The sequence below is a fragment of the Erythrolamprus reginae genome, chromosome 5 (genome assembly GCF_031021105.1).
Source record: "Erythrolamprus reginae isolate rEryReg1 chromosome 5, rEryReg1.hap1, whole genome shotgun sequence".
NCBI lineage: Eukaryota > Metazoa > Chordata > Lepidosauria > Squamata > Dipsadidae > Erythrolamprus > Erythrolamprus reginae.
Window position 1 is genome coordinate 110,036,702 of NC_091954.1, and position 69,045 is coordinate 110,105,746.

Genomic DNA, 69,045 nt, shown 5'->3' on the forward strand with positions numbered 1-69,045 from the left:
TTTCATTGTGTTTATCGATCACGTAATCTACACATTCTACCACATGATGGTCATTCAGAGGCAGCAGAATTTGGCATTTCGGACAGTGTCTCCGCACATCTTCCTCTGAATCTGAAAAGAAAAAAAATGTCAAGAAGGGCCTTAATAGAGACAGACAGATTAAGATATTTGGAAGGGATCTTGTAGGCCATCTAGTTCAACCACCTGTCCAAGAAGGAGACCATACATCATTTCTGACAGATGGCAGTCCAGTCCCTCCTTGAAAGCTTCCAGTGATGAAGCTCAATCAACCAAAGCAACATCTTGTCTTCGGAGGTTGTGGGAGCTTCATCCCTGGAAGCTTTCAAGAAAACCTCTCCTTATTTCCAGGTTATTCTGTTTCCATCCATTATTCCTTGTCTGGACTTTGGGTGCCTTGGAAAACAGCTTGACCCCCTCTTCTCTGTGGCAGCCCCTCAAATATTGGAAGGGACATTTGAGAAACAAACACTATTGTTTTTGCACTTTCTGTTAAAGCACAATATAAACTATTGTCACATACACCCTCCCGATCCATCCAATAGTTTTCTTGGCAAGCTCAACCTACTTCGTATTAATTGGACCAACTGAACCCATACACTCAAACTTTCAACTGAAACCCATACACTCAAACTTTTACAATGCTATTACTAGTCTAGGGCTCTAGATATTAGAGCCAATATTAGACTCAGCAGTTATCTTAACCTCATCATCTGCAACCGTTTACACTCAATTTATGGACTTCAAATAATAGAGCTCTTTTCCAACATTGATCCATGATTGACTATGGTTTCAACATATGTCCTTACAAAACCAATCACAATAGTAGGATAACTAATTACAACTTTTAAAAAGCCAACATTGATCAGAGATGCTGACCTCTCATCCCTGGATTGGCAAACATTATTCTCTGACTGTAATACTGCTGAAGACTACTACAATATCTTTTGGCTTGAAATGCAGAGTCATTAAGTTATATGTACCACTAATTATTACCAAAACCAAGAAAAAGAATTTGCCCATATAAATAAGTAAGCTTATTTATATAAGTAAGCAGAACATTCAGCTCTCCAAATCCACACGCACATTCTATAACTATGTTAACAATCAACTCCAAGACTTGAGATCCATTCCACCCCTCAAAGGACCAAAAGATTCGGCTCCGTCTTTGTAAACAGCAATTGGCTCAAGCCCCATATTTCCTAGTTGTATCACAAACAACTGCAATAATCTAGCACAAATCGATTTTACAGCAGATAATGTTGGGAAAGCATTACGCAACCTAAAACCATCTCTATCCATTGGACCTGACAGTCTATGTGTATATTTCTTTAAAAATGCTCTCCACAGCCATTGCTGAACCTCTTAGCATAATTTTAGAAAAATCCTTCAGAACTAGCCTCTTATCCAATTTATGATCAATGGCCACAGTCATCCCTATCTTCAGAAAAGGAGAGCCAAGTAACATTGAAAATTACATACAAACCTCTTTATGTTGTGTCACTTGCAAAGTCATGGCATCTATCATTAATCAATTCATTACCCTCCCCCTAGAAACTAACAATCTACTCTCTAACAAACAGAAAAAATGGTTTTAGAAAAAATTATACTGTAACCTGCAACTCCTACACTGCAAAAACATATGGACTACACAATTCAATCAAGGTAAATCAATAGATGCAATTTACATAGACTTTGTAAAGATTTTTATTCAGTAGTACATGATAAACTACTTTGGAAACTAAAATCTTGTGGCATCTCTGGTCCCTTTCATGATTGGATAACTATGCTCTTGTCAAACAGACACCAAATAGTTAAAATAGGGAGTGCCCTATCAAGCCCTGTACCGGTCGACAGTGGTGTGCCTCAAGACAGTGTTCTTGGAACAACACTATTTATTCTTTACATAAACAACCTTTGTAACCATATTATAAGCAAGTGTGTTCTCTTTGCTGACAATGTTAAACTATTCAACACCATTGACAATACTTTTACCCTTCAAAAAGACCTTGACCATGTATCACAATAGTCTGAGAACTAGTAACTTCGAATCTCAAGCAACAAATGCTCTAATCTTACATTGGCAAAAAGAATGAGAACAAAAAATACAAGCTTTGAGGATACAACCTTGTAGATGATCGGCGAGGGAAAAGCTGCAAGAGGCCTTGTGAGCAAGTGGTGGCATGGAGCGAGGCCCCCAAAATTAAGGGCCATGTGGGCCGTGAACAGCAGAGCTGCTGTAAGCAGCAGGGCCAGATGGACAGGCGGCAAGTGGCGGAGCCCAGGTAAGAATCCAAGAGGGATGAAGACGAATTACCTGGCTTTGAGTGGCATTTTGCAGCAAACCTGGTGTTGGTCTTAACAGTGTCAATCGTGACAGTACAGTGTCCTTCAACAGCCTAAAGACACAAATGCATCACATTAAACATGTTAACAATCAACTTAACATGATTTACCATTTTGGGTTAGTGCTTTAACCCACTTTTCAATTCTGCCTGATGTGGGAAGATCTGTGACTGAGACTGAAACTGCCGAGGGCTTTATTCGGGGCATTTTGAGACAACAGCGATCAAAGGAAAAATACAGTGAGATCAGCTGTTGAGCAGAAGATAGTGGCCATCTTTGGATGCCACCCCCTCCACCTCTGTCTCTGTCCCTGAAACTGTGGTTGAAAGGAGCTAAGGGTTTTTTTTTATTGTTTTGAGATTGCCAACTTATATTGAGATCGTGAACTTAGGTGACCGGCAGCTGAGCAAATGGAAGCCGAGTGCAGTGAAAGCGAGGTGAGCGTGCGTGTGTGTAGGCAGACCCAAATGGAAACAAAGCAGGCGAAAGCTGAGCTGATAAGATCAAAGGTGGCTGGGTGGCTGGGTGCCCTGGCTGGTGAGAGCAGGCAAATCTGGGGTGCTGGTAGTGAGAGCAGCCAGCGCCAGAAGATCTGCTTGAAGAAGATCTACGGGTTGGAGGGGGCAGGACCAGCCATCAAGAGAGGAGTTGACGAGGATGGTGGCCGGCTGCATTGTGGCCACTTTAAGACCATGTGGAGTACCGGAGATGTCGACCTGTGAGAGGGGCCGTCATTCGAAAGCAACCTGTGGAAACCAAGACCTGACTAATAAGGACCACGTTCCATGTATGTATCCAGCTGAGCCATGAGGAGACCAAAGGTACAACAATGGGGGTGAGAACTTATTTAGAAGCCTGGAGACAAAGGTGATATCCCCCCCCCCCCCCAAATTACTATTTTTGAAAAAACAGTCCTTTCCCTTTATTGCCTTTGGAAAAATCTTACCGTACCCTTTGTGGAAGAACTGTGACTCAGGAAATTTTTTAAAACTAATGTATTGTTTTTATTATTGCATTTTTATTAATTAATTTATTTATTTATTTTATTTATTTATTTTATTTATTGGATTTGTATGCCGCCCCTCTCCGTAGACTCGGGGCGGCTAACAACAGTAACAAAAAACAGCATGTAAATCCAATACTAAAACAACTAAAAAACCCTTATTGTAAAACCAAACATCCATACATACAAACATACCATACATGAATTGTAAAGGCCTAGGGGGAAAGAATATCTCAGTTCCCCCATGCCTGGCGGCAGAGGTGGGTTTTAAGGAGCTTACGAAAGACAAGGAGGGTGGGGGCAATTCTAATCTCCAGGGGGAGTTGGTTCCAGAGGGCCGGGGCCGCCACAGAGTAGGCTTTTCCCCTGGGCCCCGCCAAATGACATTGTTTTGTTGACGGGACCTGGAGGAGGCCCACACTGTGGGACCTAACTGGTTGCTGGGATTCGTGCAGCAGAAGGCGGTCTCGTAGATACCCCTGGTCCGGTGACATGAAGGGCTTTTTCCCTATATCCTGTATATTTTTTATTTTTATTAGTGGTTTTTAACTATTATTAATTTAATATTTTAATTAAATTATTGGGTTTTTTAAATTGATGGATAATTGGGGTGGGGTGGAGTAATGTGTATTGGTGGGGTGAGTAGGGTGGGTGGGATTATGGTATGGATGAGGTGAATGTGAATGGTATGAATGATATACTTGACCCACCTGGAGAGGCAGGAGGGGAGGGGACACCTATCTCTAGGGTGGCAGAGGGTCAGAATATCCCGGTGTTGCTGGGGAGTGGCAGATATGGCGGGAGCCATGGAGCTAACCTTTCCAGGGGAAGGAGATATCACTGCTTAATAGTGATACCTTGTTCCAGCTCCGTGAGCTCAACCCAGGGTACTGGTGACGAGTGTAATCCTGGCCCTGGGCTCAGGCTGCTGCTACTCAATGCCAGGTCGATGGTAAATAAAGGGAGGAGTTCCTCTCTCTGAAATTTTCCCAGCCGGGTTTCAGGTATGGCATCAGCCTTGACCCCAGGGAAGGTGTGGGGAGGAGTGGCTATCATAGCCAGAGACAGCCTTTACCTGTGTAAACTTGTTGCTCCAGAGATTGCGGGTTGTGAGTCCCTCCTGGTGAAGTTGGACTTAGGGGTTCAGGTGGGCTTGTTGCTCACATACCTGCCTCCCAGCTCAACAACCCTGCCTGTGCTGCACGATGAGGTAGCCGGGCTGTCGGTGGAGTTCCCCAGACTTATTTTATTGGGGGACCTTAACCTACCGTCTCTTGGTGAAACCTCTGGGCTAGCACAGGAGTTCATGGCCACCATGATAGCCATGGACCTGACTCAAGTAGTAAAGGGTCTGACTCATGAGGGGGGGCACGCACCTGACATGGTATTCCTCTGTGAGCAATTGAGTAATAGTCTAAGACTAAGGGGCTTAGAAGTGTTGCCTTTGTCATGGTGAGACCATTTTCTACTGCGGTTTGACTTCCTGGCTCCAATCCTCCCCCGCAGGGAGGCGGAACCGACTAGATGCTTCCACCCGAGATGCCTGCTGGACCCAGAGGTCTTTCAAAGGGCGCTTGGAGTTTTACCAGATGTACTCGTCCACAGTTCGGCAGAGTCTCTTGCCGTGGCCTAGAATAAGGCTGCGACGAAGGCTCTTGACCAGATTGCGTCCTCTCCGTGGCACTAGACCACGGAGAGCTCCTTGGTTTACCGAGGAGCTACGGGAGTTGAAATGCCAGAAAAGACATCTAAAGAAGCGATGGAGGAAGAGTAAGTCCGAATCTGACTGAACACTTGTAAGAGCTCACATTAAGACTTACAAAGTGGTGCTCAAGGCAGCAAGATTCGCGTATCATGCCACCTTCATTGCATCAGCAGAATCTCGCCTGGCCGCTCTTTTATGGTGACCCGCTCTCTTCTTAACCAGGGAGCCCTTGTAGAGCAGCGCCGAGGATTTTAACACATTTTTCGCTGATAAAATTGCTCGGATCGAGGTGGACCTTGACTCCGATTGGATAACAGAGTTGATTGACAATGAGTCAGTCGAGGTGACTGGGGCCCATCCTTGTCCATCTGTCTGGGAAGTGTTTGATCTGGTGACACCTGATGAAGTGGACAAGGCCATTAGAGCTGTGAGTTCCGCCACCTGCTTACTGGATCCGTGTCCCTCCTGGCTGGTCTTGGCCAGCAGGGAGGTGACATGGAGCTGGGTCCAGAAGATTGTCAATGCTTCTTTGGGGAGGGGGTCTTTCCCGGCTCCTTATAAAGAGGCACTTGTTTCAGGCCCGGTTACAGCATGGAAACTGCTTTGGTCTTGCTGATGGATGATTTCTGGCAGGCCCGGGACAGGGGTTTATCCTCTGTCCTGGTGCTCCTTGACCTCTCAGCGGCTTTCGATACCATCGACCATGGTATCCTTCTGCACCGGCTGGAGGGGTTGGGAGTGGGAGGCACTGTTCTTCAGTGGTTCTCCTCCTACCTCTCCGGTCAGTCGCAGTCGGTGTTAGTGGGGGGTCAGAGGTCAATCCTGAGGTCTCTCCTTTGTGGGGTGCCTCAGGGGTCGGTCCTCTCCCCCCTGCTATTTAATATCTACATGAAACCGCTGGGTGAGATCATCCAAGGGCATGGGGTGAGGTATCATCAGTACGCTGATACCCAGCTTTACATCTTCACCCCATGTCCAGTCAACGAAGCAGTGGAAGTGATGTGCTGGAGTCAGGAGACTGTTGGGGCCTGGATGGGTGTCAACAGACTCAAACTCAACCCTGATAAGATGGAGTGGCTGTGGGTTTTGCCTCCCAAGGACAATTCCATCTGCCCGTCCATCACCCTGGGGGGGGGGAACTACTGACCCTCTCAGAGAGGGTCTGTAACTTGGGCATCCTCCTCGATCCACAGCTCACATTAGAGAAACATCTTTTGGCTGTGGCGAGGGGGGGCATTTGCCCAGTTTCGCCTGGTGCACCAGGTGCAGCCCTATTTGCACCAGGAATCACTGCTCACAGTCACTCATGCCCTCATCACCTCGAGATTCGACTACTGTAATGTCCTCTACATGGAGCTACCTTTGAAAAGTTTTCGGAAACTTCAGGTCGTGCAGAATGCAGCTGTGAGAGCAGTCATGGGCTTCCCCAAATATGCCCATGTTACACCAACACTCCACAATCTGCATTGGTTGCCGATCAGTTTCCGGTCACAATTCAAAGTGTTGGTTATGACCTATAAAGCCCTTCATGGCACCGGACAAGACTATCTCAGGGACCGCCTTCTGCTGCACGAATACCAGCGACCAGTTAGGTCCCACAGAGTGGGTCTTCTCAGGGTCCCATCAACTAAACTATATCGCTTGGCAGGACCCAGGGGAAGAGCATTCTCTGTGGCAGCCCCGGCCCTCTGGGACCAAATCCCCACAGAGATTAGAATTGTCCCCACCCTCCTTGCCTTTCATAAGCTTCTTAAAACCCACCTCTGCCACCAGGCATGGTGGAATTGAGATACTCTTTCCCCCTAGGCCTTTACAATTTTATGCATGGTATGTCTGTATGTATGTTTGGTTTTACGATAAGGGTTTTTAACTGTTTTAATATTGGGTTGTCATATGCTGTTTACTACTGTTGTTAGCCGCCCTGAGTCTATGGAGAGGGGCGGCATACCAATCCAATAAAATAAAATAAAATAAAATAAATTCTGCTTGCACCTCAGGTGGGAGGTGGCCATGTGAGGCTGGAGGGGAGCCGGGCAGGAGAAAGGGAAGCTCGTCCGAGGGCAGGAAGGAGGAAAGAGGAAAAAAGCAAGGAGCACAGACGAAGCAGCAGCAGGGAAGAAAGGAGAGCCGAACTGAAACCAGTAATCCAGGAAGTGACAGCTGCTGATCAGCTGGAGCTGCGCACTCATCTTCATTTCTGCGGGCGTTTTACTCCGTCTTGCCTGCTGCCCACCGCTACATTTATTGTAATGGATTTTAAGCTACCACTACCAATTTATGCCTGAATTTATCTCCCTGATAACTAAGAAACTAATAACAATCACACACACCCTGACCCAAGATCCAGAAATGTAAATATGAGAAGTTCTATTAGAAGACTATTATAAGTGAACACAAGAACAAGGGGACACAATCTGAAGTTAGTTGGGGGAAAGATCAAAAGCAACATGAGAAAATATTATTTTACTGAAAGAGTAGTAGATCCTTGGAACAAACTTCCAGCAGACGTGGTAGATAAATCCACAGTAACTGAATTTAAACATGCCTGGGATAAACATATATCCATCCTAAGATAAAATAAAGAAAATATTATAAGGGCAGACTAGATGGACCATGAGGTCTTTTTCTGCCGTCAGACTTCTATGTTTCTATGTTTCTATGTTTCTATAAGCTTTACTGTGGTATCATCTACCATAAGACTGAAGGAACAGCTAATCAAATTCTTGAGAAAACTTTGGGTTTGATCTAATATACAAATGTAAGTATTATGTTCGGAAAAAAAGGTCTATGTTCATCAAGATCCATGGTCTGAATTCCAATTTACTTACTTAGTGATTCAAATTATAATATTTAACTCAACATTTGTTTTCATTGAAAAATGACAATTCTTAGTAAGCAATATTTCCCATGAAATTATTAGAATCAAAACATTTAACTGCTATCATGTAAAAATGAAGTCCAAAGTTTTTCAGGATCTATCTTGGTTTTGAACCTGACATGCATACTTGCTTCAAAACCATCTTACTGGTGTCTTTGGTGAAACATTTCAGGTGTTGTAATATGATAACTTCTACTTGGCCAGTTCCATGTTGATGAAAATTGGACATTAATCTCTAAACCTGAGGCGTTTATCCTTGGACCTAATTTGCTGGGGAATTCTGTAAGTCCAGTGGTCTTATACGTTGCTGTGGTTGGATACCTCCTGTTTTAAGCAGAGGAGCAATAAGTTGTTTTCATGGAATCTGGCATGGGAACAATTCAGCTTTGGGCGTCACAGGGTGAACATGAAAGAAGAATTGACCTCTTAATTCCTGACTAATTAATTGCTCAGTGTTGAAATGAAATTTGTCTATGTAACGTGAACTCAAAATGATGCCCATGGAATATGTTAGCGACCCCTGAGGTTTCATTAAACCTTTGTTCAACAATAATAGACTACTCTCTTTGCAACAGAATACCTTATGCCACCAGACTTGAAATTTGGGCCTAGAAAATTTAGAACTTCACCGCCTTAATCTGATCTAAGTGTAGCACACAAAATTATCTTCTACACTGTCCTACCTGTCAATGACTACTTCAGCTTCAAGCATAACAATATAAAAGCTCACAATACATACAAACTTAATTTAAACCGCTCCAGACTTCATTGCAAAAAAATTGACTTCAGCAACAGAATGGTCAATGTCGAGAATATATTACCTGACTCTGTAGTTCCTTCCCCAAACCCCCCAAACTTTAACCTTAGACTATCTACTGTTGACCTCATGATATGCCTATTGTCCATGCCCCAATGTTCCCATGTATTTGTAAAATGTCATGTACTTATAACCATGCTTCTACTATATATTTACAATCATGTTTATACTTTGTCTGTAATTACATACACGTTTGACAAAATAAACAAATAAACATATCGGTTTGTGTGTATATGTGTTCAGAAACTCAATTTACTCTTGGTAGAGTGGTAAGAAGCCACCTGTCTTCTCCCAAAGTCTCGCATGTTCAGAAACCTTCAAACACTTACATGTTCATGCTGTGGTCTTACAGTACAATTCTCGACAGGAGTTGGATCCAAGACATGACAATCTGTCTCCAGAAGATATAGGACAAGGTAGGTTGCCTCCCCAAGGGATTCCTAAAATAAAAAATTAGGAGAATAACTCATATTTCTGTCTCTGTTGCTTTAACGGACTCAGAAATGTCTGAATTCACGTGCAAGTTATAGATGTTTTCCTGGTGTGCTTCTCAAAAGCTTTAACCCCAAAAGCTTTAACTCTAGACTGTCTACATGAACATCTGATCTGTTCTGCATGTGGTACGAGGATCTCAGCTGATTTCCCAGATGTTGTTTTTGGCCAGGTTTTGGAGGAAGAAATGGCCTCTTTCTGACATTGCATGGTTCAGGTATGTACATATTGTCTATTCATTGGGGCCAGTAGAGGGTTCTGAATTGTGTTGCTACCAGTTCCTGCAGAAGCGTCCCGGATGGTGGGTGGAGCCTCCTGCAGCCGCCATTACTGGTTTGCAGGACCAGGCTGAACTAGGAGCAACCCAGCGCTGCTTTGGACTCCAAAAAATGGCATTGGGTAGTCCTGGCCTGTCTATCTATAGATACTCTCTATAGATACAAATGTTTGGGAAAGGAATGAAGATCAGATTGTTGGGAGGGAGCTAACATTTTTCTCCATTGGAGAGTCCATGCAACACTCAACCCAGTTGCAGAATGAACCCTTTCCTGGATTTCCATTGCACACTGAACCATTAAATAACCCAAGGGGATGAGTGGACACAAGAAATCTAACCGATGCTCACACCAGGATCTGCATATCAAAATGCAAACAGAAAAACATGCTCTTATTTTATTCTTTATTCATAGTTTAAACATGTTGTGCGTATGGTGCAGATCACAAGATGACCACCCTCCCTTTCTAAGGATCTGACAGCTAAAAAAGCAGTGGTGAGAAGCATAAGCATTCAATGGGACAGGGTTGGGGGATTGTGTATCGCTATCAACAGAGTAACATGAGAAAACATTTTACTGAAAGAGTAGTAGATCCTTGGAACAAACTTCCAGCAGACGTGGTTGGTAAATCCATAGTAACTGAATTTAAACATGCCTGGGACAAACATATATCCATCGTAAGATAAAATGCAGGAAATAGTATAAGGGCAGACTAGATGGATCATGAGGTCTTTTTCTGCTATCAATCTTCTGAACCTGTCTAGCAATTCAACTGAAATGGAAGCTATGAGATAATAGAGCATTGACTAGAAAGAGGCCAGAAATTGCCCAAATCTCAGCAGAAAAGCATAACATCAAATCCTTCCCCCACCCCACAAAAAAAATCACATGTTATTAATTTAGCAAATGAAACTAGAAAACATTCTCCTCCCACTGCACTTACCAGGTACTGGGAATGAGCATCCGCAATTACATTGAGAGCTTGTTTGTATCCATGTAGACTATGATCGTTGATGTAGTGCACGGCCAGGTCTGCAAACTTCTTAGCTTCTTCGCCGTTGCAGTCCAATTGCGGGATCAAGAAATAGCTCAATGTGCCTCCTATAAACTGACCCAGGAGCACGAGAGCTACCAGGGAATTCATGGCTGGATTCAGAGAGGATGCACAAGGTGCCAATGGAAGGAAGGTGGACTTCAGAGGGTCCGACGTCAGGGGCTCCTTTTTATGGAGTGTTTCTGTTTGCTTTGCCAACACCACCACCTACCACTCGCATTGGCTTACTTGGGAGGAGGCAATATTGCCAAAGGTCCTGCAAACAAGAGGAAAGGCAAAATAAATATGTGGGGACATCTAGGCAAAGTTTGATTATGTAAGGGGAGGAAATGCAGATTGTGCAAAAAGAGGAAAGCAACTGTCCCAGTCAGTCAGTGCTATTCATCCCAGGACACCGCTGCAGAAAATGGTATTTTCAGAATATGAAATTATATATCAATGATGCACAAAGATAATGTGATTTATATGGAAGACTTTGTGTCAAACCTCGGCTCCATTACTGACCTAACTAATAGAGATTAAGTGCCACCCAACAGACGTTGATTCCTAGCAACTATTTCGACCCTTTTCTGGAATGATCTGTCCCCAGACTAGCCTTTAGGCCATCCAAAATGGCAACTCTCAATTGTCCCCTGGACACAACAGCAACTATTGCAGTTGTTAAATCCATCTATTTTACTTAAAAAGGTAGCAAGTACCAGACACCAGTGATCGCCTGCTACCGGAGCGGTCAGGTGCAATGCTCCGGTAGCAATTTTCGGGATGTACTTGCAGCCTTGCTTGGAAGAGCTGTTACATGAGCCACTACAGTTGTTTGCTTGTTTATTTATTTAGTAAATTTATATTGCTGCCTGGAGGGTCCACAACTCGGGAGTCCTCCTTGATCCCCAACTCATGCTAGAACAACATCCCTCAGCAGTGGCAAGGGGGGGGGGGCGTTTGCCATGTGCTCATATTTCAAAGAAACTTATGCCGACTGAGACGAGATCTGGGAGAAAGAGGCTCATGCCGTTCATTGGACGCTGCTTACGTAGAGATAATTCCTAGAAGGGAGCAAGGTATCTTCTGAAGTGTGGATAGGCCATAAGAACTTTGAGGCCCCGAAGGCCCCTAGGAAACTTTCACCCAAACACGTGTGATGGGCGCAATACTTTAGGAGGTTGAAGTTAGAACTGAAGCACATTCCAGTAGGGAAAAAACTATTGGTTGATGCCAGGAAGCTCGAACACGACAGCCAAAGTGACCCAGTCTCTGGTTGGTTTCCAATCTCTAACTCCTCATCCTCTTCACTCCCAGCCCGCATTCGCAATCCTCAAAATCTGTGATCAGCTGAGCAGGACATGGACCAGCCACAACAGTATGTCTGCCTGCCTGCCTGCCTGCCTCTCTCTCTCTCTCTCTCTTTCTTTCTTTCTCTCTTTCTCTCTTTCTTTCTCTCTCTCCTTCCCTCCATCCCTCCGTCCCTCCATCCATCCATCCACCCACCCACCCACCCACCCATCCTTCTATCATCTATCTATCTATCTATCTATCTATCTATCTATCTATCTATCTATCTATCTATCTATCTATCTATCTATCTACCTACCTACCTACCTATCCATCCATCCTTCTATCTATCTATCTATCTATCTATCTATCTATCCATCCATCCATTGATCCATCCATCCATCCATCCATCCATCCATCCATCCATCCATCCATCTATCTATCTATCTATCTATCTACCTATCTATCTATCTATCTATCTATCCCAGGACAGAAAAATAATCTGACATTACAGATCTGCTATCACCCTCCCAACCAAACTCCAGAGGCAGATTGCTATTTGGAAAATGAATTTAGGGAGGCCTCAAAAATAAATAGGGCAGTCATAATGGGGGACGTCTACTATCCCCTATATTCGGGGAATAGATTGGATAAATTCTTGTTCTACACACGAGAGAGAGACAAGAGTCCTCGACACGTTAGCTGATTATTCCCTTGAGCAGATGGCCATGGAACCAACCAGGGGAAAGGGGATCCTGGACTTGGTTCTGACTAATACACAGGATATGATTCATGAGGTCTTTGTAACTGAGCTCATAGGAACCAGTGATTACAAGGCAATGACCTTCCACTTAACCATGGATAGCAAATTTTCAGTGAAAACAAACACAGAGACTCTAAACTTTCACAGAGGGAATTTCACCAATGTGAAGAAAACAGTAAAGAAGCAAGTAAAAGGAATAATAAAAAAAGTGAAATCTATCCAAAATGCTTGGAAACTCTTTAAAAATACGTTACACCAGGCTCAACTAAAATTTATTCCTAAAAGAAGAAAGAGGACTGGAAAGTATAAGAGGACACTAGTATGACTTATGAACAAGGTAAAGGAGGTTGCTGGAAAGAAGAAAAACCCATTTAAGAAATGGAAGGCTCATTCTATTGAAGAGAACAGGAAGGATCACAAACTCTGGCAGAATAAATGCAAGGCGATAGTCAGGAAAGTCAAGAGAGGTTTTGAGGAGCATATAGCAAAGAATATGAAAAATAATGGATGGATAAATAAATAATATTTATTTATTAAAGATAAAATTGTTGGGCACGTAGAATATTTTTTTTAAAGTAAAATCAGAATCAGTAACCCAGCCAGAAAAATAGGTGGGCCACTCAGTGACAATGGTCAGAAGGGGATAATCAGAGAAGATAAGGAGATTGATGAGAGGCTAAATGACTTCTTTCTCTCCATTTTCACTCAGGAGTATCGAGAGCATTTGCCTGTTACTGAGTTAGTTTTCTCAGGGAGGGAAGTAGAAGAATTAAACCAGTTAGAGATAAACAAGGAAGATGTTCTTTCATGCCACTCTAAACTAAATGTCAACAAATCGCCGGGTCCAGATGGCATCCACCCTAGATTTCTCAAGGAAGTCAAGTATGAAATTGCTGAACTTCTAGCTATAATATATAATCTTTCTCTAAGATCAGGCATTGTACCTGAGGATTAGAGGGAGGCAAATGTAACTCTGATATTCAAGAAAGGACCCAGAGGTGATCCAGGAAATTATAGACCAGTCAGTTTAAAGATAAAATTGTTGGGCACGTAGAAGAACAGGCATTGGAAATTAAAGGTATGAATTATAAATATAACATAAGATATAAATGGTAACAACAAGGATATCTTTTACTTACATAGTCGGAGAAATATACTATTGATATAAAAACTTTTTAAGTATTACTATGTATAATTCTAATATTTTTCTAAACCATTTGATTTTGTATCCTTTCCCCTTCCTCTTTCTCTTTTTCTTTCCCTGTTTATATTCCCTTCCCTTTTTCACTAATTTAATAAATAAACTATTTTTAAATAGAAGAACAGGCATTGCTGAAAGAAAATCAATATGGTTTCTGCAAAGGGAAATCATGTCTTACTAAATTTTTAAAATTCTTTGAGGGTGTAAATAAACACATAGATAAAGGAGACCCAGTTGATATTGTTTGTTTGTTTGTTCGTTCATTCATTCATTCATTCATTCATTCATTTATTTATTTATTTATTTATTTATTTATTTATTGTTAGAGTTGAAAGGGATCATGATGGCCATCGAGTTCAACCCCCTGCCCAAGCAGGAACCCTATAGTACACCAGTCAAGTGGCAGTTCAATCTTCTCTTAAAAATGTCCAGAGTGTTGGAGTTGACAACGTCTGCTGGTAGGTTGTTCCATTGATTGATTGCTCTGACCGTCAGGAAGTTCCTCCTTACTTCCATGTTGAATCTCTCCTTGGTCAGCTTCCAGCTGTTGTTCCTCGTCCGGCCCTCTGGTGCCCTGAAGAATAAAGTGATCCCCTCCTCTCTGTGACATCCCCTCGTATACTTGTAGACTGCTATCATGTCTGCTCTGGCCCTCCTTTTCTCTATGCTATCCATGCCCAGTTCCCTCAGTCTCTCTTCATAAGTCTTGGTTTCCAATCCCTTAATCATCTTGGTTGCTCTTTTTTGCACCTTCTCCAGAGTTTCAATGTCTCTTTTGAAGTGAGGTGACAAGAACTGAATACAGTACTCTAGGTGTGGTCGGACCAGGGCGTAGTAGAGTGGTATTAAGACTTCCCTGGTCTTGGAGTGTATTCCCCTGTTGATGCAGCTTAGGATTGTGTTGGCTTTTTTAGCTGCTGCTGCACATTGTTGGCTCATGTTTAGTTGATTGTCCACCAAGACTCCAAGGTCTCTTTCGCAGTCGCTACTGCTAAGAGGGGTTTCTCCCAGGTTGTATGTGTATCCAGGGTTTTTTCTGCCATTTTGTTGGTGTGGGCCCACTGTGTTAGTCTGTCTAGGTCTTTCTGTAATTTGAGCCTGTCTTCTAGAGTATTGGCTACCCCGCCAGCTTGGTGTCGTCTGCGAATTTGATCAGTTGCCCTTCTATTCCCTCGTCCAAGTCGTTGATGAAAATGTTGAAGAGCACAGGGCCCAGGACTGAACCCTGTGGTACCCCACTGCCTACATTCTTCCATGTGGATTTGGAACCGCTGAGGACAACTCGTTGGGTGTAGATGCAGCTATTGACTCACCTGCATGTGTTGCAGTCTACTCCGCTTTTTTCTAATTTGTTGATTAGGAGATGGTGGTCGACTTTGTCGAAAGCTTTGCTGAAGTCTAAGTATATGAGGTCCACCGTGTTGCGCTGGCCTACTGATTTAGTTATGGTGTTGAAAAAGTATATCTTGACTTTCAAAAGACCTTTAACAAAGTCCCTCACCAAAGGCTCCTAAAAAAGCTCTTCAGCCATGGAATTAGAGGATAGGTCTTGTCCTGGATTGGTAACTGGCTAAATTGTAGGAAGCAAAGGGTGGCAATAAATGGAAAATTCTCTGGATGGAAAGAGGTGAGAAGTGATATTCCCCAAGGTTCAGTTTTGGGACCTTTACTTTTTAATTTATTCATTAATGATCTGGATGTAGCAGTAAATAATGATGTAGTGCTGATGACACTAAATTGTTCCGGGTAGTGAAAATTGAAAGTGATTTTTGGGAGCTGCAGAAAGGTCTCTCAAAATTGAGTGACTGGGCAACAAAGTGACAAATGCCTTTTAACCTAAACAAATGCAAAGTTATGCATATCGGGCCAAAGAACCCCAATTATACCTACCAAATGAGGGGGACCAAGCTTTCTGAGACAACCCAACAAGAGGGATCTTAGGGTTTTGATGGACAGCTGAATGATGATGTCAATCCAGTGCACAGCAGCAGTAAAAAAAAAGGCAAATCCCATGCTTGTCATGATTAGGAAGGGAAACGAAAACAGGTCGGCAAATGTTGTGTTGCCTCTGTACGAATCGATGGTGAGACCACATTTGGAGTACTGTGTATAGTTCTGGTTACCGCACCTCAAGAAGGATATAATGGAACTGGAAAAGGTGCAGAAAAGGGTAACAAGAATGATCAAGGAAATGGAGCACCTCCCTTATGAAACCAGGTTGCAATTCCTTGGCCTCTTCAACCTTGAAAGACGGCATTTAAGAGGTGACTTGATCAAAGTGTATAAAATCATGCATGGAACAAAAAAGGTGGATAGAAAAAAAATCTTTTCTCTATTACACAATACTAGGGCAAGGGGCTACTCCCTAAAGCTGATAGGTAAGAAAGTGACGACAAATAAAAGGAAATATTTCCTCACCCAGAGGGTCATTGGTTTATGGAATTCACTTCCAGAAGAGGACGTGACAACTGTCAGTCTGGATAGCTTCAAGGCAGGATTAGACAGATTCATGGATGCCAAATTGTATCAGTGATTATTGAAACGGATGTCCAAGTGTCGTCTCTATATTGGTTGAGGCAGGCAGGATTCCTTTGGGTACCATTTGTTGGGTGTCGAGGGAAATGGGGAGTTTTGCCTTCTCTTTCAGCTCAAGATCCCCATGTACAATTGGTGGGCCACTGTGTGACACAGAATGCTGGACTCAATGGGCTTTGGCCTGATTCAGCATGGCTCTTCTTATGTTCTTATCTATCTGTCTCTCTCTCTCTCTCTCTCTCTCTCTCTCTCTCTCTATCTATCTCTATCTCTATCTCTATCTCTATCTCTATCTCTATCTCTATCTCTATCTCTATCTCTATCTCTATCTCTATCTCTATCTCTATCTCTATCTCTATCTCTATCTCTATCTCTATCTCTATCTCTATCTCTATCTCTATCTCTATCTCTATCTCTATCTCTATCTCTATCTCTATCTCTATCTCTATCTCTATCTCTATCTCTATCTCTATCTCTATCTCTATCTCTATCTCTATCTCTATCTCTATCTCTATCTCTATCTCTATCTCTATCTCTATCTCTATCTCTATCTCTATCTCTATCTCTATCTCTATATAGTGTATATACAATATATGCTATATACACTATTTGTTGTATATGTGTCTGGGTATATACTTCCTTTTGAAAACAAGCAACAGAACTTAATTTTAATATGTGCCAGTGTACCCACATTAAAAAAATATGACAGTAAAGATTATCTTTTCTTAAATTATCACGGTATAAATAATTGAATTTATAATGCTGCCATTACAGATAGTCCTTGGCTTACAACCATTCTATTAGCGACTGTTCAAAGTTCCAACGGCACTGAAAAAAGTGACATATAACCTTTTTTTCACACCTGCGACCATTGCAACATCCCTATGATCCCATGGTCAGAATTTAGATGCTTGGCAACTGGTTCATATTTATGATGGTTACAGAGTCCTGGGATCATGTGATCAGATTTTGTGACCTTCTGACAAGCCAAGTCAATGGGGGCCAGATTCAATTAACAATGGTGTTAACTCACATAACAAGTGCAGGGATTCACTTAACAAGTTTGGCAAGAAAGGTCATAAAATGGTGCAAAACTCACTTAACAACCGTCTTGGTTAGCAACAGAAATGTTTGTCTGAGCCGTGGTTGCAGTTTGTGGAATACTTGTACTGAATTCTATTACTTTATTTAGATTCTACTTTTAGTGGAACTATTACGTCATAATTATCTTTCAACGACCCCATAATCTCTTGTAGGGTGGAGTCAGGGCAACTGAATGGAGCTAGCAGAGTGTTTCATGGCTAGATGCCCTTCCTGGTGCCAGGCAGAGTTTTTTTTCAGAAAATATATTCTCATTATGCCTAGACAGAGAAATATCTGCCTCTATCTAGGATCGAGTTCACAGTCTTCTGATTGTGAGGCATGAGCTAGTGGGACTAGTATATATTGGAATTAAAATTGTGTGCGAGAATACTTTAACAAAATAATGATAATAATAATAAAAAACCAAACCCTACCATATTGGCCTAATCAGTCATAAAGCAGAGATGCTACTATAACATGGCCTAGGACAGAGACAAGAAGAGAAAGTTTATAGTATGAAAATGATTTGATCTGTTCAAAGATGTTTGAATCCCAGGGAGACCAAAAGAGTTTTGCATTGCATCAAAAAGAAGAGATGTTCAAAATATACTTGAACATAAAGTAGAAAAGATGCTGCTTTTTTAGTCTTTATTTTTCCATTGTCAAGTTTTAATTTTTTAAATACTGTATTATTATTCTATTCATTGGTTTATGGAATTCACTTCAGAAGAGGCCGTGACAACTTTCAGTCTGGATAGCTTCAAAGCAGGATTAGACAGATTCATGGATGCCAAGTGTATTGGTGGTCATTGAAACGGATATCCAAGTGTTGTCTCTATGTTGGTTGAGGGAGACAGGATTCCTTTGGGTACCATTTGTTGGGGGTTGAGGGAAAGGGAGAGTTTTGCCTTCTCTTTCTGCTCAAGATCCCCAAAGACAATTGGTGGCTAACTGTGTGACGCAGAATGCTGGACTCAATAGGCTTTGACCTGATTCAGCATGGCTCTTCTTATGTTCTTATCTATCTATCTGTCTGTCTGTCTGTCTGTCTGTCTGTCTGTCCGTCCGTCCGTCCGTCCGCCCATCCACCCGCCTGTCCGCCCGCCCGCCCGCCCGCCCACCCACCCGTCCACCCGTCCTTCAGGTGCTTTCGAGAATAGGTTGACCCACTGTCCTTCCCTAGAGATGCTGAACTATAATTCCCAGTATTTTCACCCAGTGACCGAATCCACTCAAAGCAAAACAAAGGGCAAAGCCATTTTAGAAATGAATATTTTATTTAGGAAGTACCTCATGCCTTTTGCTTTCAATATATTGGACTTTGTTCAACATTTGCCCCCGTAAAATAATGTAGCATGGTGAGAAATTCATAGGGGGGGGGGGAATCTCAGAAGGTATAGAGGTAATGAGCAGATATTATTGTCAAATGTTATGCATTTTCTCTTTGAAAATAAAAAGAAGAATTTTGACTTTGGGGATAATATAAATTTTGTTCACGTTTCTTCATGGTGGAACAGAGAAAGACTGAAAGATGTTCGGTTCACAATGAGTGTTTGTCGTTCTAAAAGCAGAAAGTCACAAGTACAAAGCCACTTTCTCATAACAACAATAGGTAATCACAACACTTGTCCAAGACTTTAATGTATCAGGCTAAACCCCCTTTTTAGATTCAAGGTTTGAATTCAGATTTGGAAAAGGGCTTTGCACTAACTGGGCGGATTCTCTCTGCTCTCTGGCACGGCTGGCCTACACCTTGAAGTGATGAATTTTTCCTGGGCAAATGTTTTCATCACTTTTGTGAGCACCGTCTATTAATATATCTGTTCCGTCCTCAGTCGCATCAAATACCGCCAAAGAATATACGGTATTTTTATCCTTGTGCGAATGGGCAAGGTCTAGGACAGTATTGCTGTGTGCTGGGGAAGCAACATGTTTTCCAAAGTGATGGTCGATCAAATGGGTGCGAGAATGTCCCTCCTGGAAAAAACAAAACAAAAGAACAACATACAAACACAGATGAATTTTCTTCAGCCGTTGAACCGTGAGCCACGGTGGCGCAGTGGTTAGAGTGCAGTGCTACATTTGCTGACTCCTGGCTGCTTGAATTTTGGCAGAGTGACTTTCACTAGGCTCAAGGTTGACTCGGTCTTCCAAATGAGGAACCAATTGTTGGGGGCAATTGGCTGGCTCTCTAAACCACTTAGAGAGGGTTGCAAAGCACTGCCATTCTGTGGCCGTGGGTTATTTTGTGGGTGTGGCTTGATGGTTATGGGACCAGGTAGGAGTGGTTTGACAATCATGTGACCGGGGGTGGTAGCTTAAAGGTCATGTAAACTCAGTGGAGTGGCTTACCAACCAAGATAAGTTTTCAGTTGATTTAGTTACATTATTTGAATAGCCACAAAAAGGACAAATGACATGTGAATGTGTTGAGGAGCACAGTGTTAATATATAATAATTAAAGCATTTATGAGTAAAAAAATACTATTTAATTATTTCTTATTTTAAAAATAATTAAGGATCATACTAAGGTAGTAGAGAAGGAAGGACAATAAAAAACTATTAAGTATTCAATAAATAGTGCATAAACTTACTTCTCCCACTGCGTTGTTCCCACCTCCCCGTGGGGGCAGCAGCTCATTACTGTTCAAATCGGTTCTTTACAACTGGCTTGGTCTCGGATTCTACTCACCATGTAATTTGGTGGCCTGGGTTGCTAGAACCGGCAGCGACCTATGTCTGTAATGCGCCCAAACTGGTTTTCCTTGGCGGCACCACAGGCACTGCCATCTTGGTTTTTGCTTCTGCTCATTCACAATGAATCACCTACACTCTGCCAGCTGCACTAGTCCAGGCACAATTCAAGACGTTGGTTATTACCTATAAAGCCCTATATGGCTTAGGACCAGACTATTTACGGGACTGTCTCCTGCCACATACCTCCAGAGACCAATTAGAGCACATAGAGTTGGCCTCCTCCAGGTCCCGTCGACTGAGCAATGCAGGTTGGTGGGACCATGGAGGAGGGCCTTCTCTGTGGCTGCCCCAGCTCTACAGAATCAACTCCCCCCTGACATCCGCCCTGCTGGCCTTTCATAGGGCCTCAAAGACCTGGCTATGCCGGCAGGCCCGGGGCTTCTGAAATTAACGTCCTTGGCCACATATATGAATGTGAAGGATTGGTCTGTATGTATGTTGTTGTGTCTATTTTATATTAGTCTTATTAGGTTTTTTTAGAGGTTTTTAATTGTTGGAAGCCATCCTGAGTCCTTTGGGGTTGGGTGGCATTGAGATCAAAATAAATAGATAGATAGATAGATAGATAGATAGATAGATAGATAGATAGAGAGATAGATAGAGAGATAGATAGAGAGATAGATAGAGAGATAGATAGAGAGATAGATAGAGAGATAGATAGATAGATAGAGAGATAGAGAGATAGAGAGATAGAGAGATAGAGAGATAGAGAGATAGAGAGATAGAGAGATAGAGAGATAGAGAGATAGAGAGATAGAGAGATAGAGAGATAGAGAGATAGAGAGATAGAGAGATAGAGAGATAGAGAGATAGAGAGATAGAGAGATAGAGAGATAGAGAGATAGAGAGATAGAGAGATAGAGAGATAGAGAGATAGAGAGATAGAGAGATAGAGAGATAGAGAGATAGAGAGATAGAGAGATAGAGAGATAGAGAGATAGAGAGATAGAGAGATAGAGAGATAGAGAGATAGAGAGATAGAGAGATAGATATGAATTCATAAAAGTGAATTAAGAAAATCCACTGGAAATTGAAAATAGAAAATCAAGAAAATTGACGGCTCTTAATATTTTCAATACTCCTCATTCATTTAGTGACTCTTTGAAGTTACAACAGCCCTGGAAAAAGTGACTTCTGACTATTTTTTAACACCCATGACCATTGCAGCATCCTTGTGGTCAAATTTCAGATGCTTGACAACTGACACTCTTCCATGTGACGGAGTCATGGGATCTTTGTTGGGACAGTTGGGACAGTTTGTTGAATGAATAGAATGGCAATTAAGGAGTCAGATTTAAATTGAGGAGATTAGATTCAAACTTTTCCTGGCTAAATAAATTTCAGATATTCTGTTTCAGCCCAACCTACAACCCAAAGGGTCCTAGTGAGGATAAAAATAATAATCTTAGAGAAAAGGAAGGATATAAATAAAAGAATCTAAGGCTGCATCATTCTAAGCCAAGACCAAACAAACCGTATTATATATCACAGCATCTGATGTGAAGGGACGCGGGGGAATCTATAGATGCTATAGGGCTCCCAACCTTTTTTGAGCCGCGGCACATTATTCATATTTTCAAAATCCTGGGGAACACTGAAAGGGGGGGGGGGGAAGGGGCGGCTAAAGAAAAGTTTGGACAAAAAAAAATCTCTTCCTCCATTTCGCTCTATTTCTCCCTCCCTCTTTCTCTCTCTTCCTTCCTTCCCTTCTTTCTCTCCATCCCTCTTTCTTTCTTCCTCTCTTTTTTGCTCTCTTTCTCTCTCTCCTTCCCTCCCTCTATGTCGTTCTCTCTCCCTTGCTCTCTCTGCCTTTCTTGCTATCTCTCTTTCATTCTCTCTCTTTCTCTCTCTTGCTATCTCTTTCTTTCTCTCTCTTTCTCTCTCTCTTTCTCTCTCTCTTTCTCTCTCTCTTTCTTTCTCTCTCTTTCTCTCTTTTTCTCTGTCTCTCTTGCTATGTCTCTCTTTCTCTCTCTGTCTCTCTTGCTATCTCTCTTTCTTTCTCTCTCTCTCTCTCTCTCTTGCTGTGACTCTCTTTCTCTCTCTATCTCTCTGCCTCTCTTGCTATGTCTCTCTTTCTCTCTTTTTCTGTCTCTCTCTCTCTGTCTCTATTTCTCTCTCTCTCTTGCTATGGCTCTTTCTTTCTCTGTCTCTCTTGCTATGTCTCTCTTTCTCTCTCTCTCTTGCTATCTTTCTTTCTTTCTTTCTCTCTCTCTCTTTCTCTGTCTCTCTCTTTCTCTGCCTCTCTCTCTCTTGCTATCTCTTTCTTTCTCTCTCTCTCTCTTGCTATCTCTCTCTTTTTCTCTCTCTCTCTCTGTCTCTCTTTCTTTCTTTCTTTCTTTCTTTCTTTCTCTCTCTCTCTTGCTATCTCTCTCTTTCTACCACGCCGACAACAGCGGCATCAGGCAGTAGCCAAGGGTGGTGGCAGAGCAGCTGACCGCGAGCGGGAACTCTGACGGTGGCAGCTGGATGTGCTGCTGGACGCCGTATATGCTGGCGCTGCGCTGGGCATGGGGCTGGCACCTCCGGCCCAGCCAGCGAGCCAGTGCCAGCCCCGCAGCGCCAGCATGTACGTCTCCAGCAGCACGTCCAACCGCCATCGTCGGTGCCTCCATCCTGGAACCCCCTCTTGCCGCCGCCATCTCCCCGGGACTGCCTGGGGCCGCTGCAGCTGGCACCCTCCCACTCCCACCACCAGTGTCCTCCCGCTGGGCCCCAAAGGACACTTGCCGCCGACGCCAGGGAAGCTCCAGCTGGGCAGAGCGCTGCCGGTGCCTCCGACCTGGAGCTCCCACTCGCAGCTGTCCCCTGGCTACTGCCCAATGCCGCTGTTTTTGGCACTCTCCTGTTGGGCCCCTAAGAAGGAAGGCGGGAAAAAGAAGGCGCGAAGAATGAAGTTCTCTTTTTCCCCACCTTCCTTCTTTGGGGCCCAGCAGGAGAGCACAAAAACAGCGGTATCGGGCAGTAGCCGGGGGGACAGCTGCGAGTGGGAGCTCCAGGTCGGAGGCACCGGCATCGGCAGCGCCCCGCCCAGCTGGAGCTTCCCTAGGAGCTTCGTGGCACACCTGACCGTGTCTTGCGGCACACCGGTTGGGAAACGCTGCTATAGGGAGTCAATTTTGAGCCCGGTAGATGGACAGAATGGATAAGAAAAATCAGGAGATATATGGACTTCAGGTTCTAGAATTCCCCAGCCAGCCTGGGAGTTGAAGTGTACACATTTTAAAGAGGATAAGAAACTTGGGTGTGGAGAAAGGGGAAAGAAGATGAACAAAATTGAATTTATCATACATACCTTGATATCAAAGATGACACAGTCTGACTCATACTGTTCATCTTTAGGTTTTTCAGTGGCATTATGTGATCTAAACACAGTCGCTTTGCAGAATCCAATATGCTGGAGAGAAAGAGGGAGAGAAGGAAGAATTAAGATATGTCCATATGAAACAAAACTTTATTAGTGAATTAAAGAATCTGGTCAGATCACAACCCAATACATTAGACTATTTAGCATCAAAATGTTCTTCAGATGTTGACTGGAAGTTTGGGGGAGGTGATGGGGAGTGCATTATTTTTGGGCAAATTGTGAAGAAATTAACGTTATAGGTTATATTGTTGTTAACCGCCCTGAGTCATTCGCGATTGGGAGCATAGAAGTAGAATGTAATTAATTAATTAATTAATTAATTAATCAATAAATGAATCAATCAATAAATAAATAAATTGTAGGATTTGGGCTGGTGAGAGCTAGAGTCAAGTCTATATTTCTGTACTGAGTATTTGGCTTTGTATATTTATTTGGAATGTGGTCCTGGTTTGCTAGGAGAGGGGTAGGACTGTGGGAGGGAGAGAGAGAGAGAGAGAAGAAAGGAAAGGAAGTAAGGAAAGAAGGAAGGAAGGAAGAAGGAAGAAAAGATAGAAAGAAGGAAGGAAGGAAAAAGAGGGAGAGAGAGGAAGGAGAGAGAGAAGAAAGAAAAAGAAAGAAAGAAAGGAGAGAGAGAGGGAGAGAGAGGAAGAAAGAGAAAGAAAAGAGAGAAAGAGAGGGAGAGAGGAGAGAGAAAAGAAAGAAAGAAAGAAAGAAAGAAAGAAAGAAAAAGAGAGAAAGAGACAGGAAGAAATGGGAGGGAGGGAGATTGGAGAAAGAGAGAAAGAAAGAAAGAAAGAAAGAAAGAAAGAAAAAGAGAGAAAGAGAGAGAAAGAAATGGGAGGGAGGGAGATGGAGAAAGAGAGAAAGAGAGAAAGATGGCAATTGCTTAAATAGGATTGGAGACCACCCTTTTCACTTACTGCTTCTCCTACAGGTTTGGGATGGCAGTGATGGTGGTCGTTGTGAACTTCAGCATGAGTGCAGTTGGTCTCCACAATAGCAAACTCCACATAGAAGGCTTCAGGCTCAAACTGAAATCAAAGCAAGAGATGTTTCAGTTGGGCTGTGGATAGAAATGGGAAAAGTGAAGAGCTGGGAGAATGGAATTTTAGTCCTGTCTGCTTCATATCCCATCATCCCCATGGTCACCGGTTCTTGCTGAATTCTCCACCTTCTTTTGACAGAGGGAGAGGTCATTTGGGATCTCCAACATCCTTAAGAAATAAGGATTTCTTAGCGTTTACCTGGCTGATTCATTGCTTCTGTTTTAGAATATTTAAATAGACTAGAGCTGGAAGGGACCTTGGGGGTCTTCTAGTCCACCCCACTCTGCCCAACCAGGAAAATTAATTAATTTACGTATGTATGTAGGCAGGGGTGGGCAGCAGGTAGGATGGGGTGGAACGCTCCAGCTGACAGGTGGCATTAAGTTCTGGCATTACCAGTCTTGCCTGGGCTCTCCTTTTTTCCCCTGCTGCTGCTGCATCTGCACTCCTCACTTTTTTCCTCTTTCCTCCTTCCTGGCCTCGGATGAGCTTCCTTCCCTCCTGCCTGGCTCCCCTCCAGCCTCACGTGACCACCTCCCAATGCTTCCTCTTTGTTATATGAAGTATCAAAGCATTAAACTGAAAGAGGTCATTGGAATTCTTTTTTAAGATTTGCATACTAACTTTGTGCTGCCCTCTTGAAATCTCCAGGACTTGATAAGCATGGTTCGGCAATTTTTCATTATGTTTATGGATCACGTAATCCACACATTCTACCACATGATGGTCATTCAGAGGCAGCAGAATTTGGCATTTCGGACAGTGTCTCCGCACATCTTCCTCCGAATCTGAAAAGAAAAAAAAATGTCAAGAAGGGCCTTAATAGAGACAGACAGATTAACAGAGTTGGAAGGGATATTGTAGGCCATCTAGTTCAACCCCCTGTCCAAGAAGGAGACCCTACATCATTTCTGACAGATGGCAGTCCAGTCCTCCCTTGAAAGCTTCCAGTGATGAAGCTCAATCAACCAAAGCAACAGCTTGTCTTCGGAGGTTGTGGGAGCTTCATCACTGGAAGCTTTCAAGAAAACCATAAAAATAAGGAAACTTATTTATATAAGTAAGCAGAAAAAGAAACCTGGCTGTGTTGCTAACTTTAAAAATTCCTACCAAAATCCTAGCCACCAATTTATTCAGCTCACCGAATCCACACACACATTCTATAACTTTGTTAACTATCAACTCCAAGACTTGAGATCCATTCCACCCCTCAAAGGACCAAATGATTCGGCTCTGTCTTTGTAAACAGCAATTGGCTCATGCCCCATATTTCCTAGTCGTACCACAAACAAATGCTACAATCTAACACAAATTGATTTTACAGCAGATTATGTTGGGAAAGCATTACGCAACCTAAAACCATCTCTATCCATTGGACCTGACAGTCTATGTGTATATTTCTTAAAAAATGCTCTCCACAGCCATTGCTGAACCTCTTAGCATAATTTTTGAAAAATCCTTCAGAACTAGCCTCTTATCCAATTTACAGTCAATGGCCACAGTCATCCCTATCTTCAAAAAAGGAGAGCCAAGTAACATTGAAAATTACACACAAACCTCTTTATGTTGTGTCACTTGCAAAGTCATGGCATCTGTCATTAATCAATCCATTACCCTCCCCGTAGAAACTAACAATCTATTCTCTAACAAACAGAAAAAAATGGTTTCAGAAAAATTTATACTGTAACCTGCAACTCCCACACTGCAAAAACATATGGACTACATAATTCAATCAAGGTAAATCAATAGACCCAATTTACATAGACTTTGTAAAGATTTTTATTCAGTAGTACATGATAAACTACTTTGGAAACTAAAATCTTGTGGCATCTCTGGTCCCTTTCATGATTGGATAACTATGCTCTTGTCAAACAGACACCAAATAGTTAAAATAGGGAGTGCCCTATCAAACCCTGCACCGGTCAACAGTGGTGTCCCTCAAGACAGCGTTCTAGGAACAACACGATTTATTCTTTACATAAACAACCTTTGTAACCATATTATAAGCAACTGTGTTCTCTTTGCTGACAATGTTAAACTATTCAACACCATTGAGAATACTTTTACCCTTCAAAAAGACCTTGACCATGTATCACAATAGTCTGAGAACTGGCAACTTCGAATCTCAAGCAACAAATGCTCTAATCTTACATTGGCAAAAAGAATGAGAACAAAAAATACAAGCTTTGAGGATACAACCTTGTAGATGATCGGCGAGGCAAAAGCTGCAAGAGGCCTTGTGAGCAAGTGGTGGCATGGAGCGAGGCCCCCAAAATTAAGGGCCATGTTGGCCGTGAACAGCGGAGCTGCTGTAAGCAGCAGGGCCAGATGGACAGGCGGCAAGTGGCGGAGCCCAGCTAAGAATCCAAGAGGGATGAAGACGAATTACCTGGCTTTGAGTGGCATTTTGCAGCAAACCTGGTGTTGGTCTTAACAGTGACAGTACAGTGTCCTTCAACAGCCTAAAGACACAAATGCATCACATTAAACATGTTAACAACAAACTTAACATGATTTAACATTTTGGGTTAGTGCTTCAACCCACTTTTCAATACTGCCTGATGTAGGAAGATCTGTGACTGAGACTGAAACTGTCGAGGGCTTTATTCAGGGCATTTTGAGACAACAGCGATCAAAGGAAAAATACAGTGACATCAGCTGTTGAGCAGAAGATAGCGGCCATCTTTGGCTGCCGCCCCCTCTGCCTCTGTCTCCGTCCCTAAAACTGCGGTTGAAAGGAGCTAAGGGGTTTTTTTGGATTGTTTTGAGATTGCCAATTTATATTGAGATTGTGAACTAAGGCAGCTGAGCAAATGGAAGCCAAGTGGAGTGAAAGCGAGGCGAGCGTGCGAGTATGTGGAGCTGAGCGGAAACAAAGCAGGTGAAAGCTGAGCTGATAAGATCAAAGGCGGCTGGGTGGCTGGGTGCCCTCGGGAGCAGGCAAATCTGGAGCGTTGGTAGTGAGAGCAGCCAGTGCCAGAAGATCAGCTGGAAGAAGATCTGTGGGTTGGAGGGGCCAGGACCGGCCATCGAGAGAGGAGTTGACGGCTGCATTGTGGCCATTTTAAGACCATGTGGAGTACCGGAGATGTCAACCTGTGAGAGGGGCCGTCATTCGAAAGCAACCTGTGGAAACCAAGACCTGACTAATAAGGACCACATTCCTTGTATGTAGCCAGCTGAGCCAGGAGGACACCAAAGTTACAACAATGGGGGTGAGAACTTATTTAGAAGACTGGAGACTAAGGTGATATCCCTCCCCCCCCCAACTACTATTTTTGAAAAAACAGTCTGTTCACTTTATTGCCTTTGGAAAAATCTTACCGTACCTTTTGAGGAATAACTGTGACTCAGGAATTTTTTAAAAAACTAATGTATTGTTTTTATTATGGCATTTTTTATTTATCTATTTATTTATTTATTTTATTTATTGGATTTGTATGCCGCCCCTCTCCGTAGACTCTGGGCGGCTAACAACAATAACAAAAAACAGCATGTGAATCCAATACTAAAACAACTAAAAAACCCTTATTTAAAGAACCACTCATACATACAAACAAACATACCATACATGAATTGTAAAGGCCTAGGGGGAAAGAATATCTCAGTTCCCCCATGCCTGATGGCAGAGGTGGTTTTTAAGAAGCTTATGAAAGGCAAGGAGGGTGGGGGCAATTCTAATCTCCGGGGGGGAGTTGGTTCCAGAGGGCCAGGACTGCCACAGAGAAGGCTTTTCCCCTGGGCCCCAGCCAAACAACATTGTTTTGTTGATGGGACCCGGAGGAGGTCCACTCTGTGGGACCTAACTGGTCGCTGGGATTCGTGCAGCAGAAGGCGGTCTCGTAGATACCCTGGTCCGGTGCCATGAAGGGCTTTTTCCCTATATCCTGTATATTTTTTATTTTTATTAGTGGTTTTTAACTATTATTAATTTAATATTTTAATTAAATTATTGGTTTTTTTAAAATTGATGGATAATTGGGGTGGGGTGGAGTAATGTGTATTGGTGGGATTGGTGGGGTGGGTGGAATTATGGTATGGATGAGGTGAATGTGAATGGTATGAATGATATACTTGACCCACCTGGAGAGGCAGGAGGGGAGGGGACACCTATCTCTAGGGTGGCAGAGGGTCAGAATATTCTGGTGTTGCTGGGGAGTGGCAGATATGGCGGGAGCCATGGAGCTAGCCTTTCCAGGGGAAGGAGAGATTGCTGCTTAATAGTGATACCTTGTTCCAGCTCCGTGAGCTCAACCCAGGGTACTGGTGATGAGTGTAATCCTGGCCCTGGGCTCAGGCTGCTGCTACTCAATGCCAGGCTTAGAAGTGTTGACTTTGTCATGGTGAGACCATTTTCTACTGCGGTTTGACTTCCTGGCTCCAATCCTCCCCCGCAGGGAGGCGGAACCGACTAGGTGCTTCCACCCCAGATGCCTGATGGACCCAGAGGGATTTCAAAGGGCGCTTGGGGTTTTACCAGATGCACTCATCCACAGTTCGGCAGAGTCTCTTGCCGTTGCCTAGAATAAGGCTGCGACGGAGGTTCTTGACCAGATTGCGTGGTTGTGACCTCTCTGTGGCACTAGACCATGGAGAGCTCCTTGGTTTACTGAGGAGCTACGGGAGTTGAAATGCCAGAAAAGACATCTAAAGAAGTGATGGAGGAAGAGTAAGTCTGAATCTGACTGAACACTTGTAAGAGCTCACATTAAGACTTACAAAGTGGCGCTCAAGGTGGCAAGATGCGCGTATCATCCCGCCTTGATTGTGAAGTGACTCGAGACAGCAAGTAAACGAGACGGTTCTCTTTATTTTCAGCTCTTTAGGAAGTGACTACCAGCTGGAACGCGTCTCAGCTGGCAAGGGAAAAGCCGGCTCTATTTATACAATTTTTTTCCCGCTCAAAACGAGCTGTCAGCGCCTCAACCAATCAGGTGCAACCTATTTACATAATTTCCTTGGTAAAAGAATATACAGAGTACTCAACACCCCTCCCTTCCTAGAAAAAAAAACATACAGATTACTCAGAAAGCCATGTGATATATTCAGCCAATTGGTGTGGTCTTTGGGTGTTCCTTGTGGACCTGCGCAATTCAGTTAGTCCTTCGTCGTCGGCATGGAAGGAGGTCGGTTCGTCAGTACCTCCTCTGGCTTCCAAGGGCCCAGGTTGAACTCCGGCCCCCAGAGTTGAGCTGGCTGGCACATCACCGACCTCTGCTGACGAAGATGGCTCCGTTGTGCTGGCCGAGCGGCTTCGAAGTGGTGAGTCCATATTTAAATCCATTAATGTTGGAGTTGCGTCGTTCTCCGTCGGTTTGTCTGTGTGTACAATCGGTGTTTTATCACTAGACTCAGTTTCTGGGCACCTTCTTAAATGATCGATGTGCCTAGTCCAAACTCGGCCATCGTTCAATGATATTAAATATGTTTTTGGTGCTTTTTGTTGTAACACTGTGCCCTTAAGCCACTTAAGGCCTCCATCAAAATTCCTTGCAAATACACATTGCCCTATAAACATATGTCTATCAGCATTTTCAGTCATATAATTCTTTGTACAAAACACAGGGTGTAATCTATCCAAGGTTGACCTGAGTTTCCTGCCCATAAGAATTTCTGCAGGGCTCCTGTTGGTTTTTGCATTGGGAGTTATATGTTGTGCCAATAGGAATTCATCTAGGTGTTCCTGCACCTCCCCAGGGCCAGCCCTTTTCAATGCTTCTTTGGCAACCCGAACATATCTCTCTGCCAATCCGTTCGCCCATGGCGAAAAAGGAGATATGAGGGCGTGCCTTACCCCTAACTGATCTAGGAAGAGTTCAAACTGTCTGGCTGTCAGTTGGGGCCCATTATCAGAAACTAACACATCTGGACAGCCATGCGTAGCAAAAAGATGGCGTAAAACTTTTATAGTTGAGCATGTGGTGATGTTATGCATTAATATTATCTCGACCCACTTAGAATATGCATCTACTACAATTAGGAAATATTTTGAATCAATGGGGCCAGCGAAATCTATGTGCAATCTAGACCAGGGGCCCTGGGGTTGATCCCAGTCCATAGGCGTTGTTTTTGGAGGTCTTGGCCTTGACTCCTGACAAGGGTCACACTTGGACACCCACCTCTCAATGTGGGCATCTAGTCCTGGCCACCAGAAATGCCCCCTTGCTAGCCCCTTCATCCTTACGATGCCTGGATGACCCACATGCAGCATAGACAAAACTTTAGACTTTAAACTTTCTGGTATCACGACCCGGTCCCCCCATAATAGACATCCTTTAACATATGATAGTTCTAACCTCTTATTTTTGAACTCAGACAGGTCTGTCCCCAAGTTTTCATTGTTCCATCCCTTAAGAACACAATTAACAACCTTCATGAGAGTGGGGTCTTTAGTTGTATGCTCTGCCACTTCTTTGGCAGTTGTCAGGGGGTTATCAGCTAAATCTATCAATAATACATCAGCAGAGGGGGCAGGGTCTTCCACTAAATCAGGAATGGGGCATCTGCTAAGGCCATCCGCATGGTTAATAGTTGACCCTCCTTTATGAATTAGCTCATATTGGTATCCTGACAAAAAAATCCCCCATCTTAGCAAGCGAGGGGACATGAATGGTGGAGTTGGTCTGTCTGGGGCTAGAAGGCCCAACAATGGTTTGTGATCGGTTACTAATTGAAATGTTCGACCAAAAATGTAATTGTGGAATTTTTTCACCCCTGAGACTAATGCTAAAGCCTCCTTGTCCAGCTGACTGTAGTTTCTTTCTGTGCTGGACAGTGTTCTGGAGAAAAATGCGATAGGGGCCTCCGTGCCATTAGGCAGCACATGAGCCAGTACACTACCCACCCCATAGGGGGAAGCATCGCACGTAAGACGTAGGGGAAGTAACGAACTGTACTGTACCACTACGCTTTTGGACGTTAAGAGACTCTTTATTCGGGAAAAGGCTTCACTTTCAATTTTCCCCCATTGCCAAGGAACTTCCTTCTGAAGCAGCCAGTGTAGGGGTTCTGCTGCTGTGGCCTTCTGCCTCAAAAAAACAGAGTAGAAATTAAGCAACCCTAAAAAAGCTTGTAACTCAGACTTACTCTTGGGCTCTGGGGCGTCTTGTATTGCCCTGACTTTATCACTAGTGGGATGGATCCCTTCGCCATCAATTGTGTAACCCAAAAAATTAACACTTCTGGTTCCCCATACGCATTTGCCAGGTTTTACTCTTAGGCCCTTGTTCTGCAGTCTGGTGAGAACTTGCCTTATTCTTGAATTTAATTGGGTCTGATCCCTTCCTGAAATTAGGATGTCATCAAAGTAAGGTATGGTTCCTCCTATTCCTGTTAGCAGTCGTTCCATCAAACTCTGGAATATTCCCGGGGCTACACTGACTCCAAATTGCAATCGGGTGCATCGAAAAGCTCCCCTATGGGTGACAATAGTTTGGAATAATGATGTAGGTTCGTCTACTGGGAGCTGCTGGTATGCCTGGGCAAGGTCAATCTTGGATAGATTACACCCTGTGTTTTGTACAAAGAATTATATGACTGAAAATTGCGCAGGTCCACAAGGAACACCCAAAGACCACACCGATTGGCTGAATATATCACATGGCTTTCTGAGTAATCTGTATGTTTTTTTTTTCTAGGAAGGGAGGGGTGTTGAGTACTCTGTATATTCTGTTACCAAGGAAATTATGTAAATAGGTTGCGCCTGATTTCGGATGGAGAGTGTGCTCTGCAAGTAGGCGAATTGATGTGAGCCACGACTTCCTGCTTATCGTTGTGCTTGAGTTCTTTTGCAGCCGCCTCAGCCACTTCAGCGGTCTGGGCTAGCTTGATTACATTCTGGAGTGAAGGCTCCTCTTCGGTCAGGAGCTTGTTCCTTACAGTTGAATTCCTCATTCCAAAAATGAGGGCGTCAATCAGGCGTGCTTCCGGGTTTTCAAACCGGCATTTTGACAGCACGGTTCTGAGGCGCGTAGCGTATTGGTTCATAGACTCTGTCTCTAGCTATCCCATCCTCGTCGCCAGGTGAAGTGACTCGAGACAGCAAGTAAACGAGACGGTTCTCTTTATTTTCAGCTCTTTAGGAAGTGACTACCAGCTGGAACGCGTCTCAGCTGGCAAGGGAAAAGCCGGCTCTATTTATACAATTTTTTTCCCGCTCAAAACGAGCTGTCAGCGCCTCAACCAATCAGGCGCAACCTATTTACATAATTTCCTTGGTAATAGAATATACAGAGTATTCAACAGATTGAATCAGCAGAATCTTGCCCGGCCACTCTTTTAGGGTGACCCACTCCCTTCTTAACCAGGGGGGAGTTGGGAAGCCCTTGCAGAGCAATGCCGAGGATTTTAACACATTTTTCAGTGATAAAATTGCTCGGATCCAGGTGGACCTTGACTCCAATTGGATAACAGAGTTGACTGACAATGAGTCAGTCGAGGTGACTGGGGCCCATCCTTGTCCATCTGTCTGGGAAGAGTTTGATTTGGTGACACCTGATGGAGTGGACAAGGCCATTAGAGCTGTGAGTTCCGCCACCTGCTTACTGGATCCGTGTCCCTCCTGGCTGGTCTTGGCCAGCAGGGAGGTGACATGGAGCTGGGTCCAGGAGATTGTCAACATTTCTTTGGGGAGGGGGGGTCTTTCCTGGCTCTTATAAGGAGGCACTTGTGCGCCCCCTCCTCAAGAAACCTTCCCTGGACCCAGCCATTCTCAATAACTATTGTCCAGTCTCCAAACTTCCCTTTATGGGGAAGGTGGTTGAGAAGGTGGTGGCGCTCTAGCTGCAGTGGTCCTTGGAAGAAGCCAATTATCTAGGCCATCAACAGTCGAGTTTCAGGCCCGGTTACAGCATGGAAACTGCTTTGGTTGCGTTGATGGATGATCTCTGGCGGGCCCGGGACAGGGGTTTATCCTGTCCTGGTGCTCCTTGACCTCTCAGCGGCTTTTGATACCGTCGACCATGGTATCCTTCTGTGCCGGCTGGAGCGATTGGGAGTGGAAGGCACTGTTCTTCAGTGGTTCTCCTCCTACCTCTCCGGTCGGTCGGAGTCGGTGTTAGTGGGGTTCATAGGTCGACACCGAGGTCTCTCCCTTGTGGGGTGCCTCAGGGTTGGTCCTCTCCCTCCTGCTATTTAATATCTACATGAAACTGATGGGTGAATTCATCCAAGGGCATGGGCTGAGGTATCATCAGTATGCTGATGATACCCAGCTTTACATCTCCACCCCATGTCCAATCAATGAATCAGTGGAAGTGATGTGCCAGTGTCTGGAGACTGTTGGGGCCTGGATGGGTGTCAACAGACTCAAACTCAACCCTGATAAGATGGAGTGGCTGTGGGTTTTGACTCCCAAGGACAATTCCATCTGCCCATTCATCCCCCTGGGGGGGGGGGGAAACTACTGACACCCTCAGAGAGGGTCCACAACCTGGGCGTCTTCCTCGATCCACAGCTCACATTAGAGAAACATCTTTCAGCTGTGGAGAGGGGGGCGTTTGCCCAGGTTCACCTGGTGCACCAGTTGCAGCCCTATTTGGACCGGGAATCACTGTTCACAGTCACTTATGCCCTCATCACCTCGAAATTCGACTACTGTAATGCTCTCTACATGGGGCTACCTTTGAAAAGTGTTCGGAAACTTCAAGTCGTGCAGAATGCAGCTGCAAGAGCAATCATGGGCTTTCCCAAATATGTTACACCAACACTCCGCAGTCTGCATTGGTTGCTGATCAGTTTCCGATCACAATTCAAAGTGTTGGTTATGACGTATAAAGCCCTTCATGACACCGGACCAGACTATCTCAGGGACCGCCTTCTGCTGCACGAATACCAGCGACCAGTTAGGTCCCACAGAGTGGGTCTTCTCCGGGTCCCGTCAACTAAACAATGTCGCTTGGCAGGATCCAGGGGAAGAGCCTTCTCTGTGGCGGCCCCAGCCCTCTCGGACCAAATCCCCCCAGAGATTAGATTTGTTCCCACCCTCCTTGCCTTTCATAAGCTTCTTAAAACCCACTTCTGCCACCAGGCATGGGGCAATTGAGATACTCTTTCCCCCTAGGCCTTTACAATTTTATGCATGGTATGTCTGTATGTATGTTTGGTTTTACGATAAGGGTTTTTAACTGTTTTAATATTGGATTGTCATATGCTGTCTATGGAGAGGGGCAGCATACCAATCCAATAAAATAAAATAAAATAAAATAAATTCTGATTGCACTTCAGGTGGGAGGTGGCCACGTGAGGCTGGAGGGGAGCCGGGCAGGAGAGAGGGAAGCTCGTCCAAGGCCAGGAAGGAGGAAAGAGGAAAAAAGCAAGGAGCACAGACGAAGCAGCAGCAGTGAAGAAAGGAGAGCCGAACTGAGACCAGTAATCCAGGAAGTGACAGCCGCTGATCAGCTGGAGCTGCACACTCATCTTCATTTCTGCGGGCGTTCTACTCTGTCCTGCCTGCTGCCCACCGCTGCATTTATTGTTATGGATTTTAAGCTACCACTACCAATTTATGTCTGAATTTATCTCCCTGATAACTAACAAACTAATAACAATCACACACACTCTGACCCAAGATCCAGAAATGTAAATATGAGAAGTTCTATTAGAAGACTATTATAATCTTTACTGTGGTATCATCTACCATAACACTGAAGGAAGAGCTAATCAAATTCTTGAGAAAACTTTGGGTTTGACCTAATATACAAATGTAAGTATTATGTTCGAAAAAAATGTCTATGTTCATCAAGATCCATGGTCTGAATTCCAATTTACTTACTTAGTGATTCAAATTATAATGTTTAACTCAACATTTGTTTTCATTGAAAAATGACAATTTTTAGTAAGCAATATTTCCCATGAAATTATTAGAATCAAAACAAAATACATTTAACTGCTAACCTGTAAAAATGAAGTCCAAAGTTTTTCAGGGTCTATCTTGATTTTGAACCTGACATGCATACTTGCTTCAAAACCATCTTATTGGTGTCTTTGGTGAAACATTTGCAGGTGTTGTAATTTGAGAACATGGTCAGTTCCATGTTGATGAAAATTGTACATTAATCTCTAAACCTGAGGCGTCTATCCTTGGACCTAACTTGCTGGGGAATTCTGTAAGTCCAGCGGTCTTAAACGTTGCTGTGGTTGGATACCTCCTGTTTTAAGCAGAGGAGCAATAAGGTGTTTTCATGGAATCTGGCATGGGAACAATTCAGCTTTGGGCGTCACAGGGTGAACATGAAAGAAGAATTGACCTCTTAATTCCTGACTAATTCATTGCTCAGTGTTGAAATGAAATTTGGCTATGTAACGGGAACTCAAAATGATGCCCATGGAATATGTTAGCGACCCCTGAGCTTTCATTAAACCTTTGTTCAACAATAATAGACTCCTCTGTTTGCAACAGAATACCTTATGCCACCAGACTTGAAATTTGGGCCTAGAAAATTTAGAACTTCGCCGCCTTGATCTGACCTAAGTGTAGTACACAAAATTATCTTCTACACTGTCCTACCTGTCAATGACTACTTCAGCTTCAACCATAACAATATAAAAGCTCACAATACATACAAACTTAATTTAAACCGCTCCAAACTTGATTGCAAAAAAATTGACTTCAGCAACAGAGTGGTCAATGGCGAGAATATATTACCTGACTCTGTAGTTCCTTCCCCAAACCCCCCAAACTTTAACCTTAGACTGTCTACTGTTGACCTCATGACATGCCTATCGTCCATGCCCCAATGTTCCCATGTATTTGTAAAATGTCATGTACTCATAACCATGCTTCTACTATATATTCACAATCATGTTTATACATTGTCTGTAATTACGTACACGTTAGACAAAATAAACAAATAAATATATCAGTTTGTGTGTATATGTGTTCAGAAACTCAATTTACTCTTGGTAGAGTGGTAAGAAGCCACCTGTCTTCTCCCAAAGTCTTGCATGTTCAGAAACCTTCAAACACTTACATGTTCATGCTGTGGTCTTACAGTACAATTCTCGACAGGAGTTGGATCCAAGACATGACAATCTGTCTCCAGAAGATATAGGTCAAGGTAGGTTGTCTCCCCATGGGATTCCTAAAATAAAAAATTAGGAGAATAACTCATATTTCTGTCTCTGTTGCTTTAACGGACTCAGAAATGTTTGAATTCACGCGCAAGTTATAGATCTTTCCCTGGTGTGCTTCTCAAAAGCTTTAACCCCAAAAGCTTTAACTCTAGACTGTCTACATGAACATCTGATCTGTTCTGCATGTGGTACGAGGATTTCCCAGATGTTCTTTTCGGCCAAGTTTTGGTGGAAGAAATGGCCTTTTTCTGAAATTGCATGGTTCAGGTATGTACATATTGTCAATTCATTTGGGGCAGTAGAGGGTTCTGAATTGTGTTGCTACCAGTTCCTGCAGAAGTGTCCCGGATGGTGGATGGAGCCTCCTGCAGCCACCATTACTGGTTTGCAGAACCAGGTTGAACCAGGAGCAACCCGGCGCTGCTTTGGACTCCAAAAAATGGCATTGGGTAGTCCTGTCCTGTCTATCTATAGATACTATCTATATTATTATTATTATTATTATTATTATTATTATTATTATTATTATTATTATTATTATTATTATTATTTATTGGACTTGTATGCCGCCCCTAGATACAAATGTTTGGGACAGGAATGAAGATCAGATTGTTGGGAGGGAGCTTACATAAAATGGACACTACAGAAGTGGTACTGGTACATGGTGGATCACATACATTTTGAAATCATGGAAATAAGATTAAACAACTTTGATGAAAATAAACTGGAGAAGCTGATGGCACGATGGAATAAGGTGAAAGGTTATATGCTGAGTAGAATCTGTGATTCAAATGTGAAAAATAAACTCCAATCACTCTTTCAATAATAACAAATGCAAAGTAGAGCCTGGTGGTGGTAGTGATGGTTATTGTCGGTCGGGTGATGGGCATATGCACCGTGCACTGTTTTATGCTTGTTTTATGTAACCATACTTACAAAATCAATAAAAATATATTTTTTTAAAAAAAGATTGTTGGGAGGGAGCTAACATTTTTCTCCATTGGAGAGTCCATGCAACACTTAACCCAGTTGCAGAATGAACCCTTTCCTGGATTTCCATCACACACTGAACCATTAAATAACCCAAGAGAATGAGTGGACACCAGTGCTCACACCAGGTTCTGCATATCAAAATGCAAACAGAAAAACATGCTCTTATTTTATTATTTATTCATAGTTTAAACATATTGTGCGTATGGTGCAGATCACGAGATGACCACCCTCCTTTTCTAAGGATCTCACAGCTAAAAAAAGCAGTGGTCAGAAGCATAAGCATTCAATGGGACAGGGTGGGGGGGATTGTGTGTCACTATCAACAGAGTAACATGAGAAAATATTTTACTGAAAGAGTAGTAGATGCTTGGAACAAACTTCCAGCAGATGTGGTTGGTAAATCCACAGAATCTGAATTTAGACATGCCTGGGATAAACATATATCCATCCTAAGATAAAATGCAGGAAATAGTATAAGGGCAGACTAGATGGATCATGAGGTCTTTTTCTGCTATCAATCTTCTGAACCTGTCTAGCAATTCAACTGAAATGGAAGCTATGAGTTAATAGAGCATTGACTACAAAGAGGCCATAAATTGCCCAAATCTCAGCAGAAAGGCATAACATCAAATCCTTCCCTCACCCCATAAAAAAACCACCTGTTATTAATTTAGCAAATGAAACTAGAAAACATTCTCCTCCCACTGTACTTACCAGGTACTGGGAATGAACATCTGCAATTACATTGAGAGCTAGTTTGTATCCGTGTAGATTATGATCGTTGATGTAGTGCACGGCCAGGTCTGCCAACTCCTTAGCTTTTTCGCCGTTGCAGTCCAATTGCGGGATCACGAAATAGCTCAATGTGCCTCCTATAAACTGACCCAGGAGCACGAGAGCTACCAGGGAATTCATGGCTGGATTCAGAGAGGATGCACAAGGCGCCAAGGGAAGGAAGGTGGACTTCAGAGGGTCCGACGTCAGGGGCTCCTTTTTATGGAGTGTTTCTGTTTGCTATGCCAACACCACCACCTACCACTCGCATTGGCTTACTTGGGAGGAGGCAATATTTGCCAAAGGTCCTGCAAACAAGAGGAAAGGCAAAATAAATATGTGGGGACATCTAGGCAAAGTTTGATTATCTAAGGGGAGGAAATGCAGATTGTGCAAAAAGAGGAAAGCAACTGTCCCTATCAGTCAGTCCTATTCATCCCAGGACACCGCTGCAGAAAATGGTATTTTCAGAATATGAAATTATATATCAATGATGCACAAAGATAGTGTGATTTATATGGAAGACTTTGTGTCAAACCTCAGCTCCATTACTGACCTAACTAATAGAGATTAAGTGCCACCCAACAGACGTTGACTCCTAGCAACTAATTCGACCCTTTTCTGGAATGATCTGTCTCCAGACTAGCCTTACGCCCTCCAAAATGGCAACTCTCAACTGTCCCCTGGAAACAACAGCAACCATTGCAGTTGTTAAATCCATCTATTTTACTTAAAAAGGTAGCAAGTACCAGACACCAGTGATACCAGAGCGGTCAGGTGCTATGCTCCGGTAGCGATTTTCGGGATGTGAATGCAACCTTGCTTGGAAGAGTTGTTACATGAGCCACTACAGTTGTTTGTATATTTATTTAGTAAATTTATATTGCTGCCTGGAGGGTCCACAACTCGGGAGTCCTCCTTGATCCACGGCTGAGGCTAGAACAATATCTCTCAGCTGTGGCAAGGGGGGGAGGTGTTTGCCATGTGTTCATATTTCAAAGAAACTTATGCCGACAGAGTGGAGATCGGCCATCTGGGAGAAAGAGGCTCATGCCATTTGTTGGACGCTGCTTACGGGGAGATAATCCCTAGAAGGGAGCAAGGTATCTTTCGAAGTGTGGATAGGCCATAAGATCTTTGAGGCCCCGAAGGCCCCTCGGAAACTTTCACCCAAACAGGTGTGATTGGCGCAATACTTTAGGAGGTTGAAGTTAGAACTGAAGCACATTCCAGTGGGGAAAAACTATTGGCTGATGCACTGTCCAGGAAGCCCGAACACGACAGCCAAAGTGACACAGTCTCTGGTTGGTTTCCAATCTCTAACTCCTCATCCTCTTCACTCCCAGCCCGCATTCGCAATCCTCGAAATCTGTGATCAGCTGAGCAGGACATAGACAGGCCACAACACTCTGCCTGCCTGCCTGCCTCTCTCTCTCTCTCTCTCTCTCTCTCTTTCTTTCTCTCTTTCTTTCTTTCCCTCCCTCCATCCCTCCCTCTATCCCACCGTCCCTCCCTCCCTCCATCCCTCCAAGAGGATGGGTCTTTTTCCTGGATTGGTAACTGGGTAAATTGTAGGAAGCAAAAGGTGGCAATAAATGGAAAATTCTCTGGATGGAAAGAGGTGAGAAGTGGTATTCCCCAAGGTTCAGTTTTGGGACCTTTACTTTTTAATTTATTCATTAATGATCTGGATGTAGCAGTAAATAATGATGTAGGGCTGATGACACTAAATTGTTCTGGGTAGTGAAAATTGAAAGTGATTTTTGGGAGCTGCAGAAAGATCTCTCAAAATTGAGTGAGCGGGCAACAAAGTGGCAAATGCCGTTTAACCTAAACAAGTGCAAAGTTATGTATATCGGGCCAAAGAACCCCAATTATACCTACCAAATGAGGGGGACCAAGCTTTCTGAGACAACCCAAGAAAGGGATCTTGGGGTTTTGATCGACAGCTCAATGATGATGTCAATCCAGTGCACAGCAGCGGCAAAAAAGTTCACGGAGAGGGGCGGCATACAAATTTAAATAATAATAATAAATAAATAAAAAAGGCAAATCCCATGCTTGGCATGATTAGGAAGGGAATCGAAAACAGGTCGGCAAGTGTTGTGTTGCCTCTGTACGAATCGATGGTGAGACCACATTTGGAGTACTGTGTATAGTTCTGGTTACCGCACCTCAAGAACTGGAAAAGGTGCAGAAAAGGGCAACAAGAATGATCAAGGAAATGGAGCACCTCCCTTATGAAACCAGGTTGCAATTCCTTGGCCTCTTCAACCTTGAGAGAGGGCATTTAAGAGGTGACTTGATCGAAGTGTATAAAATCATGCATGGAACAAAAATTTCTTTTCTTTATTACACAATACTAGGGCAAGGGGCTACTGCCTAAAGCTCATAGGTAAGAAAGTTACTACAAATAAAAGAAAATATTTATTCACCCAGAGGGTCATTGGTTTATGGAATTCACTTCAGAAGAGGTCGTGACAACTGTCAGTCTGGATAGCTTCAAAGCAGGATTAGACAGATTCATGGATGCCAAGTGTATTGGTGGTTATTGAAACAGATATCCAACTGTTGTCTCTATGTTGGTTGAGGCAGGCAGGATTCCTTTGGGTACCATTTGTTGGGTGTTGAGGGAAAGGGAGAGTTTTGCCTTCTCTTTTGGCTCAAGATCCCCAAAGAGAATTGGTGGGCCACTGTGTGACGCAGAATGCTGGACTCATTGGGCTTTGGCCTGATTCAGCATGGCTCTTCTTATGTTCTTATCTATCTATCTATCTATCTATCTATCTATCTATCTATCTATCTATCTATCTATCTATCTATCTATCTTCTTTCTTTCTTTCTTTCTTTCTACCTACCTACCTACCTACCTACCTACCTACCTACCTATCTATCTATCTATCTATCTATCTATCTATCTATCTATCTATCTATTGTATTTCTTGTTAGTACAGGGTACATGTGTATTAGGGATTGCCATTTAAAAGGGACTATGCATCATAGTTTGTTTTTGGAGCCAGATGATAGTTTGAAACTGGTGGCTTATGTGGATGCTAGTTTTGCCTTGGATAGTGTGACCAGAAAGTCAACTACAGGTTTAGCGATATTATTTGGTGGTGCCTTAGTAGGGTGGAAATCCAGTAGACAGCAGCACATTAGTATTTCTACGATGAAGGCTGAGTTTGCCAGTTTGTCACAATTGTGTACGGAACTAATAGTGTACCGGCAATTGCTACTGGATCTCAGTGTGGACTGTCATAAACTTATTGTTCTTTATGAGGACAACCAGTCAGCGTCGGCCATGGCAAAGGGTAGAGCTGTAAAAACATGCTCAAAGCACACACACTTATGGTATTGCAATGTAAGAAAGTGTGTTAAGAATGGCCTAATTCACTTAGAATACTCTGAAAGTTCTGATAATCTTGCTGACAATTTCATCAAGGACTAAACCACATATTGAGAATTGCACTAGGTGTAACCTGAAACCTTAAGTGGGACTGTGTTTAAATGTCAACCCCTAAGGGGGAGATTGTTAGTACAGGTTACAAGTGTGTTAGGGATTGCCATTATAAACTGCATATTGTAAACTGTACCAACAAAGTACAACCAAACTTGTACTTAAAGGGTTAATGTGCACTCAAAGAGTTAACATTTACTTGAACAGTTAATGTTCAAGGCTATTTCGTCATTGAAGCTATAAAAACTCATGATCTTGCCCAGTCGTTTCCCTGTTACTTTACTTTTGCCTGAGACGGGGGAGTCTAAGCTCTGTGCTTGTATAAGCGTGCTTTATCTGTATTGTATAAGCTTCGTGCTTTATCTATATTATATTTTAGCTTTGTGCTTGTTATCTATATTCTGTTTTACTATATTGTAATCGCTCAGTGCGTGTTGTTCTGTATTTGCTACGTGCATATTTTGGATTGTTTATGTTTTGTTTATATGTAAATAATACTTACTTAACTAAGTCTGTGTCTTGGCTTTATCACACAGCCACGCTCTATTACAATTCTCTGCTCGGTATTGTCGAAGGTTTCATAGCATAGCTAACCGAGACAAGCCAACATTTCTTTTGAGAATAGGCAACATAACTTAATTTTTAATATGTGCCAATGTATCCAAAATAAAAAAAATATGACAGTAAAGGTTATCTTTTCTTAATTATCATGGTATAATAGTTGAATTTATAATTCTGCCATTACAGATAGTCCTTGGCTTACAACTATTCTATTAGCGACTGTTCAAACTTCCAATGGCACTGAAAAATGTGACATATGATCCCTTTTTTCACACTTACAACCATTGCAACATCCCCATGACCCCATGGTCAGAATTTAGATGCTTGGCAACTGGTTCATATTTATGATGGTTACAGTGTCCTGGGATCATGTGATCAGATTTTGTGACCTTCTGACAAACCAAGTCAGTGGGGGAGCCAGATTCAATTAACAGTGGTGTTAACTCACATAACAAGTGTAGGGATTCACTTAACAAGTTTGGCAAGAATAATAATAAACCAAACCCTACCACATTGGCCTAATCAGTCATAGAGCAGGGGTGCTACTATAACAAGGCCTAGGACAGAGACAAGAAGAGAAAGTTTATAGTATGAAAACGATCTGATCTGTTCAAAGATGTTTGAATCCCAGGGCGACCAAAAGAGTTTTAGAAAATGGTGATATCCCACCGGTTTGCATTGCATCAAAAGGAAGCAATGTCTAAGATATACTTGAAGATGAAGTAGAAAAGATGCTGCTTTTTTTGTAATCTTTATTTTTCCATTGTCAAATTTTAATTTTTGTATTTTATTCTTCTAATTGCCAAGGAATGTATTTATTTCTAGGTTGATTGTCTGATTAGTTCCCACCTATTGCTTCTTGCCCTGCGTTCAGGTGCTTTCGAGAATAGGTTGACCCCCTGTCCTTCCCTAGAGATGCTGAACTATAATTCCCAGTATTTTCACCCAGTGACCGAATCCACTCAAAGCAAAACAAAGGGCAAAGCCATTTTAGAATTGAATATTTTATTTAGGAAGTACCTCGTGCCTTTTGCTTTCAATATATTGGACTTTGTACAACATTTGCCCCCGTAAAATAATGTAGCATGGTGAGAAATTCAGAGGGGGGAAATATCTCAGAAGGTATAGAGGTAATGAGCAGATATTGTTGTCAAATGTTATGCATTTTCTCTTTGAAAATAAAAAGAAGAATTTTGACTTTGGGGCTAATATAACTTTTGTTCACGTTTCTTCATGGTGGAATAGAGAAAAACTGAAAGATGTTAAGTTGGCAGTGACCATCTGCAGTTCTAAAAGCAGAAAGGCACAAATACAAAGCCTCTTTCTCATAACAACAACAACGGGCAATCACAACACTTGGCCAAGACTGTAATGTACTAGGGTAAAACCCCCTTTTTGGATTCAAGGTTTGAATTCAGGTTTGGAAAAGGGCTGTGCACTAACTGGGAGGCTTCTCTCTGCTCTCTGGCACGGCTGGCCTACACCTTGAAGTGATGAATGTTTCCTGGGCAAACGTTTGTATCTATTTCGTGAGCACGGTCTGTACTTTCTTCTCTTCCGTCCACAGTGATTTCCACTATTGTCACAGAATATACGGTTTTTTTATCGTTGTGCGAATGGGCAAGGTCTAGGACAGTATTGTTGTGTGCTGGGGAAGCAACATGTTTTCCAAAGTGATGGTCGATCAAATGGGTGCGAGAATGTCCCTCCTGGAAAAAACAAAACAAAAGAACAACATACAAACACAGGTGAATTTTCTTCAGCCATTGAACCGTGAGCTGCGGTGGCGCAGTGGTTAGATTGCAGTGCTACTTTTGCTGATTCCTGGCTGCTTGAATTTTGGCAGAGCGAATCTCACTAGGCTCAAGGTTGACTCGGTCTTCCAAATGAGGAGCCAATTGTTGGGGGCAATAGGCTGGCTCTCTAAACCACTTAGAGAGGGTTGCAAAGCACTGTGAAACAATATATAAATCTAAGTGCTAGAGGTGGGTTGCTGTTGCTTCAGAACCGGTGATGGGCTGCCAAAATTTTTACTGCCACGCTGTGGCTGTGGGTTATTTTGTGGGTGTGGCTTGATGGTTATATGACCAGGTAGGAGTGGTTTGCTGGCCATGTGACCAGCGGGCAGTGGTTTGACAATCATGTGACCGGGGGTGGTGGCTTAAAGGTCATGTGACTCGATGGGAGTGGCTTACCAACCAAGATAAGTTTTCAAATAGGTGCTGGGACTCTTTTTCAGTTGATTTAGTCACATTATTTGAATAGCCACAAAAAGGACAAATGACAGGTGAATGTGCTGAGGAGCACAGTGTTAATATATAATAATTAAGCATTTATGAGTAAAAAAATACTATTTAATTATTTCCTATTTTAAAAATAATTAAGGGTCATACTAAGGTAGTAGAGAAAGAAGGACAATAAAAAATCTATTAAGTATTCAATAAATAGTGCATAAACCTACTTCTCCCACTGCGTTGTTCCCATCTCCCCATGGGGGCAGCAGCTCATTACTGTTCAAATCGGTTCTTTACAACTGGCATTAACTTAGTGGCCTGGGTTGCTAGAACCGGCAGCGACCTAGGCCTGCAATGCGCCCAAACTGGTTTCCTTGGCGGCACCACAGGCGCTGCCATCTTGGTTTTTGCTTCTGCTCATTAACAATGAATCACCTACACTCTGCCAGCTGCACTGGTCCAGGCACAATTCAAGGCATTGGTTATTACCTATAAAGCCCTAAATGGCTTAGGGCCAGACTATTTACGGGACCGTCTCCTGCCACATACCTCTGAAACCAATTAGAGCACACAGAGTTGGCCTCCTCCAGGTCCCGTCGACTAAGCAATGCAGGTTGACGGGACCATGGAGAAGGGCCCTCTCTGTGGCTGCCCCAGCTCTACGGAATCAACTCCCCCCTGACATTAGGATGTTAGAGGGTTTTTAATTGTTGGAAGCCATCCTGAGTCTTTTGGGATTGGGTGCCATAGAAATCAAAATAGATAGATAGATAGATAGATAGATAGATAGACAGACAGACAGATAGACAGATAGATAAATATGAATTTACAAAAGTGAATTAAGAAAATCCACTGGAAATTGAAAAGAGAAAATCAAGAAAATCGACGGCTCTTAATATTTCCAATAGTTCTCATTCATTACTTCATGACTCTTTGAAGTTACAACAGCCCTGAAAAAAGTGACTTCTGACTATTTTTTAACACCCATGACCATTGCAGCATCCTTGTGGTCAAATTTCGGATGCTTGACAACTGACAGTCTTCCGCGTCATGGGGTCATGGGATCGCTTTTTTTGTGACCAGCCAGGAGGGACATGGGTCCAATAAGCAGGTGGTGGAACTCACAGCTCCAATGGCCTTGTCCACTTCATCAGGTATCAAACTCGCTCCAGACAGATGGACTAAGATGAGCCCCTGTCATGTTGACTGACTCGTTGTCAGCCGACATTGCATATATAGACTTCTAATTGTTGCAGGCTGGGGAATTCTGGGAGTTGAAGTCTACATACTTTAAAGTTGATGAGGATAAGAAACTTGGGTGTGGAGAAAGGGGAAGGAAGATGAACAAAATTGAATTTATCATACATACCTTGACATCAAAGATGACACAGTCCGACTCATACTGTTCATCTTTAGGTTTTTCAGGGGCGTCATGTGATCTAAACACAGTCGCTTTGCAGAATCCAATATGCTGGAGAGAAAGAGGGAGAGAAGGAAGAATTAAGATATGTCCATATGAAACCAAAAAGTTATTAGTGAATTAAAGAATCTGGTCAGATCACAACCCAATTCATTAGACTATTTAGCATCAAAATGTTCTTCAGATGTTGACTGGAGGTTTGGGGGAGGGGATAGGGAGTGCATTATTTTTGGGCAAATTATGAAGAAATTAATGTTGTATAGAGGTCAAAGGTTATATTGTTGTTGACCGCCCTGAGTCATTCGCAATTGGGAGCATAGAAGTAGAATTTAATTAATTAATTAATTAATTAATTAATTAATTAATTAAACAATCAATCAATTGATTAATTAATTGTAGGATTTGGGCTGGTGAGAGCTAGAGTCAAATCTATATTTCTGTATTGAGTATTAGGCCTTGTATATTTATTTGGAATGTGGTCCTGGTTTGGTAGGAGAGGTGTAGGACTGTGTGAGGGAGGGAGAGAGAGAAGAAAGGAAAGGAAGGAAGGAAAGAAGGAAGGAAGAAGGAAGGAAGAAAAGATAGATAGAAAGAAGGAAGGGAAGGAAGGAAAAAGAGAGGCGAGAGAGGAAGAAGAGAGAGAGAAGAAAGAAAAAGAAAGAAGGAAAGGAGAGAGAGAGGGAGAAAGAGAAAGAAAAGAGAGAAAGAGAGGGAGAGAGGAGAGAGAAAAGAAAGAAAGAAAGAAAGAAAAAGAGAGAAAGAGAGAAAGAAATGGGAGGGAGGGAGATGGAGAAAGAGAGAAAGATGGCAATTGCTCAAATAGGATTGGAGATGACCCTTCTCACTTACTGCTTCTCCTACAGGTTTGGGATGGCAGTGATGGTGGTCATCGTGAACTTCATCATGAGTGCAGTTGGTCTCCACAATAGCAAACTCCACATAGAAGGCTTCAGGCTCAAACTGAAATCAAAGCAAGAGATGTTTCAGTTGGGCTGTGGATAGAAATGGGAAAAGTGAAGAGCTGCGAGAATGGAATTTTAGTCCTGTCTGCTGCATCATCAACCATGGTCACCTGTTCTTACTGAATTCTCCACCATCTTTTGACAGAGGGAGAGGTCATTTGGGATCTCCAACACCCTTAAGAAAGAAGGATTTCTTAATTTTACATGACTAATGCATTGCTTCTGTTTTACAATATTTACCAATAGAATAGAGCTGGAAGAGACCTAAGAAGTCTTCTAGTCCATCTCACTCTGCTCAACCAGGAAAATTAATTAATTTACATATGTATGTAGGCAGGAGTGAGCAGCAGGTAGGACAGGGTGGAACACAGTTCCACCGGCAGAAATGAAGCTGCATGCCCAGCTCCAGCTGACTGGTGGCAGTAAGTTCTGGCATTACCAGTCTTGGCTGGGCTCTCCTTTTTCCCCCTGCTGCTGCTGCATCTGCGCTCCTCACTTTTTTCCTCTTTCCTCCTTCCTGGCCTCGGATGAGCTTCCTTCTCTCCTGCCCGGCCCCCCTCCAGCCTCACGTGGCCACCTCCTAAGGCCAGGAAGGAAGAAAGAGGAAAAAAGTGACAAGCGCACAGCAGCAGCAGCAGGGAAAAAAAGAGCTGAGCCAAGCCGCACCAAAGCGATCTGGGCTGCGGTCTTTTTCCCTTCGCAAAGCCCTCACTCCACTCGCAGCTGAGATGAAAAGGCATCGTGCGGCAATAATCATGCAACCCTCCCTCTACTTTCCAATATTTTTAAATCCCTTCCTCCCCCCTCTTTTCTCTTTTTTTAAAAATAATTTTTTATTGGTTTATTTACTGAATTAACAACAAACAAAAAATACTTAAAAGAAAACGGGCCCAACACCAATAAAAACCCCACCATCATTTAGGGGGTTAAATTATTTACAATAAGTTTCAATTTCTTCCTTAGCTCCGGTTTACATTTCTTTACATACAAAAAGTGATTGGAATTTATTTTTCACATTGTCGTCCTAAATTCTACTTCTATAATTTTTCACATTATTCCATCGTGCCATCAGATTCTCCAATTTATTTTCATCAAAGTTATTTAACCTTATTTCCATAATTTCGAAGTGGATGTGGTCCACCATATACCAGTACCAATTCTGGAGTGTCCATTTATTGCTATCCTTCCACCCTAATACCACTACTGCTTGAGCACTTTCCAAAGCTGCTGTTTTGATTTCTTTAAGTTCTCGTAATTCCCCATATTTAACTAGTATTGCTAATTCTTTTGTAATTATCCAATTAATGTTTAGCATATTATTTATTTCATTCTGTACTTCCTTCCAAAATTTTTGAACTTCAACACATTCCCAGAGCATATGCATAAAAACTCCTTTTATTTGGCAACCATGCCAGCAATTTCCTTTCCCTTTACTCTGGAAGTGTGCTAGTTTTACTGGCGTGAAATACCATTTATGTAAAATTTTCCTTCTCATCTCTCTAATTCTTGTATTCTTTATTTTATATATATTTTCTAATACTTCTTCCTTCTCGCTTTCATTAATCCGTAATTCGTTTTGCCAATATCTTGTTAGGCCTTTAATCACTTCCTCTTCCAATTGCAATAACATGCTATAAATATTACTAGCCTGTCCTTTTGAATCATTAATCTTTTCTTTCAATATTTTCTCTAGACGGCTTTCTTATCTCAAAAATGCTTCTTTATTCTCACTTTTATTCAAATACTTACATATTGCATTAACCTGCAACCATTTTTTTTGCCCAACCACCATTCGAAGCGAGTTCTATTAACTCTTCTGTCTGTCTCATATAATTGTTCTATACTCATTATACCTTTATCATTTAATTCCTTTATAACTCTACCTAGGTTAACATCATTATTTATATTCAAAACATGCAACGTTGATAATTTTGAATTCCTATTTACTAATTTCCCTTGCCATTTTGACCAAATATCTAAGGCTGCTTTCAAGGGATTGGATAATCTATTGATTTCTATTTTACTCCATTTTTAAAATAAAATCTCTTAATTTTTGATATTATTAATCTCCCTTTCAAGTTTCACCCACTTCTTTTCTGTCAATAATTGTAATTCCATTAATCTTTCTATTTGAAATGCTTCTCTATATAATTCTAAACTCGGGTACCCCCATCCTCCATCTTTTTCTCTGGCAATCAGCCATTGTTTCCTCCTGCTTCCTCTTTGTTATATGAAGTATCAAAGCATTAAACTGAAAGAGGTCATTGGAATTATTTTTTAAGATTTGCATACTAACTTTGTGCTGCCCTCTTGAAATCTCCAGGAGTTGATAAGCATGGTTCGGCAATTTTTCATTGTGTTTATGGATCACGTAATCCACACATTCTACCACATGATGGTCATTCAGAGGCAGCAGAATTTGGCATTTCGGACAGTGTCTCCGCACATCTTCCTCCGAATCTGAAAAGAAAAAAAATGTCAAGAAGGGCCTTTAAAAGAGACAGACAGATTAACAGAGTTGGAAGGGATCTTGTAGACCATCTAGTTCAACCCCCTGTCCAAGAAGGAGACCCTACACCATTTCTGACAGATGGCAGTCCAGTCCCTCCTTGAAAGCTCCAGTGATGAAGCTCAATCAACCAAAGCAACAGCTTGTCTTCGGAGGTTATGGGAGCATCATCACTGGAAGCTTGACCCCCTCCTCTCTGAGGCAGCTCCCCAAATATTGGAAGGAACATTTGAGAAACAAAGTCTTTTTTTTTTTGCACTTTGTGTTAAAGTACCATATAAACTATTGTCAGATACACTGCCCTGATCCATCCAATAGTTTTCTTGGCAACTTCAATCTACCCTAAATAAATGGACCCTAAATAAATATTCAGCTGAACCCATACCCTCAACCCTTTACAATGCTATTACTAATCTAGGGCTTGAACAAATAGTAACAAACAATAGTAGGCTCAGCAACTGTCTTAACCTCATCTTCTGCAACCGTTTACACTCAATTTATGGACTTCAAATAATAGAGCCCTTTTCCAACAGTGATCACTGCATGATTGACTTTTGTTTCAAAATAATAATAATAATAATAATAATAATAATAATAATAATAATAATAATTTATTAGATTTTGTATGCCGCCCTCTCCGCAGACTCATGGCAGCTCACAACAATAATAACAAAGTGATAATGTAACAAATCTAATATTTAAAAGAGAGCATCTAAAAACCCATCATTTAAAAAACCATACAACACAAGCATACCATACATAAAACTATATAAGCCTGGGGGAGATGTCTCAATTCCCCCATGTCTGGCGATATAGGTGGGTCTTAAGCAATTTACCAAAGATAATGAGAGTGGGGACCATTCTGATCTCTGGGAGGAGTTGATTCCAGAGGGCCGGGGCCACCACAGAGAAGGTGCCAGACGACATTGTTTAGTCGACGGGACCCAGAGAAGGCCAACTCTGTGGGACCTTATCGGCCACTGGGATTCGTGCGGCAGAAGACGGTATACGACAAGACAATATACGTCCTTACAAAACCAATCACAATAATAGGATAACTAATTACAACTTTTAAAAAGCCAACTATGATCATAGATGTTGACCTGTCATCCCTGGATTGGCAAACATTATTCTCTGACTGTAATACTGCTGAAGACTACTACAATATCTTTTTGCTTGAAATGCAGCGTCATTAAGTTATATGTACCACTAATTATTACCAAAACCAAGAAAAAGAATTCGCCCATATAAACAAGGAAGCTTATATATATATAAGTAAGCAGAAAAAGAAACCTGGCTGCGTTGCTAACTTTAAAAATCCCTACCAAAATCCTAGCCACCAATTAATCAAGAAGACAACATTCAGCTCACCAAATCCACACACACATTGTATAACTTTGTTAACAATCAACTCTAATCAACTTCTAATCAACTCCAAGACTTGAGATCCATTCCACCCCTAAAAGGACCAAATGATTCGGCTCCGTCTTTGTAAACAGCAATTGACTCATGCCCCATATTTCCTAATTGTACCACAAACAACTGCAACACTCTAACACAGCAGATAATGTTGGGAAAGCATTACGCAACCTAAAATCATCTCTATCCATTGGACCTGACAGTCTATGTTTATATTTCTTAAAAAATGCTCTCCACAGCCATTGCTGAACCTCTTAGCATAATTTTTGAAAAATCCTTCAGAACTAGCCTCTTATCCAATTTATGGTCAATGGCCACAGTCATCCCTATCTTCAAAAAAGGAGAGCCAAGTAACATTGAAAATTACATACAAACCTCTTTATGTTGTGTCATTTGCAAAGTCATGGCATATACAATTAATCAATCCATTACACTCCCCTTAGAAACTAACAATCAATTCTCTAACAAACAGAAAAAAATGGTTTCAGAAAAAACTGTACTGTAACCCGCAACGCCAACACTGCAGAAACATATGGACTACACAGTTCCATCAAGGTAAATCAATAGACACAATTTACATAGACTTTGTAAAGATTTTTATTCAGTAGTACATGATAAACTACTTTGGAAACTAAAATCTTGTGGCATCTCTGGTCCCTTTCATGATTGGATAACTATGCTCTTGTCAAACAGACACCAAATAGTTAAAATAGGGAGTGCCCTCTCAAACCCTGCACCGGTCAACAGTGGTGTCCCTCAAGACAGTGTTCTAGGAACAACACTATTTATTCTTTACATAAACAACCTTTGTCACCATATTATAAGCAACTGTGTTCTCTTTGCTGACAATGTTAAACTATTCAACACCATTGACAATACTTTTACCCTTCAAAAAGACCTTGACCAAAAAGACCTTGACCATGTATCACAATAGTCTGAGAACTGGCAACTTCGAATCTCAAGCAACAAATGCTCTAATCTTACATTGGCAAAAGAATGAGAACAAAAAATACAAGCTTTGAGGATACAACCTTGTAGATGATCGGCGAGGCAAAAGCTGCAGGAGGCCTTGTGAGCAAGTGGTGGCATGGAGCGAGGCACTCAAAATTAAGGGCCATGTGGGCCGTGAATAGCAGAGCTGCTGTAAGCAGTAGGGCCAGATGGACAGTGGCGGAGCCCAGCTAAGAACCCAAGAGGGATGAAGACGAATTACCTGGCTTTGAGTGGCATTCTGCAGCCAATGTGGTGCTGTTCTTATAAGTTTGAAACCTGAGAGTACAGTGTCCTTCAACAGCCTAAAGACAGAAATGCATCACATTAAACATGTTAACAATCAACTTAACAGGATTTAACATTTTGGGTTAATGCTTTAAAACTGGTGCTTCTGAGGGATTAATAGCATTAGTTGCATTTATTATGGTCCACTATAGCATATTTCATGTTCTTAAGAGATTGGAGATTATTACTATGGACACAGTGCATTAGTAACTCGGGTAGAGTAATAATTTCCGGTTCTGGTGGGGCAGCAGGAGGTAGCTGGGAGACGCTGCTCCCGCCAGATTATGGTGAAAGGTCCAGGATAAAGATAATTGATTAGCTCGAGACAGCACTTTTCAATACTGCCTGATATGGGAAGATCTGTGATTGAGACTGAAACTGTCGAGGGCTTTATTCAGGGCATTTTGAGACAACAGCGATCAAAGGAAAAATACAGTGAGATCAGCTGTTGAGCAGAAGATATCGGCCATCTTTGGATGCCGCCCCCTCCACCTCTGTCTCCGTCCCTAAAACTGTGGTTGAAAGGAGCTAAGGGGTTTTTTTGGATTGTTTTGAGATTGCCAACTTATATTGAGATTGTGAACTGAGGTGACCGGCAGCTGAGCAAATGGAAGCCAAGTGGAGTGAAAGTGAGGCGAGCGTGCATGCGAGTGTGTATGCGGAGCTGAGCGGAAACAAAGCAGGCGAAAGCTGAGCTGATAAGATCGAAGGTGGCCGGGTGCCCTTGGGAGCTGGCTGGTGAGAGCAGGCAAATCTGGGGTGCTGGTAGTGAGAGCAGCCAGCGCCAGAAAATCTGCTGGAAGAAGATCTGTGGATTGGAGAGTCCAGGACTGGCCATCCAGAGAGTTGACGAGGATGGTGGCTAGCTGCATTGTGGCCATTTTAAGACCATGTGGAGTACCGGAGATGTCGACTTGTGAGAGGGGCCGTCATTCGAAAGCAGCCGGTGGAAACCAAGACCTGACTAATAAGGACCATGTTCCCTGTATGTAGCCAGCTGAGCCAGGAGGAGACCAAAGTTACAACAATGGGGGTGAGAACTTATTTAGAAGACTAGAGACTAAGGCACCAGACCAGAATATCTCCGAGACCGCCTTCTGCCGCACAAATCCCAGCGACCAATTAGGTCTCACAGAGTTGGCCTTCTCCGGGTCCCGTCAACTAAACAATGTCATTTGGTGGGACCCAGGGGAAAAGCCTTCTCTGTGGCGGCCCCCGACCCTTTGGAACCAACTCCCCCCAGATATCAGAGTTGCCCCCACCCTCCTTGCCTTTCGTAAGCTCCTTAAAACCCACCTCTGTCGTCAGGCATGGGGGAATTGAGACTTTCCCTCCCCCCTAGGCTTATAAAATTTATGCATGGTATGTCAATATGTATGATTGGTTTCTTAAATTGGTTTTTTAAAAATTAACTTAAATATTAGATTTGTTTACATTGTATTATTATTGTTGTTAGCCGCCTCGAGTCTACGGAGAGGGGCGGCATACAAATCTGATTAATAAATAACTAAATAATAAAGGTGATATCCCTCCTCCCCCCCAGACTACTGATGGGGGAGAAGAAACAGGTGATTTGATTCGTGATTTATCTGCAGGAGATCCCACCAGCCAAGAGTCCTGTGAAGGAGGAGAGAATGGTTGCACTAGAAAAGGAACTAGCCTTACTCCAAGAGAAGGGAAAGAAGGAGGAGGTGCGAGCTACGTGTCAAGGAAAGAAATAAGAACTGGATTGTATAATTGGCATTGTCGTTCCCAGCTGATTAGCTTTTTGGGTATTCTCTTTCCTTTCAACACTTAATAAGGGGAAATGAAGGAATAGAGGGGGGGGGTTACTATTTGTTATTTAATTGGGTAATTTTTTAGAGCATCCTTAGAGGGATAGCAAAGCCATAGGTGCCTCTCGGAGCCAATGGAGTTTTTTTTCCATTGATTCCCCCTTGGGGGAATGTTGAGGGAGGGGCACTTGGGTGGGGGTTTAAAACTACAAATAAAGAATCTTCCAATCTGCTTCGCATTACAGAGGAGAGAAATATGTTTGAAAGTAATGGTTGAAAGGATTTTGATGTCATTAAATGTGAATGGAATGTTGTCACAGAATAAACGTTATAGAATTATGAAACTGGCTAGGGACGAAAAAGTAGATTTCTTATTTTTATCAGAAACACATAAAGGGAGGAAAAGAGAAGATAAATTAATTTATTGTAATGACAGGGAAAGGATATATGAATCTAGGGGAAATACTAAAAGCAGAGGGGTAGAGATTTTAATACATCAAAGAGTTCCCTTTAAAAGCAATTCAGACTAAAAGGGACAAGGAGGGAAGGATGTTGTTTATTAAAGGAAAAATGAATAATAAGGTAATAACATTAGCAGTAATTTATGCCCCAAATGTAAATACAAAGCAATTTATATTAAATACAAAGCGTAAATTGAATAACTTTGCAGGCCAACTCTGTGGGACCTAATCGGTCATTGGGATTCGTGCGGCAGAAGGCGGTCCCAGAGATATTCTGGTCCGATGCCATGTCCAGTCAACAAAGCAGTGGAAGTGATGTGCCGATGCCTGGAGGCTGTTAGGGTCTGGATGGGTGTCAACAGACTCAAACTCAACCCTGATAAGACGGAGTGGCTGTGGGTTTTGCCTCCCAAGGACAATTCCATCTGTCCGTACATTACCATGGGGGTGATTACTGACCCCCTCAGAGAGGGTCTGCAACCTGGGCATCCTCCTAGATCCACAGCTTACATTAGAGATCCATCTTTCAGCTGTGGCGAGGGGGACATTTGCCCAGTTTCGCCTGGTGCACCAGTTGCGGTCCTATCTGGATCGGGAGTTACAACTCATAGTCAGTCATGCCCTCATCACCTCAAGATTCGACTACTTGAACGCTCTCTACATGGGGCTACCTTTGAAGAGTGTTTGGAAACTACAGATTGTGCAGAATGCAGCTACGAGAGCAATCATGGGCTTCACCAGGTATGCCCATGTTACACCAACACTCCACGGTCTGCATTGGTTGCCGATCAGTTCCGGTCACAATTCAAAGTGTTGATTATGACCTATAAAGCCCTTCCTGGCATCGGACCAGAATACCTCCGAGACCGCCTTCTGCCGCACGAATCCCAGCAACCAGTTAGGTCCCACAGAGTTGGCCTTCTCTGGGTCCCATCGATGAAACAATGTCATCTGGTGGGACCCAGGGGAAGAGCCTTCTCTATGGTGGCCCCAACCCTCTGGAATCAACTCACCCCGGAGATTAGACATGGGGAAATTGATTCCCCTGGACTGTTTCCATTTTTATGCATGGTTTGTATGAGATGTATGATTGCTTTTTATATTAAATTGTTTTATATTTAAATTGTTTTAACCATTGGATTTGTACTGTTTTTGCTGTTGTGAGCCACACAATAACAACAACAACAACAACAATAATAAATACTGTACATTTAATGATGCAAGCAGTTGGATTTAGTTTGGCGTGATTTCTATCTATAGGTAAGGAACAATAAAGGAAAATTGCTTTGCCCTAACTTAGCCAGTCTGTTATGTATTAAAGTTTGAAAAAGTGTAAATTGTTTGCTCCAAGGTTCGTTCTCTGAAGCGAAAAAACAAAGTCTGCTGATTGGTTGGCTCGCTATTTAAAGTGAGAGCTTCCCAGCTGGTTCCTTTGCTGGATCTGTGTGCTATATAATAAAGAGCTTTTAAGTCACTGTTGTCTCCAAGACTCTTCAGTACCAGAACTTTATTGGTTTATACAGTTTGTATACAGTCTCAGTCACTGCAATTCTAGATTACTGTTTATAGACATTTATTTAGTAACGGGCAGCCAAAAATTTTACTGTCACAATGTGGGTGTGGCTTATTTTGTGGGTGTGGCTTAATGGTCATGTGACTGGGTAGGAGTGGCTTGCCGTCCATGTGACCAGGTAGGAGTGGCTTGAACAATCATTATCGTTCAAGTGAACTGTTAAGTCCTCGACTTACAACCTTACCAGTGTCGCTTGCTGGGGTGACAATTTGCTTCGCGTTTCCTGCACTCTCCTTCCTGGGTCACCCTCCGCTTCAGGCTGGGTAGCTAAGCGAACGGGTGCTGCCAGAAGCATAAATGCTGCCAGTGCCGCTTCCACCCACACCTTCTGATTGCACCTCAGGCGGGAGGTGGCCATGTGAGGCTGGAGGGGAGCCGGGCAGGAGAGAGGGAAGCTCGTCCAAGGCCAGGAAGGAGGAAAGAGGAAAAAAGCAAGGAGCACAGACGAAGCAGCAGCAGGGAAGAAAGGAGAGACGAACTGAGAGCAGTAATCCAGGAAGTGACAGCCGCTGATCAGCTGGAGCTGCGCACTCATCTTCATTTCTGCGGGTGTTCTACTCCGTCCTGCCTGCTGCCCACCACTTTATTTAATGTTATGGATTTTAAACTACCACTACCAATTTATGTCTGAATTTATCTCCCTGATAACTAACAAACTAATAACAATCACACACACCCTTACCCAAGATCCAGAAATGTAAATATGCGAAGTTCTATTAGAAGACTATTATAATCTTTACTGTGGTATCATCTACCATAACACTGAAGGAACAGCTAATCAAATTATTGAGAAAACTTTGGCTTTGACCTAATATAAAAATGAAAGTATTAAGTTAGAAAAAAAAGGTCTACGTTCATCAAGATCCATGGGCTGAATTTCAATTTACTTAGTGATTCAAATTATAATATAATTTTTCAGGGTCTATCTTGGTTTTGAACCTGACATGCATACTTGCTTCAAAACCATCCTATTGGTGTGTTTGATGAAACATTTGCAGGTGTTGTAATATGATAACTTCTACTTAGCCAGTTCCATGTTGATGAAAATTGGACATTAATCTCTAAACCTGGGGTGTCTATCCTTGGACCTAATTTGCTGGGGAATTCTGTAAGTCCAGCGGTCTTAAACGTTGCTGTGGTTGGATACCTCCTGTTTTAAGCAGAGGAGCAATAAGGTGTTTTCATGGAATCTGGCATGGGAACAATTCAGCTTTGGGCGTCACAGGGTGAACATGAAAGAAGAATTGACCTCTTAATTCCTGACTAATTCATTGCTCAGTGTTGAAATGAAATCTGGCTATGTAACGTGAACTCAAAATGATGCCCATGGAATATGTTAGCGACCCCTGAGGTTTCATTAAACCTTTGTTCAACAATAATAGACTCCTCTGTTTGCAACAGAATACCTTATGCCACCAGACTTGAAATTTGGGCCTAGAAAATTTAGAACTTCGCCGCCTTGATCTGACCTAAGTGTAGCACACAAAATTATCTTCTACACTGTCCTACCTGTCAATGACTACTTCAGCTTCAACCATAACAATATAAAAGCTCACAATACATACAAACTTAATTTAAACCGCTCCAAACTTGATTGCAAAAAATTTGATTTCAGCAACAGAGTGGTCAATGGTGAGAATATATTACCTGACTCTGTAGTTCCTTCCCCAAACCCCCCAAACTTTAACCTTAGACTGTCTACTGTTGACCTCATGACATGCCTATCGTCCATGCCCCAATGTTCCCATGTATTTGTAAAATGTCATGTACTCATAACCATGCCTGTTCTATATATTCACAATCATGTTTATACATTGTCTGTAATTATATACACTAGACAAAATAAACAAATAAATATATCAGTTTGTGTGTATATGTGTTCAGAAACTCAATTTACTCTTGGTAGAGTGGTAAGAAGCCACCTGTCTTCTCCCAAAGTCTCGCATGTTCAGAAACCTTCACACACTTACATGTTCATGCTGTGGCCTTACAGTACAATTCTCGACAGGAGTTGGATCCAAGACATGACAATCTGTCTCCAGAAGATATAGGTCAATGAAGGTTGTCTCCCCATGGGTTTCCTAAAATAAAAAATTAGGAGAATATTTCTGTCTTTTACGGACTCGGAAATGTTTGAATTCACGTGGAAGTTATAGATCTTTCCCTGGTGTGCTTCTCAAAAGCTTTAACCCCAAAAGCTTTAACTCTAGACTGTCTACATGAACTTCTGATCTGCTCTGCATGTGGTACGAGGATCTCAGCTGATTTCCCAGATGTTGTTTTTGGCCAGGTTTTGGAGGAAGAAATGGCCTCTTTCTGACATTGCATGGTTCAGGTATGTACATATTGTCTGTTCATTTGGGCCAGTAGAGGGTTCTAAATTGTGTTGCTACCAGTTCCTGCAGAAGTGTCCCGGATGGTGGGTGGAGCCTCATGCAGCCGCCATTACTGGTTTGCAGAACCAGGTTGAAACAGGAGCAACCTGGCGTTGATTTGGACTCCAAAAAATGGCATTGGGTAGTCCTGGCCTGTTTATCTATAGATACTCTCTGTAGATACAAATGTTTGGGACAGGAATGAAGATCAGATTGTTGGGAGGGAGCTAACATTTTTCTCCATTGGAGAGTCCATGCAACACTCAACCCAGTTGCAGAATGAACCCTTTCCTGGATTTCCATCACACACTGAACCATTAAATAACCCAAGGGGATGAGTGGACACAAGAAATCTAACCGGTGCTTACACCAGGTTCTGCATATCAAAATGCAAACAGAAAAACATGCTATAATTTTATTCTTTATTCATAGTTTAAACATGTTGTGCATATGGTGCAGATCACGAGATGACCACCCTCCCTTTCTAAGGATCTGACAGCTAAAAAAGCAGTGGTCAGAATCATAAGCATTCAATGGGACAGGGTGGGGGGATTGTGTATCACTATCAACAAAGTAATATGAGAAAATATTTTACTGAAAGAGTAGTAGATCCTTGGAACAAACTTCCAGCAGATGTGGTTGGTAAATCCACAGAAACTGAATTTAGACATGCCTGGGACAAACATATATCCATCGTAAGATAATATGCAGGAAATAGTATAAGGGCAGACTAGATGGATCATGAGGTCTTTTTCTGCTATCAATCTTCTATGTTTCTATGTTTCTAAAACGATGGACACGCATTGTCTGAACCTGTCTAGCAATTCAACTGAAATGGAAGCTATGAGATAATAGAGCATTGAGTAGAAAGAGGCCATAAATTGCCTGAATCTCAGCAGAAAGGCATAACATCAAATCCTTCCCCCACCCCACAAAAAAATCACCTGTTATTAATTTAGCAAATGAAACTAGAAAACATTCTCCTCCCACTGTACTTACCAGGTACTGGGAATGAGCATCTGCAATTACATTGAGAGCTTGTTTGTATCCGTGTAGACTATGATCGTTGATGTAGTGCACGGCCAGGTCTGCAAACTTCTTAGCTTCTTCGCCGTTGCAGTCCAATTGCGGGATCAAGTTATAGCTCAATGTACATCCTATCAACTGACCCAGGAGCACGAGAGCTACCAGGGAATTCATGGCTGGATTCAGAGAGGATGCACAAGGCGCCAAGGGAAGGAAGGTGGACTTTAGAGGATCCGACATCAAGGGCTCCTTTTTATGGAGTGTTTCTGTTTGCTATGCCAACACCACCACCTACCACTTGCATTGGCTTACTTGGGAGGAGGCAATATTTGCCAAAGGTCCTGCAAACAAGAGGGAAGGCAAAATAAATATGTGGGGACATCTAGGCAAAGTTTGATTATGTAAGGGGAGGAAATGCAGATTGTGCAAAAAGAGGAAAGCAACTGCAGGAAAAATGGTATTTTCAGAGTACGAAATTGTATATCAATGATGCACAAAGATAGTGTGATTTATATGGAAGACTTTGTGTCAAACCTCGGCTCCATTACTGACCTAACTAATAAAGATTAAGAGCCACCCAATAGACGTTGACTCCTAGCAACTAATTTGACCCTTTTCTGGAATGATCTGTCCCCAAACTAGCTTTTAGGCCGTCCAAAATGGCAACTCTCAATTGTCCCCTGGACACAACAGCAACCATTGCAGTTGTTAAATCCACCCATTTTGCTGAAAGAGTAGCAAGTAACAGACACCAGTGATGGCCTGCTACCAGAGCGGTCACGTGCTATGCTCCGGTAGCGATTTTCGGGATGTGCATGCAGCCTTGCTTGGAAGAGTTGTTACATGAGCCACTACAGTTGTTTGTATATTTATTTAATAAATTTATATTGCTGCCTAGAGGGTCCACAACTCGGGAGTCCTCCTTGATCCACAACTGAGGCTAGAACAATATCCCTCAGCTGTGGCAAGGGGGGGAGGTGTTTGCCATGTGCTCATATTTCAAAGAAACTGATGCCGAACTAGAGGAGATCTGGGAGAAAGAGGCTGATGCCATTCATTGGACGCTGCTTATGTGGAGATAATTCCTAGAAGGGAGCAGGGCATCTTCCGAAGTGTGGATAGGCCATAAGAACTTTGAGGCCCCGAAAGCCCCTAGGAAACTTTCACCCAAACAGGTGTGATGGGCGCAATACTTTAGGAGGTTGAAGTTAGAACTGAAGCACATTCCAGTGGGGAAAAAACTATTGGCTGATGTGATCAACTGAGCAGGACATGGACCAGCTACAACACTCTGCCTGCCTGCCTGCCTGCCTGCCTGCCTGCCTGCCTGCCTGCTGCCTCCCTCCCTCCCTCCCTCCCCCCTATCTATCTATCTATCTATCTATCTATCTATCTATCTATCTATCTATCTATCTATCTATCATCTATCTGTCTATCTATCTATCTATCTATCTATCTATCTATCTATCTATCTATCTATCTATATCTACATCTACATCTACATCTACATCTACATCTACATCTACATCTATCTATCTATCTATCTATCTATCTATCTATCTATCTATCTATCTATCTATCTATTTCTCTCTCTCTCTCTCTCTCTCTCTCTATATATATATATATATATATATATATAATCTATCTATCTATCTATCTATCTATCATCTATCTGTCTATCTATCTATCTATCATCTATCTATCTATCTATCTATCTATCATCTATCTATCTATCTATCTATCTATCTATATCTATATCTATATCTATATCTATATCTATCTATATCTATATCTATATCTATATCTATCTATCTATCTATCTATCTATCTATCTATATATATATATATATATATATATAATCTTTCTATCTATCTATCTATCTATCTATCTATCTATCTATCTATCTAACTATCTATCTATCTATCTATCATCTATCTGTCTATCTATCTATCTATATCTATCTATCTATCTATCATCTATCTATCTATCTATCTATCTATCTATCTATCTATCTATCTATCTATCTATCTATCTATCTATCTATCTATCCCAGGACAGAAAAATATTCTGACATTACATATCTGCTATCACCCTCCCAACCAAACTCCAGAGGCAGATTGCTATTTGGAAAATGAATTTAAGGAGGCCTCAAAAATAAATAGGGCAGTCATAATGGGGGACTTCTACTATCCCCTATATTCGGGGAATAGATTGGATAAATTCTTGTTCTACACATGAGAGAGAGACAAGAGTCCTTGACACGTTAGCTGATTATTCCCTTGAGCAGATGGTCCTGGAACCAACCAGGGAAAAGGGGACCCTGGACTTGGTTCTGACTAATACACAGGATATGATTCATGAGGTCTTTGTACCTGAGCTCATAGGAACCAGTGATCACAACGCAATGACCTTCAACTTAACCATGGATAGCAAATTTTCAGTGAAAACAAACACAGATACATTCATTCCTAAAAGAAGAAAGAGGACTGGAAAGTCCAAGAGGACACCAATATGACTTATGAACGAGGTAAATGAGGTTACTGGAACGAAGAAAAACTCATTTAAGAAATGGAAGGCTCAGTTCTGGTTACCGCACCTCAAGAAGAATATAATGGAACTGGAAAAGGTGCAGAAAAGGGCAACAAAAATTATCAAGGAAATGGCTCACTACCCTTATGAAATCAGGTTGCAATTCCTTGACCTTGAAAGACGGCATTTAAGAGGTGACTTGATCAAAGTGTATAAAATCATGCATGGAATAAAGAAGGTGGATAGAAAAAAATTCTTTTCTCTATTACACAATACTAGGGCAAGGGTCTACTCCCTAAAGCTCATAGGTAAGAAAGTGATGACAAATAAAAGGAAATATTTCCTCACCCAGAGGGTCATTGGTTTATGGAATTCACTTCAGAAGAGGACGTGACAACTGTCAGTCTGGATAGCTTCAAGGCAGGATTAGACAGATTCATGGATGCCAAATTGTATCAGTGATTATTGAAATGGATGTCCAAGTGTCGTCTCTATGTTCGTTGAGGCAGGGAAGATTCCCTTGTGTATCATTTGTTGGGGGTCGAGGGAAAGGGGGAGTTTTGCCTTCTCTTTCAGCTCAAGATCCCCATGTACAATTGGTGGGCCCCTGTTTGACACAGAATGCTGGACTCGATGGGCTTTGGCCTGATTCAGCATGGCTCTTCTTATGTTCCTATCTGTCTATCTGTCTATCTGTCTATCTGTCTATCTCTATCTCTATTTCTATCTCTATCTCTATCATCTCTATCTCTATCTCTATTTCTATCTCTATCATCTCTATCTCTATCTCTATCTCTATCATCTCTATCTCTATCTCTATCTCTATCTCTATCTCTATCTCTATCTCTATCTCTATCTCTATCTCTATCTCTATCTCTATCTCTATCTCTATCTCTATCTCTATCTCTATCTCTATCTCTATCTCTATCTCTATCTCTATCTCTATCTCTATCTCTATATAGTGTATATACAATATATGCTATATACAGGATGTGTTGTATATGTGTCTGGGTATATGCTTTCTTTTGAAAACAAGCAACAGAACCTAATTTTTAATATGTGCCAGTGTTCCCACATTAAAAAAATATGACAGTAAAAGTTATCTTTTCTTAAATTATCACAGTATAAATAGTTGAATTTATAATTCTGCCATTACAGATAGTCCTCGGCTTACAACCATTCTTTTAGCGACTGTTCAAAGTTCCAACGGTACTGAAAAAAGTGACATATAACCTTTTTTCACACCTGCGACCATTGCAACATCCCTTTGATCCCAAGGACAGAATTTAGATGCTTGGCAACTGGTTCATATTTATGATGGTTATAGTGTCCTGGGATCATGTGACGCACGAGCTATTGGGACTATTATATATTGGAATTAAAATTGTGTGAGAGAATACTTTAACAAAATAATTATAATAATAATAAAAAACCAAACCCTACCATATTGGTCTAATCAGTCATAAAGCAGAGGTGCAACTATAACATGGCCTAGGACAGAGACAAGAAGAGAAAGTATATAGTATAAAAATGATTTGATCTGTTCAAAGATGTTTCAATCCCAGGGAGGCCAAAAGAGTTTTACATTGCATCAAAAAGAAGAGATGTCCAAAATATACTTGAACATAAAGTAGAAAAGATGCTGCTTTTTTTCTAATCTTTATTTTTCCATTGTCAATTTTTTTTATATTATTCTTCTAATTTCCAAGAAATGTATTTATTTCTAGGTTGATTCTCTGATCAGTTCCCACCTATTGCTTCTTGCCCTGCTGCCTTCAGGTGCTTTCAGGAATAGGTGGACCCACTGTCCTTCCCTAGAGATGCTGAACTATAATTCCCATTATTTTCACCCAGTGACCAAATCCACTCAAAGCCAAACAAAGGGCAAAGCCATTTTAGAATTGAATATTTTATTTAGGAAGTACCTCGTGCCTTTTGCTGTCAATATATTGGACTTTGTTCAACATTTGCCCCCGTAAAATAATGTAGCATTGTGAGAAATTCAAAGGGGGGGGAATCTCAGAAGGTATAGAGGTAATAAGCAGATATTGTTGTCGAATGTTATGCATTTTCTCTTTGAAATAAAAAGAAGAATTTTGACTTTGGGGCTAATATAACTTTTGTTCACGTTTCTTCATGGTGGAATAGAGAAAGACTGAAAGATGTTCAGTTCACAACAAGTGTTTGCAGTTCTAAAAGGAGAAAGTCACAAGTACAAAGCCTCTTACTTGTAACAACAATAGGTAATCACAACACTGGTCCAAGACTGTTATGTACCAGGCTAATCTCCCCTTTTAGATTCAAGGTTTGTATTCAGATTTGGAAAAGGGCTTTGCACTAACTGGGCGGCTTCTCTCTGCTCTCTGGCATGGATGGCCTACACCTTGAAGTGATGAACTTTTCCTGGGCAAATGTTTGTATCTAATTCGTGACCACGGTCTTCTCTCGCTTCTCTTTGGGCCCTGGGAGGTGTCACTTTCGCCACTAGATGTAGGCTTTCTGTATCATTGTGCGAATGGGCAAGGTCCAGGACAGTATTGTTGTGTGCTGGGGAAGCAACATGTTTTCCAAAGTGATGGTCGATCAAATGGGTGCGAGAATGTCCCTCCTGGAAAAAACAAAATAAAAGAACAACATACAAACACAGATGAATTTTCTTCAGCCGTTGAAACATGAGCCGCGGTGGCGCAGTGGTTAGAGTGCAGTACAGTGTTCCCTCGATTTCCACGGGGGATGCGTTCCGAGACTGCCCGCTAAAGTGGAATTTCCACGAAGTAGAGATATGGAAGTAAATACACCATTTTTGGCTATGGACAGTATCACAAGCCTTCCCTTAACACTTTAAACCCCTAAATTACCATTTCTCATTCCCTTAACAACCATTTACTCACCATTATTACTGGTACTCCCCATTGAATAAGACACTTAGTGATTCTGATATTTATAAACATAATTATTTATTAACAATCATTATTTTTTTTGTTATTTATTTGCAAAAATTATTACTTTGGCGATGACGTATGACGTCATCGGGTGGGAAAAACCGTGGTATAGGAAAAAAACCGTGAAGTGTTTTTTAATTAATATTTTTTGAAAAACCGTGGTATAGGCTATTCGCGAAGTTCGAACCCGTGAAAATCGAGGGAACACTGTACTACTTTTGTTGACTCCTGGCTGCCTGCAATTTGGCAGGTCGACTCTCACTAGATTCAAGGTTGACTCGGTCTTCCAAATGAGGAGTCAATTGTTGGGGGCAATTGGCTTGCTCTCTAAACCAGTTAGAGAGGGTTGCAAAGCACTGTGAAACAGTATATAAATCCAAGTGCTATTCAGAGGTGGGATGCTGCCCGTTCAGAACCCGTGATGGGCTTCCAAAAATTTTACTGCCACAGTGTGGGCATGGTTTATTTTGTGGGTGTGGTTTGCTGGTTATGTGACCAGATAGGAGTGGCTTGCTGGCCAGGTGACCAGGTGGGAGTGGTTGGATGGCTTAAAGGTCATGTGACTGGGCGGGAGTGGCTTACCAACCAAGATAGGTTTTCAAACTCTTTTTCAATTGTTTAAGTCTCATTATTTGAATAGCCAGAAAAAGGACAAATGACAGACAGCGTTATTTGTTGAGGAGCACAGGAACATTTTAAGGTTTTGTACTGAACCCATCAGGTTCAGTACAATAACAGATTAGTCAAGTAGCTCAATTTTCTTTAATTGCTATAAATTTCCATTCTAGATAATGATTAAATTGATTAAAGCATTTATGGATAAAAAAAATACTATTTAATTATTTTCTATTTCAAAAATAATTCAGGATCATACTAAGGGCCTAGAAAAGGAAGGACAATAAAAAACTATTAAGTATTCAATAAATAATGCACAAACGCACTAGTCCCACTGCATTGTTCCCCTCCACCAGTGGGGGCAGCAGCTCATTATGTTTAAATCGGTTCTTTACAACCGGCAGAAACTTGGTGGCCTGGATTGCTAGAACTGGCAGCGACCTAGGCCTGCAATGCACTCGAACTGGTTTCGTCGCCAGTGCCGCAGGCGCTGCCATCTTGGTTTTTACTTCTGCTCATTCACAATGAATCACCTACACTCTGCCAGCTGCATTGGTCCAGGCACAATTCAAGGCATTGGTTATTACCTATAAAGCCCTATATGGCTTAGGACAAAACTATTTACGGGACCGTCTCCTGCCACATACCTCTCAGAGAGCAATTAGAGCACACAGAGTTGGCCTCCTCTAGGTCCCGTCGACTAAGCAATGCAGGTTGGTGGGACCATGGAGGAGGGCCTTCTCTGTGGCTGCCCCGCCTCTATGGAATCAACTCCTCCCTGACATCCACACCGACTCCCAACCTGCTTGCCTTTCATAAGGCCATGAAGACCTGGCTATGCCAGCAGGGCCCGGGGGTCCTGAAATTAGCAACGTCCCTGACCACAAATATGAATGTGAAGGATCGGTGTGTGTGCATGTTGTTGTGTCTATTTTATATTAGTCTTATTAGGGTTTTAGAGTTGACTTCTTTCTACTGTTTTGTAATTTTTTAAAATTGTTGTAAGCCGCCCTGAGTCCTCCGGGATTGGTCAAATTAAATTCATAAAAAAATATAGGTGAATTCACAAAAGTGAATTATGAAAATCCACTGAAATTTTGAAAAAAATAAAATCAAGAAAACCAATGGCTCTTTATATTATCAGTACTCCTCATTCCTTTAGTGACTCTTCGAAGTTACAAAAGCCCTGAAAAAAGTGACTTGTGACTATTTTCACCCATGACCATTGCAGCATTCCCGTGGTCAAATTTCAGATGCTTGACAACCAACACTCTTCCCTGTCATGGGGTCACAGGATCGCCTTTTTTGTGACCTTCTGACAAGCAATGTCAATGAGGAAGCCAGATTCACTTAACAACCATGCTACTAACTGAATTGTAGTCATTCATTTAACAATTGGGTCAAGAAAAGGTGTAAAATGGAGCAAAACTCATTTAACAACAGTCTTGCTTAGTAACCAAAATTTGGGGTTGTGGTCATAAATTGAGGAGTACCTGTAACCTGGTAGTTAGCAAATGTTGGAGTGGAAGTTAAGTGAATAAAATATAAAAACAACAATTAATCCTTCAATTAATCAAGCGCCATTCTTATTTTTTTATAGTAAGACATATGGTTATATTTTTCTTTTATGTACGCTGAGAGCATATGCACCAAGACAAATTCCTTGTGTGTCCAATCACACTTGGCCAATAAAAATTCTATTCTATTGAAGACATGTGGTTATTGGTATTGTTAGACATGTGGTTATTGAAACGGTTATTGAAATTATTATTATTATTATTATTATTATTATTATTATTATTATTATTATTTATTGGATTAGTATGTCGCCCCTCTCCGTAGACTCGGGGTGGCTAACAACAGTGATAAAAAACAGCATGTAACAATCCAATATTAAAACAACTAAAAAAAACCTTATTATAAAACCAAACATACATACAAACATACCATGCATAAATTGTAACGCTTAGGGGGAAAGAGTATCTTAGTTCCTCCATGCCTGATGGCAAAGGTGGGTTTTAAGAAGCTTACGAAAGGCGAGGAGGGTGGGGGCAATTCTAATCTCTGTGGGGAGTTAGTTCCAGAGGGCCAGGGCCGCCGCAGAGAAGGCTCTTCCCCTGGGTCCCGCCAAACGACATTGTTTAGTTGACGGGACCCAGAGAAGGCCCACTCTGTGGGACCTAACTGGTCGCTGGGATTTGTGCAGCAGAAGGCGGTCCCGGAGATAATGTGCCGCCTCTATGTTGGTTGAGGCAGGCAAGATTTCCTTGGGTCCCATTTGTTTGAGGTCAGGAGAAAGGGAGGGTTTTGCCTTCTCTTTCTGCTCAAGATCCCATGTACAATTGGTGGGCCACTGTGTGACACAGAATGTTGGACTCGATGGGCTTTGGCCTGATTCAGCATGGCTCTTCTTAGGTTCTTAGGTTCTTTTTTAAAAAAAATGATTTTATTTAACATACAAACATTTAAACACTATACAAACAACATTAAACATTTACAATTTATATGTATACAAAATTTATCTTTTACAATTCTATTTACTATGCATTTTTTAAAATTTCTACCCAGTTGTATAATTTCTCCCACACTCTGTAATAGTCCTTATTTTGTTGGTTTTGTATTTCATATGTTAATTTGCTAAATTTGGTGCAGTCTAATATTTTTTTAATCACCATTTCTTCGTTTGGGATTTTTTTCTTGCTTCCATACTTGTGCAAATGCTAATCTTGCAGCTGTGAGTATATGATTTATTAAGTAATAATTTTCTTCATTATGTTTGCCTCTGATTATTCCTAATAAGTACATTTCTGGTTTCATCTCAAGTTTATAATCTAATATTTCTTCCATCAATGTCCGAATTTGGGTCCAAATTTTTTTTGCTTCCTTACATCGCCACCAAATGTTCCTACCTCTTTTTTGCACTTCCAACATTTGTTGCTTACATTCACATTTATTTTGGCTAAGCGCGCTGGCGCATAGTGCCATCAGAAAAACATTTTATAGAGGTTTTCTTTGTAAGGTGTTGATAGCGTCATCTTGTAATTTACTGACCATAATTTTTCCCAGTCTTCCAGTTGAATCGCATAGCCAAAGTTGGTCATCCAAGCTATCATATTAGGTTTAACTATTTCTTCGATGTTTTCGTAGTTTAGTAGATAGTTATACATTTTGGTAATGAATTTTTTGTCAGGACCTGTTAATATTTTATCTATTTTATTTTGTTTTTTACATATTCCGAATTTCACCAGGTCTTTTTTGTATCTTAGGTTCTTATATGAGGGGCGACTTATAAATCTAATAAGTAAGTGAGTGAGTGAGTGAGTGAGTGAGTGAGTGAGTAAGTAAGTAAATAAGTAAATAAATAATTATAACCACAGTTTGTTGAATGAATAGCATGGCAATTAAGGAATCAGAGTTAAACTGAGGAGATTAGATTCAAACTTCATGGCTAGATAAATTTCAG

General features: G+C 42.0%; 4 protein-coding genes across 4 annotated transcripts in view; all 4 read right to left on the minus strand.

Moving 5' to 3' along the window:
- The window catches only part of LOC139168216 (antihemorrhagic factor cHLP-B-like), a 15,998-nt gene extending 5,154 nt beyond the window's left edge, over nucleotides 1–10,844 (minus strand). The window contains exons 1-4 of the mRNA XM_070753727.1: nucleotides 10,478–10,844; nucleotides 9,097–9,207; nucleotides 2,336–2,417; nucleotides 1–111 (exon numbers count right to left, since the gene is read on the minus strand). The exon at nucleotides 1–111 is cut by the window's left edge and continues 53 nt beyond it. Of these exons, the coding sequence (XP_070609828.1) occupies nucleotides 1–111; nucleotides 2,336–2,417; nucleotides 9,097–9,207; nucleotides 10,478–10,678 (505 nt within the window). The 5' untranslated portion in view covers nucleotides 10,679–10,844. The remainder of the gene's footprint in view (nucleotides 112–2,335; nucleotides 2,418–9,096; nucleotides 9,208–10,477) is intronic.
- Nucleotides 10,845–18,697: 7,853 nt separating this feature from the next.
- LOC139168219 (antihemorrhagic factor cHLP-B-like) lies at nucleotides 18,698–38,675 on the minus strand. The gene is made up of 7 exons (XM_070753730.1): nucleotides 38,386–38,675; nucleotides 36,576–36,686; nucleotides 26,996–27,068; nucleotides 25,231–25,394; nucleotides 24,481–24,591; nucleotides 23,489–23,590; nucleotides 18,698–19,416 (listed from the first exon to the last, which is right to left on the minus strand). The coding sequence occupies exons 1-7, from the start codon at nucleotides 38,584–38,586 to the stop codon at nucleotides 19,186–19,188; spliced, it is 993 nt and encodes a 330-aa protein (XP_070609831.1). The 5' UTR covers nucleotides 38,587–38,675; the 3' UTR covers nucleotides 18,698–19,185.
- A 4,776-nt stretch (nucleotides 38,676–43,451) lies between these two features.
- Nucleotides 43,452–59,721, minus strand: LOC139168214 (antihemorrhagic factor cHLP-B-like). The gene is made up of 7 exons (XM_070753725.1): nucleotides 59,469–59,721; nucleotides 58,065–58,175; nucleotides 52,221–52,302; nucleotides 49,376–49,539; nucleotides 46,967–47,077; nucleotides 46,067–46,168; nucleotides 43,452–44,172 (listed from the first exon to the last, which is right to left on the minus strand). The coding sequence occupies exons 1-7, from the start codon at nucleotides 59,667–59,669 to the stop codon at nucleotides 43,942–43,944; spliced, it is 1,002 nt and encodes a 333-aa protein (XP_070609826.1). The 5' UTR covers nucleotides 59,670–59,721; the 3' UTR covers nucleotides 43,452–43,941.
- A 4,197-nt stretch (nucleotides 59,722–63,918) lies between these two features.
- Nucleotides 63,919–69,045, minus strand: part of LOC139168218 (antihemorrhagic factor cHLP-B-like) — a 16,876-nt gene continuing 11,749 nt past the window's right edge. The window contains exon 7 of the mRNA XM_070753729.1: nucleotides 63,919–64,633. Coding sequence (XP_070609830.1) covers nucleotides 64,403–64,633 — 231 coding nt within the window. The 3' untranslated portion in view covers nucleotides 63,919–64,402. The remainder of the gene's footprint in view (nucleotides 64,634–69,045) is intronic.

Coding starts and splice junctions, on each gene's coding strand:
- LOC139168214 (XM_070753725.1), bottom strand. CDS start 59,669: ATGAATTCCCTGGTAGCTCTCGTGCTCCTGGGTCAGTTGATAGGATGT. Junction 58,176..59,468: donor ATGCTCATTCCCAGTACCTG/GTAAGTACAGTG, acceptor TTTTTATTTTAG/GAAACCCATGGGGAGACAAC. Junction 49,540..52,220: donor AGAATGCCACTCAAAGCCAG/GTAATTCGTCTT, acceptor TTTTCTTTTCAG/ATTCGGAGGAAGATGTGCGG.
- LOC139168219 (XM_070753730.1), bottom strand. CDS start 38,586: ATGAATTCCCTGGTAGCTCTCGTGCTCCTGGGTCAGTTTATAGGAGGC. Junction 25,395..26,995: donor AAAATGCCACTCAAAGCCAG/GTAATTCGTCTT, acceptor TTTTCTTTTCAG/ATTCGGAGGAAGATGTGCGG. Junction 19,417..23,488: donor GTGTCATCTTTGATATCAAG/GTATGTATGATA, acceptor TGTTTTTTCCAG/GAGGGACATTCTCGCACCCA.